Here is a 53,461-nt window from a genome sequence, read left to right on the forward strand (position 1 = left end):
GCTCAGGTGGGATGGAGTTTTTGGCCAACAGCATGACATAACATTCTGATTGAATTATTCTGACCAATGACCATTCAACTTTTATTTGCATATGTTTCCTCCTACTTTGAAGGAGTAAGCGGGGTAGGCTCTAGACCAGGAGTGGGCAAACTATTTGGCTCGAGGGCCACATCAGGATTTCGAAATTCAACGTAGGGCCGCACATTTTTTGTTTGTCAAAATCTTTTTGCGGGCCAGAAAAAGTGCAATTATTTGAAAATTTCGACATATCTTCTATCTAGTTTTAGACATTCAACACAGTGGCCTCGAGTGTTTTTTATTTATTTTATTTTTGTGTGTGAATTTTACCCCTTTTTCTCCCCAATTTTGTGGTATCCAATTGTTTTAGGAGCTACTATCTTGTCTCATCACTACAACTCCCGTACGGGCTCGGGAGAGATGAAGGTTGAAAGTCATGCGTCCTCCAATACACAACCCAACCAACACAGGGCCATCCAACCCGGAAGCCATCCGCACCAATGTGTCGGAGGAAACACCGTGCACCTGGCACTGTGCACTGTGCCCGGCCCGCCACCCGGAGTCGCTGGTGCGCGATGAGACAAGGATTTCCCTACTGGCCAAACCCTCCCTAACCCGGACGACGCTAGGCCAATTGTGCGTCGCCCCACGGACCTCCCGGTTGCAACCGGTTACGACAGAGCCTGGGCGCGAACCTAGAGTCTCTGGTGGCACAGCTGGTGCTGCAGTACAGCGCCCTTAACCACTGCACCACCCGGGAGGCTGGAGTGTTTTTTTTAACCCATAATAATCCCCCCCCCCCACCCACCCCAAAAAAACTTCCACCGGCCGGATTGACTGGGCTTGCCAGCAGGCCATAGTTTGCCTATCCCTGCTCTAGACTAGTCTAGATGATCCTATCCATCCATTAGGGCTGTGTATGTAAATATATTTACATTTGTATCATCACACCCACACAATCAGACTGAGCATTTCAATGGCAAAAGGAGGCTCAGGTAAATAAAAAATATATTTTCATTAAATAAAACAGTGATTTATTAAACATATATCATTGATTTACAATGAAAAATAATGCATTGGTGCTTTCAATATGTAAATACCAGAAGAGTTAAATGTAGTGAGGGATAAACTCAGTCAAACCTTTTTAGCCTGTAGTTACACTGATACGATGGGGAATAGCTTGCTTGCTCGCCCTGTTGTAGCCTGCAGTCTGTCCCATAACCCACGTTTTTGTCAATTTAACGGGATTTACCAGCTTGCTAGCCTGCACATTTGATTGACAACTAAGATATATGGTAACTGTGGATAACAGTCATTCAGGTTCAGAAGTGAGTCAAATTTCTTGTTAGCTAATGAACCAAATGACAACTGCAATTTAGCAGTCTGTCAGGGCCTCCCGTGGCGCAGCGGTCTAAGTGCTTGACGCATCATTACAGATCCGGGTAGTGTTGCAGCTGGCCGCAACAGGGAGAACCATGAGGTGTCGCACAATTTGCCCAGCGTCGTCCAGGTTAGGGAAGGGTTTGGCCGGTCGGGTGTCCTTGTCCCATCGCGCTCTAGCGACTCCTGTTATAAGCCGGGCAAATGCATGCTGACACGGTCGACAGTTGTACGGTGTTTTCGACACATTAGTGCGGCTGGCTTCCAGGTTGAGCGAGCAGTGTGTCAAGAAGCAGAGTGGCTTGGCAGGGTTGTGTTTCGGAGGATGCATGGCTCTCGACCTTCGCCTCTCCTGAGTCCGTAGGGAGTTGCAGCAATGGAACAAGACTAACTACCAATTGGGGAGAAAAAATATCTCAAATAATATAAAGTCTGTCACTTACCCACTCATCCAAGCGTTGACATTAAATCCTCCCAGCAGCTAGCTAGGTACAACAAGGTAATGTGTTTTTAGCTTGCCAAAAATACATAAAAAAAGATCAGATAGCCTATTAGCCACGTTGACTTATGATCCTTGCCCTTGGTAGCTTTGTCGAAAATATTGAGCGAGTGAAACTTACGACAGTTCATCACTCGAATGGCTGCAAGCAGCAAACAATGTAAATCACAGCTCATACAACCTGATAGCAATATTTTTTACACTGCCAAGAACGTATTGGTAAAATATATTAATCATGCATTGACTGCATCCATCTATTCTGCCACCAATACCAGACTATAAGCCATGGAATTTTTAGTAAAATCTAAGATATATACAGTACCAGTCAAAAGTTTGGGCACACCTACTAATTCAAGGGTTTTTCTTAATTTTTTACTATTTTCTACTATGTAGAAAGACATCAAAACTATGAAATAACACATGGAATAATGAAGTAACAAAAAAGGTGTTAAACAAATCTAAATATATTTTATATTCCTCAAAGTAGCCCTTCTTTGTCTTGATTACAGCTTTGCACACTCTTGGCATTCTCTCAACCAGCTTCATGAGAATGCTTTTCTTGAAGGAGTTCCCACATATGCTGAGCATTTGTTGGCTGCTTTTCCTTCACTCTGTGGTCCAACTCATCCCAAACCATCTTAATTAGGTTGAGGTCTGCAACACTCCGTCACTCTCCTTCTTGGTCAAATAGCCCTTCCACAGCCTGGAGTTGTGTTTTGGGTCATTGTCCTGTTGAAAAACAAATGAAAATTCCCACTAAACGCAAACCATATGGGATGGCGTATCGCTACAGAATGCTGTGGTAGCCATGCTGGTTAAGTGTGCCTTGAATTCTAAATAAATCAGACTGTCACAAGCAAAGCACCCCCACACCTCCTCCTCCATGCTTCACGGTGGGAACCACACATGTGGAGATCATCCATTCACCTACTCTGCGTATCACAAAGACAGGGCGGTTGGAAGGCCTGACACGACCATCAAGGCCTGAATCACACAGTCTCCTCTGAACAGTGGATGTTGAGATGTCTGTTACTTGAACACTGTGAAACATTTATCTTGGTTACTACATGATTCCATATGTGTTATTTCATAGTTTTGTTGTCTTTACTATTATTCTACAATGTAGAAAATAGTAAAAATAAAGAAAAACCTGGAATGAGTAGGTGTCCAAACTTTTGACTGATATATATATTAAAATATATATTAAAATAACCTCTTATAAAGTTGGTTTTGAGGGATAAACTGGGAATTGATTGATATTATGATTGTCTGTTTCATATCGGCAAAGTAGTTAAAACGGTGTTAGTTCCACTTTAAATGGGATGCCCAGTGGTATACAAGCCCCTCCCATGTGGCCCCCAGACCCCTTTGCCAGAGGGCAGCATTGACCTAACAGAAGCACCCCTGACACCTTTTGCAGGAGGGCAAAATGTTTCTAACAGAAGCACCGGATCACCCACACCCGGCAAACTTGACCTCGAGTGACCGTAAAGTCTTGTCTCCACCCATTAAAAGCAGCTTCAGTTGTCGCTGTAGCAACCGAGCCAAACCCGGGACTAAACATCCTACCCCATTCCTTCTAATGCCGCTACAGCGCTCCCAGAGAAGTCCAAAAATGGTGGATAAATGAAGATAGTTCACTCAGGCCGTTTACCATATCATTTTTTTTCCAGTTCAGGTGTACTTAAGGGGGTGGCTCTCCCATAGACACCAATGTAATAGCAGCTGGGTCTGGTCTACCTCGTTCATGAACTTCCATTGAAACAGAAAAAATGAGGGAGTGGGATATCTCGCTTGCTCTTCCATCTCTGAGAAGTCCTGCGTGTGTAAACATACGGACTAATCTTTTGCTAAGCCTTCCCCTTTAGGCAGGTAGGTCACAGTACATAATATAGGCTCCTCCCCCTCTCTTGGGAGGGGTGGAGCTTGTGATGCCCCACCCCCTGTGTGATACTGAGGGGTGGGGCTTATAGACTTACTGTAAACAGACGCAGCAGGGCAGCACACAGAACTCTGTTGGGCCATAAACAACAAAGGAGGAAGACGGGAGCGCTGCAGGCGCACCGATTGGCCAATGGCAGCAGCCATAGAGACAGGCAAATGAGGAGAAAGGACAATGGGAGCTGTCAAAATGGATAAAGGAGTATGGGGTTCCACAACCCAATCACATTAAATGTTATTTTTGTGTAGCTATGCTGGTGCAAAGAGCTTGGAGCAAACATTTTTACTTCATTGTCTCCTTCAAATGTGGATGCTGACACCCGTACCTAGCTTAGTCTATCCCATCCCACCCCTCCAACCCACCCCTTGTCCCTCCACCCAGCCTTGTCACTATTTCTATCTGCATGCCGAGCCCCCTACCCGCTTCTCCTCCTTCCCCTCTGGTCTTTTAAAGATCAGGACTGGGTGGGTGGACAAACAATTCATAAAATGGGGATCTTCAAAACTTGACACTTAAAAATCCTTGACACCAAATAGAACAAATCAATCAATTCTACAGACACATTCATCTACACTGTAACAGACCCTCCAATCAGCAGATCTAGTAATAGAGGGGGGGCGAGGCTGGGGGAGTGACTCAATACTGCTCAGGTCACGTAATATGGGGGAAGAAGCAAGACCCCCCCCCCCCCCATCAAAAAAAGCCAGGAGTTCCATTCTCAGTCTTCTTCATATCCTTTTCGGAAACTCCACTGTAGCACTCCAAATATAACCCATGTCCAGTCCCTATAATCCAGAAAGGGGGGGTGGAACCCCAAAAAATATCTAAGGGGGGGTCAAAAATCATCATCAGTATCGCTTGGACTGGGCATGGGTGGAAGAGCAGTAGCTAGTGTAATCATAGTAGTAACAATAGTAGTAGAAGTAGTGATAATAGTAGTAGTAGTAGTAGTTGTTTTGGGGAGACTGTGGTAAGTAGCCATAGTGCCTTTGCAGTAGTAGTAGTAGTAGTAAGTAGTAAATAGTAGTCAATGGTGGTTCGTTTTTGTGTGACTCGAGCGCAGGTAGAGTAGAGAGAACAAGAAAGATCCGAGAGAGCGCAATGATGACAGCGTGAGCTCTCCAGCTCTAATGGTCTCCCTTGGGTTGGTTGTCCGTGAGGGAGGGGCTAGGTGGGGTCAGGGGGGAGGAGTCCTGGCTGCCGGCAGCAGCGGTGGCGTGACGCTGGCGCTGGTAGAGCCGCCAGCCCTTGCGGCAAAGCAGCACGAACCAGTAGACCTGCGGCGCCAGGATGCATAAGTTGCCCAGGTTGACCGACAGCGTCAGATGGAACGGCACGCCGTAGATCGGGATGCCGTAGTGGCGGCCGTAGACCCAGTACATGTAGGGAAAAAGGGCAATTCGACACAGGAAGAAGCTGAGCAGCACCATGCCCCCATTGGCCTTGTGGACCCAACAGTCCTGCAGACCCAGCTATGACAAACAAGAGGAGAGAAGGGAAGGATGTGTTGGGAAAATATTCAAAAGAGACAAAAAGAGAGAAAAGAGGTCAATATATGGTCAAACAGTGTTGAAATTCTAAGTGAGCAGAACATAAAGTGGGTTGGAATACCTGGGCCTGTTCAAATACTTTGAAAATGCATTCTTCCTTCCTTCCTTCCTTCCTTCCTTCCTTCCTTCCTTCCTTCCTTCCTTCCTTCCTTCCTTCCTTCCTCCTTTCCATGATGAAATTACTGATCTGACACGACCGAACTGGTGAACTCTATGATGTGGTGCCCATGGTGCCCATGCATAATGATAGATCAGTTGATACACCATTACAGGAAGGGAAGGATGCATTCTAACAGGGCCCACAAGTGACAGTGGCTCTGCAGTACCCAACCAGTCCACCAGAGGGAGCTGTGAGTAAAGACAGAGAGTGGCCCCAAAGATTTTTATAACTAAACCAAGATAGCCCACAGCCTGCCATAGTGGGCAAAACAAGCATGGAGGGGGTCAGAGCCAAGCACAAGCTAGCGAGATCCTATTGGTGCGTTCTAGCATAATCTGCATAATTCCGTTAGGGAACGCCTACTCTGTGAAATGCACCTGTGCAATAACTCAATTTGCCTTTGCACTCCTTCTAAACAATGCAAATTTGTCAAACTTTTGCAAAGGCTTAAGTTTACAAACCTAGTCCACTCTGTTTATAACAGATTCTAGTTTTGGGAACAGCAAACTGTATTGAGATCAAATGTTTCATTGATGAGAAAATGTGCAGAATTTCATCCAAAATCCATCTCCTTCATCTTCTCCAACTGCCGGCCACTGGGCTTCCTCTTCTCACTACCATATGGTAGTGAGTGGGAACGCCAACCGGATGCTTCACATTTAAACATCCAGTGAAATATCTGTCTCATTGTTCTATCTGTGGCGGGCGGCCCTACAGACTGAAGAGACAGATGTCAGCAGAAAGGGAGCTGGAGGCCAAGAGGACTGCCTGCTCACTGCTCTGCTTTTTTTGTGATACACACATACCAATAGTGTGCATTTAGTGAGTGGCTGTACGAATAGAAGTACATTCACTACATGACCAAAAGTATATGGACACCTGCTCGTCGAACATCTCATTGGGCATGAATATGGAGTTGGTCCCCCATTTGCTGCTATAACAGCCTCCACTCTTCTGGGAAGGCTTTCCACTAAATGTTGGAACATTGCTGCGGGGACATGCTTCCGTTCAGCCACAAGAGCATTATTGAGATTGGGCATTGATGTTGGGTGATTAGGCCTTGCTAGCAGTCGGGGTTCCAATTCATCCCAACGATGTTTGATGGGGTTGAAGTCAGGGATCTGTGCAGGCAAGTCAAGTTCTTCCACACCGATCACGACAAACCATTTCTTTATGAATCTCGTTTGGTGTACGCGGGCATTGTCCTGCTGAAAAAAACGTTACCACAAAGTTGAAAGCACAGAATCGTCTAGAATGTAATTGTATGCTCTAGCGTTAAGATTTCCCTTCACTGGAACTAAGGGGCCTAGGCCGAACCATGAAAAACAGCCCCAGACCATTATTCCTCCTCCACCAAACTTTACAGTTGGCAGTATACATTCGGGCAGATAGCGTTCTCCTAGCATCCGCCAAACCCAGATTCGTCCGTCGGACTGCCAGATGGTGAAGCATGATTCATCACTCCAGAGAACGCTTTTCCACTGATCCAGAGTCCAATGGCGGCGAGCTTTACACCACTCCAGCCGACGCTTGGCATTGCGCATGGTGATCTTAAGGCTTGTGTGCGGCTGCTCGGCCATGGAGACCCATTTTATGAAGCTCCCTACAACAGCTCGTGCTGACGTTGCTTCCAGAGGCAGTTTGGAACTCGGTAGTAAGTGTTGCAACCGAGAACAGATTATTTTTACACACTTCAGCACTCAGTAGTCCCGTTCTGTGAGCTTGTGTGGCCTACCACTTGAGCGGTTTTTGCTCTTAGACATTTCTACTTCACAATAACAGCACTTACAGTTGACCGGTGCAGCTCTAGCAAAGCAGAAATTTGACAAACTGACTTGTTGGAAAGGTGGCATCCTATGACGGTGACATGTTGAAAGTCACTGAGATCTTCAGTAAGGCCATTCTACAGCCAATGTTTGTCTATGGAGACTGCATGCCTGTGTGCTTGTTTTTATACACTTGTCAGCAACGGGTGTGGCTGAAATAGCCGAATTCACTCATTTGAAGGGTGTCTCATACTTGTGTGTATATAGCGTATCTATACATTGTTAGGTGTGTGTCACCTGGATGAGGATCTTCCCTAAGGAGACGAAGGGCGTGCTGAGCTCTGTGAGAAACAGGCAGCCAATGAAGTAGTCTCCCTGGTCCCTCCTGAAGAACTGAAAAGGCACAGGGAGGGAGATGACACACTGTTACTAGTCTGATACAACACACACACACACACACACACCACACACCACACACCACACACCACACACCACACACCACACACACACACACACACACACACAACCCCCCCAGTACTTTTAGAACAGAAAGGACTTGAGGAATGGATTGTCCCTATGGCTGCACATACAAAAACAGGAGTCAGGACCCGGCTCAATAACACAAACAATAAGAAACACTCGTATTTCATTGTAAGAGGTTTCTGTTGAGTACACTAATGAATTTTTATTTATTTATTTATTTTTATTTTACCTTTATTTAACCAGGCAAGTCAGTTAAGAACAGATTCTTATTTTCAATGACGGCCTGGGAACAGTGGGTTAACTGCCTGTTCAGGGGCAGAACGACAGATTTGTACCTTGTCAGCTCGGGGGTTTGAACTCGCAACCTTCCGGTTACTAGTCCAACGCTCTAACCACTAGGCTACACTGCCGCCCCGCCCCGCCCCGAATACGAGCCAGACTTATGCCATGAGCCCAGTCAGTATGGGAAGAGAATGGATCACTAAGAGTAAACATAAGGAGGAGTGTATTGATGGAAGCTGCAGACAAGGATGCCAAACAGAGAGGGCTCTGTGTGTGTTTTGTGTGTGTGTGTTAGATATGGCTGTGCGTGTGCGTGTCTGTGTGTGTTAGATATGGCTGTGCGTGTGCGTGTCTGTGTGTGTGTGTGTATGTGAGACATGGCTGTGTGTGTGTGTGCGTGCGTGCGTTGATGAATAAACCAGTAGCATGCGGGTGCAAAGGGTAAGACACAAACTCTGCCATCTGCCCAATGGAAGGATGACCTGCAGCACACACTGCTGCTATGTAACACTACACCTACCTACCCGCTGGACCAGGCCTCTGTGTGTGTGTGTGTGTGTGTGTGTGTGTGTGTGTGTGTGTGTGTGTGTGTGTGTGTGTGTGTGTGTGTGTGTGTGTGTGTGTGTGTGTGTGTGTGTGTGTGTGTGTGTGTGTGTGTGTGTGTGTGTGTGTGTGCGTGCGTGCGTGCGTGCGTGCGTGCGTGTGTGTGTAATACATGTCAGTGTGTGTTACCTGCGTGTGTGGGAGGAGAACAAAGCAGGGAGCGAGGGAAGAGGAGGAAGAGAGGAGGATTACAGTAGCTGGAGCCTGAATAATGGAGGGGGGTAAGGTGATCTCATATCACCATTGACAGCCACTGCAAACACAGGGGTCAGGTTTCCAAAGCACCTGGCCTCCTCGCTACATGAAATGGACGCTAACACGATCTGTGTGTGTGTGTGTCTGTGTAGGTAGGTTCACTGTTGATTACTGTATTATGCAGTCATCTGTCGTTATGCGGCTATTAGCTAGCGTTCGACTGAAAATGCTGTGGAGGGGAAGACTGAAGACGGCAAACTAATAGAAGGAAAATATCAGCTAGTCTCTACCTCTTGTATCATTGTCAAAGCACTTGTCAAATAGGGTTAGTGCCATATCTCTCTTAGCCTCTCCCTCCATCATTCACTCATCCCTTTTCTCTCCCCTCTTTTGACCCTCCCTCTCATCAATGTCAGGAAGCAGAATGGTCAACAGGGTATCCCCGTCTTCCCCCTTCCTTCCCTCCCTCTCTCTATATTCTCTCTCACCAGACTGATGAGCAGCACAATGGTCAGAAGGCCCATGTCACTTTATCACTCACTCACCCTCCTCTCATCTCCCTCCCCTCCTCCTCTCCCACGTCTCCCCTCCTCCTCTCCCACGTTTCCCCTCCTCCTCTCCCACATCTCCCCTCCTCCTCTCCCACATCTCCCCTCCTCCTCTCCCACATCTCCCCTCCTCCTCTCCCACATCTCCCCTCCTCCTCTCCCACATCTCCCCTCCTCCTCTTGTCAGTGGCAGGCAGCAGAATGTTCAGCAGGGCATTAAAATCTCCCCGTTTTTCTGGCCTCAGAGAGAGTCTGTGTGTGTGTGTGTTACTGACCAGGGTGATGGGCAGAGACAGGGACAAGAGAGGCATGAGACTGAGGCCAGAGAGAGTCTGTGTGTGCGTGTGTGTGTGTCTGTGTCTGTGTGTGATTTGTCAAATAAAATATAAAAACAAAAGAACACGATCAATATGATTCCCTTCTTTGTAATTTTTGTTAATTGCAAATGTACATGATGATTTTTATTATTGGACACGTTCAGTGTGTGTGTGTGTGTGTGTGTGTGTGTGTGTGTGTGTGTGTGTGTGATTTGTGTGTTTTGTGTGTGTGTGTGTGTGTGTGTGTGTGTGTGTGTGTGTGTGTGTGTGTGTGTGTGTGTGTGTGTGTGTGTGTGTGTGTGTGTGTGTGTTACTGACCAGGGTGACGGGCAGCAAGATGGTGAGCAGGGCGATGTGGTGGAGCACCAGTAGGAACTCGCGGCGGACAAACGAGTTGACCGTGGTCAGCGAGTGCTCCTTGTACTCCTCGTGGCCCTTGACCCGGAAGCGGTAGTAGTGGCTCAGGTACATGGCATAGATATCGTATGTCATGTAGGGCACGCCGTACCAGATGACAAAGTAGGTGGCCAGCCAGTACCTGAGAGAGAGGGAGGGAAACAAGCGTTTCTTACTGGACGCGTTCAGGTTAGTCCCTCCCCGTTTTGGCTGTTTGCTTTTGTTTGGTTCCTAGTGAATACAACCCAAGGTCATGTTCATTAGTGACTTCAGATTGTCCCTCCACATTATGGCCCTTTTGGTTCCGTATGTTCCTCGTGATTAAGACCTAGTGTGGGTGTGTTAAGCCAGTCACATATGTAAAAAGCACAACAGGAGAAAGTGGGAGCTGGCGTTCTACATATGCAATCCACTACTACATGTTAGCCATCAGCTATCTAATAATGGCTTTCTGACAGAAGTCAAAGAGCTCTGGATGAGTTCTGTACAGTTGTCATTTTTTCCCTGTGTTGCTATTAGCATTTACACATGCTGCTCTTCCTTCAAAGAAGCATGCATCAAAACTTTATTCATTTGTACAATTTATCTCATTCACTTTTGCTTGTAAAATGTCCACTCACCGAAAATTACATTCGGTAGCTACTTGCTATGCTTATATAACTTTATGATCTGGATTTTCCTGTCTTTGCAATTAGTTTGTTTGTTTTCGCTTGTTAGCATTTAGCTAACAGCGTCTATGCGATTTTGCTATTAGTTTGTGCAATTTTTTTCAGGATTCTGGTAAAAGAGGCCCAATGGGATTTATTTTCTTCTTTAGCGCCCCCTTGTGTGCTATGTCGGTAATACTGTAAATCCCGGTATGAGAGAAGGTCGGTATGACTATAGGAAAATCTGTATACCACCAAAGCCTATAGTTTACCCCCAACAACAACTGCTCCCGGGTGCCGATGATGTCGATGTCGAATAACGCAGCCCCCTCCACCTCTCCGATTCAGAGGTGCTGGATTAAATGTGGAAGACACATTTTGGTTGAATGCATTCAGTTGTGCACCTGACTAGGTATTGCCTTTCCATTTCCCAGATTCTTTCTGTGTGTATGGGGAGTGAGAAGTCTTGAGGAAGTTTCATCCTGTGTTTCTGTTGATACAGCATTACACATTTTCCTGTGAAACTCATATGAGCAAGCAAGCACTCTCAGACACATGAGTGATCATGTACACAACAACAGGGCTATACAGGCAGCTAAGCTTATGGTGCAACTGTAATAAAGAAATGAAGAGCTTGGGAGTGAGCAGCACAGGAGCAGACTGCCCCTAATAAAAGCAGATTGATACTGGTTCATATCATGACCGGCCAGAACAGCGTTGGTGACCTTTGACCCCCTCAGTAGATTCAACCTTCACCCTGTATTATTTACATTTACATTTAAGTAATTTAGCAGACGCTCTTATCCAGAGCGACTTACAAATTGGTGCATTCACCTTATGACATCCAGTGGAACAGCCACTTTACAATATTGCAACTAAATCTTTTAAGGGGGGGGGGGTGAGAAGGATTACTTTATCCTATCCTAGGTATTCCTTAAAGAGGTGGGGTTTCAGGTGTCTCCGGAAGGTGGTGATTGACTCCGCTGTCCTGGCGTCGTGAGGGAGTTTGTTCCACCATTGGGGGGCCAGAGCAGCGAACAGTTTTGACTGGGCTGAGCGGGAACTGTACAGCCATGATGGCTTAACATGCCAGGAAGTGCTTAGGGTAAACTGGGTAGTAAAGCTAGTGAGTTTCTCTTGGTCCCAGAGTGGCTCAGTTGGTAAGAGAAGTGTGAGCCAAGTGGGCAAAAAGGTTTGTGGGTTCAATTCCCTCAGGGATCACATACATACAGTACCAGTCAAATGTTTGTACATACCTACTCATACAAGTGTTTTTCTTTGTTACTATTTGCTACATTGTGGAATCATGTAGTAACCAAAAAAGTGTTAAACAAATCAAAATATATTTTATATTTGAGATTCTTCAAAATAGACAACCTTTGCCTTGATGATAGCTTTGCACACTCTTGGAATTCTCTCAACCAGCTTCATGAGGTAGTCACCTGGAATGCATTTCAATTAACAGGTGTGCTTTGTTAAAAATGAATTTGTGGAATTTCTTTCCTTCTTAATGCGTTAATGCGTTTGAGCCAATCAGTTGTGTTGTGACAATGTAGGGGTGGTATAAAGAAGATAGCCCTATTTGGTAAAAGTCCAAGTCCATATTATGGCAAGAACAGCTAAAATAAGCAAAGAGAAACGACAGTCCATCATTACATTAAGACATGAAGGTCAGTCAATGTGGAACATTTTAAGAACTTTGAAAGCTCCTTCAAGTGCAGTCGCAAAAACCATCAAGCGCTATAATGAAATTGTCTCTCATGAGGAAAGGAAGACCTACATTTACCTCTGCTGCAAAGGATAAGTTCATTAGAGTTACCAACCTCAGAAATTGCAGCCCAAATAAATGCTTCAGAGTTCAAGCAACAGACACATCTCAACATCAACTGTTCAGAGAATACTGTGTAATTAAAGCCCTCATGGTCGATTAACAGCAAAGAAACCACTACTAAAGGACACCAATAAGAAGAAGCGATTTGCTTGGGCCAAGGAAAACAAGCAATGGACATTAGACTGGTGGAAATCTGACCTTTGGTCTGATGAGTCAAAATGTGAGATTTCTGTTTCAAACCACTGTCTTTGTAAGACGCAGAGTAGGTGAACGGATGATCTCTGCATGTGTAGTTCCCACCATGAAGTATGGAGGAGGTGTGGGGGTGCTTTGCTGGTGAGACTGTCTGGGATTGAAGCATGGCTACCACAGCATTCTCCATACCATCTGGTGTGCGCTTAGTGGGACTATCATTTGTTTTTCAACAGGACAATGACCCAACACACCTCCAGACTGTGTAAGGGCTATTTGACCAAGAAGGAGTGCTCCATCAGATGACCTGGCCTCCACAATCACCCAACCTCAACCCAATTGAGATGATTAATGATGAGTTGGACCGCAGAGTGAAGGATAAGCAGCCAACAAGTGCTCAGCATATGTGGGAACTCCTTCAAGACCGTTGGAAAAGCATTCCAGGTGAAGCTAGTTGAGAGAATGCCAAGAGCATTCAAAGCTGTCTTCGAGGCAAAGGGTGGCTACTTTGAAGTATCTAAAATATATTTTGATTTGTTTAATACTTTTTTTTGGTTACTACATGATTCCATATGTGTTATTTCATAGTTTTGATGTCTTCACTATTATTCTACAATGTAGAAAATAATCAAAATAATGAAAAACCCTTGAATGAGTAGGTGTGTCCAAACTTTTGACTGGTATGGTTACAAAATATTTATTCAGTGAATTCACTGTACTGTAAGTTTCTTTGGATAAAAGTGTCTGTTTAGTGTTTGTGGCAATTATTTTATAACATTAACTCCAGCTATATGTAGGAATGTAGCAATGTATAGACTGAAACACGACACACCACGTAGAACAATTAGCTCAGTTGATTAGAGCACATTAGTTGTTGTTACTAACCCTCTGCTGGTCCCTCCCATGCCAGCAGTGAGTCTATTGGAAGAAGAGTGTGTGTGTGTGTGTGTGTGTGTGTGTGTGTGTGTGTGTGTGTGTGTGTGTGTGTGTGTGTGTGTGTGTGTGTGTGTGTGTGTGTGTGTGTGTGTGTGTGTGTGTGTGTGTGTGTGTGTGTGTGTGTGTGTGTGTGTGTGTGTGTGTGTGTGTGTGTGTGTGTGTGTCTGCCTGTCTAAGCTAAATGACAAGGATAACACAAACAGTCTATCCTCCTTGCACCGTGGCTCTGTGTGTTGCAATGTTACAGGCTGGCGACTCGCGCGCCTGCTCTGCGCTATGCTGTTGGGGAATTAAGCCCAGGGGGGTGGGGGGGGTTGGGGGGATTAGCAGAGCACTGATGCTGGGTTAGGTCAGGAGGAAGAAAGGACATTGCACTGACTGAGGCTGGGCCATGGTCAGAGGCATCCCGGGCTATGACAACTGACTGGCTGGATTACACTGACTATTAGCATTAGCAGTAGTGTTAGTATTAGCCAAGCAGCACTGCCCAAGCCAAGATAGAGATACAGGGATAAGGATCCTAAGCTACACTAGAACACACAGCAACCTGCTACTTGCAGACTGAGCATATGGCCATCAGACAGAGATACATTATTAGCATCAGCTAGGTAGCACTGGCCAGGTCAAGGATACAGATAGTAAGCTAAAGCTATGCTGTTGACTGCCACTGACTGACTGAGCAGGTGGCCATCTGACTCAGGATAGAGGGGTTCAGGGCCTAAATGAACCTTTTGGTCCACCAGCCACTGTGGCAGGTAGATAAAAAAATATTCCAGCCACTCAGATGTTTAACTAGCCAAAATATTGTTGCTCCATAATTATATCACAAAAACACAAACAGATGCTTCGTAATGTTTCTAAAACAATAAATGTATTAGTAAGAGGTAATGTGGTATATTGCTCAATTTCCTTGAAAAATAATTGTGACCGGTGTCTATTAACGAAAATATCAGAGAAAAAATGTTCAGCTGTTCCTTTAAGGGCTGGATGTTATTGTGGTATCGGGCCACTCAGTCCTGTCATGCTTGTCTGGGTGTGTGAGATTTGGAATCTGACTAGGGTGTCTCTTCGCTATCAGTTGAAGCAGCAGACAAACTAACGTTGAAAAACAACCGAGTTTGTGAAAAAAACAATGCAAATGGCCAAGAACCACGAGGACAGCCTCACTTTGTAGACTTTTGAGTAAATTAGACCAACTGTTATGCCTGTGTGCAGAGCCTACAAAAATGAATCTATCAGCACTTCACTCATTGCGCACAGTTCCCCTGCCAGGCAGTGTTTCTGTGTGAGGTGAAATATGGGATTTATATTTATTTTGTGCAATCAGCAGCTATAAAACAAAACAGCAGAAATACTCATGTGCTCATACTTGACTTTTGACAATTTTATTTGAGAATGTAATACTATCATTAATGTAATGCTATCATTACTGTAATGCTATTACTAGCCTGTTCAACCTCTCTTTGTCATGTTTTGTCTTATATTGTCTTGTCATTTTGCTTTTCCCTCTGTTCGTTTTCCCCCTGCTGGTCTTTTTAGGTTCGTTCCCCTTTTTCTCTCTCCCTTCCTCTCTCTCTTCTCTCTATCGTTCCGTTCCTGCTCCCAGCTGTTCCTATTCCCCTAATCAATCATTTAGTCTTCCCACACCTGTTCCCTATCTTTTTCCCTGATTAGAGTCCCTATTTCTCCCCTTGTTTTCCGTTTCTGCCCTGTCGGATCCTTGTCTATTGTTCACCGTGCTGTGTCTGTGTATCGCCCTGTCGTGTCGTGTTTCCCTCAGATGCTGCGTGGTGAGCAGGTGTCTGAGTCTGCTACGTTCAAGTGCCTTCCCGAGGCAACCTGCAGTTCATGATCGAGTCTCCAGTCTGTTCTCGTCATTACGAGTGGAATTGTGCTTTATGATTGTATATTTACTTTACTGGATTAAAGACTCTGTTTTCGCCAAGTCGCTTTTGGGTCCTCATTCACCTGCATAACACTCTTTCGTATCATCTGAGATTCACAAAAATTGTAAAGCTGCCGCGATCATCCCCCTCTTCAAAAGGGGGAGACACTCTAGACCCAAACTGCTACAGACCTATATCTATCCTACCCCGCCTTTCTAAGGTCTTCGAAAGTCAAGTTAACAAACAGATTACCGACCATTTCGAATCCCACCATACCTTCTCTACTATGCAATTTATGCAACATTCTTATCAACATTCTTATCAAATGACTGCCTCGCCTGGTTCACCAACTACTTCTCTGATAGAGTTCAGTGTGTCAAATCGAAGGGCCTGTCTGGACCTCTTTATAGGGGTGCCACAGGGTTCAATTCTCGGGCCGACTCTCTTCTCTGTATACCTCAATGATGTTTATTTATTTGTTTCTGTACAGCACTTTGAGATATCAGCTGATGTACGAAGGGCTATATAAATACATTTGATTTGATTTTTGATTTGATGTCGCTCTTGCTTCTGGTGATTCTCTGATCCACTTCTACGCAGACGATACCATTCTGTATACTTCTGGCCCTTCTTTGGATACTGTGTTAATGAACCTCCAGGCGAGCTTCAATGCCATACAACACTCCTTCCGTGGCCTCCATCTGCTCTTAAATGCAAGTAAACTAAATGCATGCTCTTCAACCGATCGCTGCCCGCACATGCCCACACGTCCAACATCACTACTCTGGATGGTTCTGACTTAGAATATGTGGACAACTACAAATACCTAGGTGTCTGGTTAGACTGTGAACTCTCCTTCCAGACTCACATTAAGCATCTCCAATCCAAAATTAAATCTAGAATCGGCTTCCTATTTCGCAACAAAGCATCCTTCACTCATGCTGCCAAACTTACCCTCGTAAAACTGACCACCCTACTGATCCTCGACTTTAGCGATGTCATCTACAAAATAGCCTCCAACACTCTACTCAACAAATTGGATGCAGTCTATCACAGTGCCATCCGTTTTGTCACCAAAGCCCCATATACTACCCACCATTGCAACCTGTACACTCTCGTTGGCTGGCCCTCGCTTCATACTCGTCGCCAAACCCACTGGCTCCAGGTCATCTACAAGTCTCTGCTAGGTAAAGCCCCGCCTTATCTCAGCTCGCTGGTCACCATAGCAGCACCCACACGTAGCACACGTTCCAGCAGGTATATCTCACTAGTCACCCCCAAAGCCAATTCCTACTTTGGCCGCCTTTCCTTCCAGTTCTCTGCTGCCAATGACTGGAACGAACTGCAAAAATCACTGAAGCTGGATACTCATATCTCCCTCACTAGCTTTAAGCACCAGCTGGCAGAGCAGCTCACAGATCACTGCACCTGTACATAGCCCATCTGTAATATAGCCCATCCAACTACCTCATCCCCATACTGTATTTATTTATCTTGCTACTTTGCACCCCAAAGGTATCTCTACTTGGACATTCATCTTCTGCACATCAATCACTCCAGTGTTTAATTGATGTGTTGTAATTACTTCGCCACCATGGCCTATTTATTGCCTTACCTCCCTTATCTTACCTCATTTGCAGACACTGTAAATAGATTATTTTCCTACTGTATTATTGACTGTAAGTTTGTTTATTCCATGTGTAAATCTGTGTTGCTGTATGTGTCAAACTGCTTTGCTTTATTCTTGGCCAGGTCGCAGTTGTGAATGAGAACTTGTTCTCAACTAGCCTACCTGGTTAAATAAACGTGAAATAAATTAATTTAATTAAATCACTGTAGAGCCCTGCAAACTGACCACCTGCCAACGTGGCTGGTGAAATAGACATTCTTACCTGCCAATACCTAAATCTACCCACATTTGGCGGGTGGGGGTTGTTAATTTTGTGCTTGTTCCAGTCTGTGAGTGGCTGTCCTACCTGTCAGTCATGACGTTACCGCTGCACGCCGACACCACGATGACTCCCGCCGTGGTGGCCATGATGGCGTGGATGGAGGACACCAGCCTGAGAAAAAGGAGAGACATTTTTCAAACACGCAATTAAGACAACTAGAAATGTGAAGTTTCAGGAGAAACCGTCGGTTCACTACTATAATTACCAGCTTGCATTAATAATACCAGTTGCATTAATAATAACAGTTAGCAGAATGTCAATGACCAGAAACAGTATTTACAGGCAATACAATCATATGAAAAGCTGTCAACTTTTTTATCAATGTATGTTAGATTTCAAGAAGAGTCAAGAAAATCATAGGGAGAGCAGAACTAGACAGCATCATCATACTCTCCATTTTCTAAAGGAAGTATGTCGCTTCACAAGTTGCAAATAGACAGAGTATAATTTTTCTTCAGGCAAATTAAGGATGTAAGCATTTTACCCAGGGTAGGCTACTCCATATCCTGTCTCACAAGCATTTATTATGGCAGGCTAATAGAAAGTCCATTTTATCAGTTTACTGTTTCATTTGATCTTGAACTGCAAACCTTTATTAACTACGTTATTGATTGGGGTGCAATTCACATGTAGCATAATGGAATACTCAGTTTCATTGTAGTTTCACTTCTCCCTTTCTTTCTGGACCTGCCTTCATTGAAACTGTTTGCACCCCATGTCTGTAATGTGGGATGTCAGGCAAAATGTCAGCAATTGGCTCACATTCACAGGTGTTGCAACAAATGAAGATTTTTTTTTTTTTAAGTATTCCATTTTAGAATTATAATTCAAAATCACATCTTGAATTGGGTGACCTCAGTTCGAATTGACCCCAACCGTACAAATCTTTTGACCCAATCTTTAGACAAAAGCTAAACCAGACAATCATTTCTTAGAGGACACCGATTGTACAGGCTACTTTCTAGACCTGGGGGTCCGCAAAGGTACTGCAGGGGGTCCACGGCCAGATCAGTGCATTCGGAAAGTATTTAGAATCTTGGTTTTTTCCACTTTGTTACGTTACAGCCTTGTTCAAAATGGATTCAATTGTTTATTTTCCTCATCAATCTGCACACAACACCCCATAATGAAAAACAATTTTTTATTTTGCACATTTATAAAAAATTGAAATTGAAATATCACATCTACATGAGTTTTCAGACCCTTGTTGAAGCACCTTTGGCAGCGATTACAGCCTCGCGACTTCTTGGGTATGACACTACAAGCTTGGCACGCCTGTATTTGGGGTGTTTCTCCCATTCTTCTCTGCAGATCCCCTTAAGCTCTGTCAGGTTGGATGGGGAGTGACGGTGCACAGCTATTTTCAGGTCTCCCTGGCTGGGCCACTCAAGGACATGAAGTGAATTGTCCCAAAGCGACTCCTGCGTTGTCTTGGCTGTTTGCTTAGGGTTGTTGTCCTGTTGGAAGGTGAACCTTGCCCTAGTCTGAGGTCCTGAGCACTCTGGAGCAGGTTTTCATCAAGGATCTCTGTACTTTGCTCCGTTCGTCTTTCCCTCGATCCTGACTAGTCTCCCAGTCCCTGCTGCTGAAAAACTTTCCCACAGCATGATGCTGCCAACACCATGCTTCTCCGTAGGGATGGTGCCAGGTTTTCTCCAGACGTGACACTTGGCATTCAGGCCAAAGAGTGGTTTCATCAGACCAGAGAATCTTGTTTCTCATAGTGTGAGAGACCTTCAGGTGCCTTTTGGCAAACTCCAAGCAGGCTGTCATGTGCCTTTTACTGAGGTGTTGCTTCTGTCTGGCCACTCTACCATAAAGGCCTGATTGGTGGAGTGCTGCAGAGATGGCACCACTATGGGCCCTAGTCAAAAGTAGTACACTATAGGGAATAGCGTGCAATTTCAGACACCGGAATGGAGTTCCCCTTTAAAATGTGGAAAAATGGCTTGTTCAACCAGGCACTTCCACCTCCCAGCTTAGTTTGACAGATCTTGGCACCTCTGGCAATAAGCAGCTCTGAAATATTACGGAAATCTCATTAATTCGCCCTTACCACAGCCCCTCGCTATTTACGCCTTTTATGCATTGCACGATTTCCAAAAGATTAAAGGGGTGATTCTATTTAGCAGTACAATGGAGTCTCTCAGTCCAGGCTAGGTCAGAGGGAGGGAGGGAGAGAGAAGGCACACACACACAGAGCTGTTTCCTCCGGAGGCCCGCCACCCTTCTCCACGGGAACGCAGGCTGTCGTGATGACGACAGTGGTTATGTGACCCTACCAGCCCGTAGCTGGATAAGACTACCAACCTCCCCTCCTCCCTTTCACCATCCCCCCCCTGCCTTCCTCCACCCCTACTGCCCTCCATACACCCCCCCCCCCTGTTTTTACCTCCACGCCTCACTGCCTCCTCGGGCTGCACACTCTGTCACGAGACCTAGATTTTCAAAACCCACAATTGTGTCCTCCCTTTAAAGGACTTGAGGGGGGAAGAGAGGGAGGTGGGTTGCCATATTTTGTCATGTTTCCCTTTCTTCCCTAACCGTGGCTTCCTTTTCCCAGAACAGAGTCGGTCGGTCTTCCTTTTCTTTCTTTATGGCTACTGTGTGTGGCAGGGCCACGTTTTGAAGACTACCCTCTCGCTCTCTCTCCCTTCTGCCCTCTCTGAGTCAGGAGCAGTGTTTTTCTCCTCCTATGGTTAATGGTGTGTGTAATTTAGAGCAGCACAGTGCACTGGTGCCTGCCCGGGCCGACCGGGAAAAGAGTGCAGAGTGAGAGGAAAAGAGCAAACAGAGCAATACTCATTAACTTCTTGGTGACTAGGGGGCAGTACTGAGTATCTTGGATGAATAAGGTGCCAAGAGTAAACTGCCTGCTACTCAGCCATAAAATCTATAATATGCATATAATTAGTATATTTGGATAGAAAACACTATGACGTTTCTAAAACTGTTTGAATGATGTCTGTGAGTAATGAAAACAATGTACTGAGCAAATGTCAAATTGGCTTTTTACCAAATTACCGTACAACAGACCATGTATTCACCCTGCACACCCTAATTGACAACCAAACAAACCAAAACAAAGGCAAAGTCTTCTCATGCTTTGTTGATTTCAAAAAAGCCTTCGACTCAATCTGGCATGAGGGTCTGCTATACAAACTGATGGAAAGTGGTGTTGGGGGGTAAAACATATGACATTATAAAATCCATGTACACAAACAACAAGTGTGCGGTTAAAATTGGCAAAAAACACACATTTCTTCACACAGGGTCGTGGAGTTAGACAGGGATGCAGCTTAAGCCCCACCCTCTTCAACATATATATCAACGAATTGGCGCGGGCACTAGAAAAGTCTGCAGCACCCGGCCTCCCCCTGCTAGAATCCGAAGTCAAATGTCTGCTGTTTGCTGATGATCTGGTGCTTCTGTCACCAACCAAGGAGGGCCTACAGCAGCACCTAGATCTTATGCACAGATTCTGTCAGACCTGGGCCCTGACAGTAAATCTCAGTAAGACCAAAATAAAGGTGTTCCAAAAAAAGGTCCAGTCACCAGGACCACAAATTCAAATTCCATCTAGACACTGTTGCCCTAGAGCACACAAAAAACTATACATACCTTGGCCTAAACATCAGCGCCACAGGTAACTTCCACAAAGCTGTGAACGATCTGAGAGACAAGGCAAGAAGGGCATTCTATGCCATCAAAAGAAACATACATTTCAACATACCAATTAGGATTTGGCTAAAAATACTTGAATCAGTCATAGAGCCCATTGCCCTTTATGGTTGTGAGGTCTGGGGTCCGCTCACCAACCAAGACTTCACAAAATGGGACAAACACCAAATTGAGACTCTGCATGCAGAATTCTGCAAAAATATCCTCCGTGTACAACGTAAAACACCAAATAATGCATGCAGAGCAGAATTAGGCCGATCCCCACTAATTGTCAAAATCCAGAAAAGAGCCATTAAATTCTACAACCACATAAAAGGAAGCGATTCACAAACCTTCCATAACAAAGCCATCACCTACAGAGAGATGAACCTGGAGAAGAGTCCCCTAAGCAAACTGGTCCTGGGGCTCTGTTCACAAACACAAACACACCCTACAGAGCCCCAGGACAACAGCACAATTAGATCCAACCAAATCATGAGAAAACAAAAAGATAATTACTTAACACATTGGAAAGAATTAACAAAAAAACAGAGCAAACTAGAATGCTATTTGGCCCTACACAGAGAGTACACAGCGGCAGAATACCTGACCACTGTGACTGACCCAAAATTAAGGAAAGCTTTGACTATGTACAGACTCAGTGAGCATAGCCTTGCTATTGAGAAAGGCCGCCGTAGGCAGACATGGCTCTCAAGAGAAGACAGGCTATGTGCTCACTGCCCACAAAATGAGGTGGAAACTGAGCTGCACTTCCTAACCTCCTGCCCAATGTATGACCATATTAGAGATACATATTTCCCCCAGATCACACAGATCCACAAAGAATTCGAAAACAAATCCAATTTTGAAAAACTCCCATATCTACTGGGTGAAATTCCACAGTGTGCCATCACAGCAGCAAGATTTGTGACCTGTTGCCACGAGAAAAGGGCAACCAGTGAAGAACAAACACCATTGTAAATACAACCCATATTTATGCTTATTTATTTTATCTTGTGTCCTTTAACTATTTGTACATTGTATATATATATATATATATATATATATATAATATGACATTTGTAATGTCTTTACTGTTTTGAAACTTCTGTATGTGTAATGTTTACTGTTAATTTTTGTTGTTTTTAACCTTATATATTCACTTTGTATGTTGTCTACCTCACTTGCTTTGGCAATGTTAACACATGTTTCCCATGCCAATAAAGCCCTTGAATTGAATTGAGTATAACAGAACTCATATGGCAGGTGAAAACTGGAGAAAAAATCCAACCAGGAAGTGGGAAATCTGAGGTTGGTCATTTTTCAACTCATTCCCTATTGAAGATACAATGGGATATTGGTCATGTTGTACATCCTAAGGCATCCACTAGATATCAACAGTCTTTAGAAACTTGTTTGAGGCTTCTTATGTAAATGAGGGGCTCATAAGGGCTCTTTGAGTCAGTGGTGGAAATAGACAACAGGTGGAAATTATAGGCAATTAGCAAGACACCCCCAACAAAGGAGTGGTTCTGCAGGTGGTGACAACAGACCACTTCTCAGTTTTGAATGCTGGCGGTGCTTTCACTCTAGTGGTAGCATGAGACAGAGTCTACAACCCACACAAGTGGCTCAGGTAGTGCAGCTCATCCAGGATGGCACATCAATGCGAGCTGTGGCAAGAAGGTTTGCTGTGTCTGTCAGCGTAGTGTCCAGAGTATGGAGGCGCTACCAGGAGACAGGCCAGTACATCAGGAGACGTGGAGGAGGCCGTAGGATGGCAACAACCCAGCAGCAGGACCGCTATCTCCGCCTTTGTGCAAGGAGGAGCAGGAGGAGCACTGCCAGAGCCCTGCAAAATGACCTCCAGCAGGCCACAAATGTGCATGTGTCTGCTCAAATGGTCAGAAACAGACTCCATGAGGGTGGTGTGAGGGCCCAACGTCCACAGGTGGGGGATGTGCTTACAGCCCAACACCGTGCAGGACGTTTGGCATTTGCCAGAGAACACCAAGATTGGCCAAAGCCCTTGCTTGGAACTCTACTTCGCCAGACTGCCAAGAATCCTGACCTCATTCAGGCCAAGGTGGCGAGACAGTAGTGATGACACCATAGGCCTTGTTGATCTCTGCACCAGACAGGATGCTCTTGCCAGCATACTTGGGGTCTTACATGTACGCTGCGGCATGTATGGGCTTCAGGCAGAAGTCTTCACACTTTTTGATGCATTTCAGAACTGTAGTTTCCTCTGCTTTGAGCAACAGTGAAGTGGGCAGGACAGAACGGATTTCTTCTCTTACATCTGCAAGCAGAGTCTGAACTCGAGGTCGATCGATTAATCAGCATTTTTGGACACATTATGGCCGATTACATTGCATTCCATGAGGAAACTGTGTGGCAGGCTGACCACCTGAGATATGTGAGTGCAGCAAGGAGCCAAGGTAAGTTGCTAGCTAGCATTAAACTCTATGATTTGATAATTGATAGAGCAGTCTGAGCGGTGGTAAGGGGCAGCAGGTTCGTAAGCATTCATTCAAACTATACTGCGTTTGCCAGCAGCTCTTAGCAGTGCTTGATTCACACGCTGTTAATGACTTCAAGCCTATCAACTCCTGAGATTAGGCTGACAATACTAAAGTGCCTATTAGAACATCCAATTGTCAAAGGTATATGAAATACAATGGTATAGAGAGAAATAGTCGACGCGTCATAATTCCTATAATAACTACAACCTAAAACTTAACTGGGAATGTTGAAGAACTGGGAATATTCAACCACCAGCTTTCATATGTTCTCATGTTCTGAGCAAGGAACTTAAACGTTAGCTTTTTTACATGGCACATATTGCACTTTTACTTTCTTCTCCATTACTGTGTTTTTGCATTATTTAAACCAAATTGAACATGTTTCATTATTTATTTGAGACTAAATATATTTTATTTATGTTTATATTAAGTTTAAAGTGTTCATTGTTCATTTCGTATTGTTGTAATTGTCATTATTACAAATAATATATATAAATAATAATATAAATGTTTTAAAAATATCATCCGATGAATCAGTATTGGCATTTTTTGGTCCTGCAATAATTGGCATCGGCATGAAAAATCATAATCGTTCGACCTCTAGTCTGAACATCAGACAGGATGGCATTGTCTCCCTCAATCCGTGCAATGGCTACTGCTATAGGTTTCAGGAGTTTCAGGCTGCTTTCCACTCTCTTCCAAAATACATCATCCAGGAGAATCCTCTTGATGTGGCTGTCCATATCGGTCCATATCGGCCATTTCTTGGAGAGACTCCTTCCCCTCCAGGAGACTGTCAAACATAATGACAACACCACCCCAATAAGTGTTGTTGGGCAGCTTCAATGTGGTGCACTTATTCTTCTCACTGTGCTTGGTGAGGTAGATTGCTGCTATAACTTGATGACCATTCACATACCTAACCATTTCCTTGGCTCTTTTGTTTTCAGTGCCATTATGTCCTTGAGGAGCAGATTCAATGCATGAGCAGCACAGCCAATGGGTGTGATGTGAGGGTAGGACTCCTCAACTTCAAACCAAGCAGCCTTCATGTTTGTAGCATTGTCTGTCACCAGTGCAAATACTTTCTGTGGTCCAAGGACAATGACGACTGCCTTCAGCTCATCTACAATATAGAGACCGGTGTGTCTGTTGTCCCTTGTGTCTGTGCTCTTATAGAATACTGGTTAAGGGGTGGAGATGATGTAGTTAATTATTCCTTGCCCACGAACGTTCGACCACCCATCAGAGATGAATGCAATACAGTCTGCTTTATGATTTGCTTGACCTTCACTTGAACTCTGTTGAACTCTGCCTCCAGCAAATGAGTAGATAAAGCATGTCTGGTTGGAGGGGTGTGTGCTGGGCGAAGAACATTCAGAAATCTTGTCCAATACACATTGCCTATGAGTATCAGAGGTGAACCAGTTGCATATACAGCTCAAGCAAGACATTCATCAGCATTTCTCTGACTATGATCCTCCATTGAGTCAAAAAAACTTCTGATTCCAGGAGAACCATGAGCTGTTACTATCGATAAAGTGTCTGATTCATAATTTTCACCTCGAATAGAAGTAGAGGGACTTTTGTCAGAGGTTGCTTGTTGTGAGTGCTGAGGGAACTTTATGCACTTGGCCAGATGATTCTGCATCTTTGTTGCATTCTTCACATGTGATTTGGCACAGTATTTGCAAATGTACACAGCTTTTCCTTCTACATTAGCGGCAGTAAATGTCTCCACACATCAGATAGTGCCCGTGGCATTTTCCTGTAAAGATTAGGGGAAAAAAAGAGTTTAAAAAACAACAAATACAATTCCATGTACAGATAAATAGTTAAGCAGTTAGATTAAACAACTCCTTAAGATACATGTTTAATTTTAAAACATTTATGTAAACAGGTGAATTAACACTCAGTTAGGAGTTTCAAGCAAGCTAAAAATCCACATGATAGCAAAAACTAACTAGCAGAAATTGTTAACAAGTTATAAATTATTTAAACACACTTTGCCTTAGGCTACTATTTATTAGTTAACAAAATATCATGTATGTCCCATAAAATATATTCACCCCACCCAATATTGTAATCAAAACTTACCAGAAAGCATGTAGGCCTTGGCTCAGACAGTGTGGTAGTGTGGGCTCTATAGCATCTCATTAGTGTGTAAGATCTTGAGAATCAGCTGTACATGTGATGGAAGAGCGCACTACACATGTGATGGAAGAATGTACTGTGTATGCAGAGGATTGCAATTCCATTGAATTGGGGATAATGTAACCAAAATATGCCACAAGACCTAGAATTACCTTGTGTATCCCATAAAAAACATTCACTGTTATAAGCTAGCTTTTTTGATGAATTTAAGCAACATTCCCCAAATTCCCGAGCTTAACTTCCCATGGACAATTTTTGATTTTCTTTTTTAAATTTACCAGAAAGTTTCCTACCCTTTGCAACCCTACATGTGACTAATACAATTTGATTTGACATCTTGTAATGAATAATGTGGATATTGAGCAAGTTGAGGAGAATAAACTGCTTGGAGTAACTCAGGATTGTAAACTGCCATGGTCAAAACATACTGAAACAACAGTAGCTAGGATGGGGAGAAGTCTGTCTATAATAAAGCGATGCTCTGCCTTCTTAACAGCACTAACACGGCAGGTCCTACCGGCCCTAGTTTTGTCGCACCAGGACTACTGTTCAGTCGTGTGGTCAGGTGCCACAAAAAGGACTTAGGAAAATTGCAATTGGCTCAGAACAGGGCAGCACGGCTGGCCCTTGGATGTACACAGAGAGCTAACAATAATATGCATGTCAATCTCTCCTGGCTGAAAGTGGAAGAGAGCTTGACTTCTTCACTACTTGTATTTGTGAGAGGTATTGACATGTTGAATGCACCGAGCTGTATGTTTTAACTACTGGCAGCTCGGACACCCATGCATACACCACAAGACATGCCACCAGAGGTCTCTTCACAGTCCCCAAATCCAGAACAGAAAATGGGGGGTGCACAGTACTACATAGAGCCATGGCTACACGGAACTCTATTCCACATCAAGTAACCCATGCAAGAAGTAAAATTGTATTTAAAAAACCTTACAGAACAGCAGGGACAGTGAAGCCACACAAACAAAGACACATGCATTCAAACACACAATAACAAACACACTATACACACACATGTACACATGGATTTTGTGTTACAGATGCTATGTAGTAGTAGAGTAAAGGCCTGAGGGCACACACTTAATATATTGTGAAATCAGTTATGAATGTATTGTAATGTTTTTCAAATGTATAACTGCCTTAATTTTGCTGGACCCCAGGACCCCATCCATGGAAATTACTGGTACAAGAAAAATATGGTGGAAACTCCCTCTAGCATAGAATCATGCTTTAATTGTAAGTGGAGTACACAAGTCAAGTGCACACTTCAGGAAAATGTGGGATGCAGCCACACATTGAAAACTGACATTCACATAATAGCAGAAATGGGGCAGCTGAAAACCTTCTGGTGCAACGCTGTGACCATGTCTCTCTCCATCACTGTGGAGGAAACTATTCTCCAATCCAGATAAACTCAGTTCTTTTTAAACTGGGGCAAGGTCATGTCTTGCCTATAGGTACCCTGATGCTGTTGTATCATTGTGCCAAAAAATATCAAATGTGGAAATGGCCACATACAGCATGATTTTCAGATGGTTGGAGGAGCATGGGGCTCAAAATAGCTGAGCTGTGGGTTTGATTTAGGTATTGTATTAGCCAAATATAACCTAATGAATAAATGTCATAACAATATGTTTCTTTGGATTTAATTAGGCCTATATTACTACTGTGTTGGCCAATAGCCACATTCAATGACTATAGTAGGCTATATACACGGAGTGTACAAAACATTAGAAACACATTCCTAATATTGAGTTGCACCCCCTTTTGTGCTCAGAACAGTCTAAATTTGCCAGGGCATGGACTCCACAAGGTGTAGAAAGTGTTCCACAGAGATGCTGGCCATGTTGACTCTAATTCTTCCCACAGTTGTGTCAAGCTGGCTGGATGTCCTTGTGGTAGACCATTCTTGATACAAACGGGAAACTGTTAAGCGTGGAAAACCCAGAAGCATTGCAGTTCTTGACACAAACCAGTGTGCCCAGCACCTACTACTATACCCCATTCAAAGACACCTAAATATTTTGTCTTGCCCATTCACCCTCTGAATAGCACACATGCACAATCCATGTCTCAATTGTCTCAAGGCTTAAAAATCCTTATTTAACCTGTCCCCTCCCCTTCTACACTGATTGAAATGGATTTAACAAGTGTTCCAAAAGGGATCATAGCTTTCACCTGGATTCACCTAGTCTGTCATGGAAAGAGCAGGTGTTCTTAATGTTTTATATACACACAGGCCAGTTTATTAGGTACACCACCCAGTTCATGACAATGGATCGCATGTGGCATTCGCATGCTATATAAAGCAAGCAGACAGGCATCGAGGCATTGTTACTGTTCAATTGAACTTTGAGAGTGGTATGATGGTCGGTGCCAGGAACGCCAGATCCAGTGTCTAGGGTAAACAGAGAATGGTGCGACTAGGGTTGCACATGTTGGGGAATCCATTTAGTCCATTTAAATGTAGATGTTTTTTGCTTTGGATATATAGTTGAAGTCAGAAGTTTTTATTTATTTATTTAACCTTTATTTAACCAGGTAAGGTAGTTGAGAACAAGTTCTCATTTACAACAGCGACCTGGCCAAGATAAAGCAAAGCAGTGCGACACAAACAACATCACAGAGTTACACATGGAATAAACTAGCTTACAGTCAATAACACAATAGAAATAAATAAAGTGTATATACAGTGTGTGCAAATGGCGTGAGGTAAGGCAAAGAAAATAGGCCATAGTAGCGAAGTAATTACAATTTAGCAACTTACAAATCTGCCGTTTCCAGCTACAAAGTAATTTATAACATTAACAATGTCTACACTGTATTTCTGATCAATTTTATGCTATTTTAAATGGACTTTTGCTTTTCTTTCAAAAACAAGGACATTTCTAAGTGACCCCAAACTTTTGAACGGTAGTGTATATATATTGAAATGTATGTTTCATTGGATAAGCGTGTTGACATAATTACCATATTATAATTAATATGAGGCCTAGATTATTACATAAAGCATGGATTCGAACAGTGTGGGTACATGGGAATTAATTATCTGATGTTCTGTCATGGTGGTGGGCCTTGAAACCACCTGTGGGGGTGGCAGGTAGCCTAGTGGTTAGAGCGTTGGACTTGTGACCGAAAGGTTGCAAGATCTAATCCCTGCTCTGACATGGTTCAAATCAGTCTGGATTTAAACCAGGTTGTCTGTAGTGACGCCTTTAGCACTGAGATGCAGTGTCGGTAAAACACATCACTGGCTAAAATACCGCTAGAGATAGAACAACTCAAGCATCACATCCTGCAGCTTATCCAGACGACTGACCCACTGGCAATTCTAACAGGCAGGTAAAATAAATACAACACATACAGTTGCTGGCCAACAGATAGGAAAACAAAACGTATCCTATAGCGGTATTGCAGACAGATAACGTCCAAATTAATCTAAAGAAAACAACATCAACACACGGGCTGTGTGACAATGTAGCAAACTGGAGAGGCATTCAAACGGAGTTTACCGTGCTACTGAGAATGTAGCCCCTGGGGCATCCACACGTGTCCCAAAAAAATATGTTTTCCCCGTTAGATGAGCATTATTACAGAATTGATAAGAGCGTTATTAAAACCAAGCGATCCGCTCAGTATAGTTCAGCACTTAACATTGCATAACGCAGTAGCCACCACAGCGCTGGAGGTTGGCGGGGATTATCAACTGGAGTGACAGGGTTCCCAACTAGAGTGACAGGGTTCAAATGAACATTGAATTGACCCTCGCGCATGTGAGTGCGTAATTTTGACCAAAACGGAGCAATATTCCCAAGGTGTTAGTTATTATGTTGTAATTCACTGGGTTAGCCACCATTATAATAACGCTACTAACGCTACCTACAATAAGATTTTCGAGTACGACATGTAATGGCCATTAAGACAAATCAAATTTACAAATAAATAATATCTAATCTAATAATATATTTTAGCGCTGTTTGAAAGAGCAAATGTGGCTAATTCGTTTAAAACCTTGTGCCAAGCTCAAGACTCAATTTGTTTTATCAGCTTGCACGACCGTGCTAGTCAGCTAGCTAGCTAGCATAGCCTTAGGGCCAGCTACTGCTTGTCCAGGGTTAAACATATACCATAAAGAAAGGACATTAATAATTACCTCTCGCTGACCAGTACAACGTCGGCATCTGTCCACTGTTTGAAAATGGAAGGGAGTACTCTCCGAAAGATGAAGAAGAGACCGGGAAAAACTACGACGCCGCAAGCCAGCACTTGCAACATCCTTGCGTTGCACTTGTCCTGCTATCAAGCTAGCGACCTATCTATTATTATAATTTGGTTCGAGGGCTACTAAATGTATTTTACACACCGTGTTTTACACCGGTGACTGGGATTCGCCGTGTTTTCTAGACTGCATTGGTGCTCACGCCACAAGATCCAGTCACCGGTGACCGCTGCGTTTTTTCCCTTGCCTCAGCAGCACCACACTGTACGGTTACACAAAAACTAGCGGTGAAGGTACCCGGTGATTGATTGGTCTTCACTCCTGCCCTGGCGCAAAGCCGGTAACGTTAGCCAACACGCTAACTACATGCCGCGGAATACACATTAATTACGAGGTTTGAGATTATTCAACCAGCAAAAACATGCGCCCGGTAGTCCACGATGAATATCATAAATATGTGAATTAAACCGCGGAAAGGCAAGGTTCGACCTATGCTTCTTCGAGATGGGGTGCTATGCTGCTAACCATCAACGACTCGACAAGCGCTTTTATGCCTGACGGTGCAGACCCTACACACAGTGGACTGCAAGGTGCATTCCGCAAGACAGCGCCATCTAGGCAGCAGCGGACCTGTGCTGCATACCGTTACAGAACCCTGATTATTCTGAATGTAGCTGTTTTAGTAGCCAACTCTTACTAGTCTCCACTAGAACACTGAATTAGAATATGCATTATTATAAAAACATGCATTTTCTTTAAAAACACTCTATTTATATGTATCACAAAAGAGAAGTAGAAATATAAATATTCACCACATTTGTATGTATTTTCTGTATATGTATTGATGTAATGTGCATGCTATTTCTAATCACCTTAAACGCTGTATAAAACATATAAGTATCAAAAGAGCTCTGTCAATTTTGTATTTGCTCCACATTCTGTATAAGTACAGTACCTTTCGTAAAGTATTCAGACCCCTTGATTTTTCCACATTTTGTTACGTTACAGCCTTATTCTAAAAATGAATAAATTGTTTACATTTGGGGAGTGTCTTCCATTCTTCTCTGCAGATCCTCTCAAGTTCTGTCAGAATGGATGGGGAGCGTCGCTGCAAAGCTATTTTCAGGTCTCTCCAAGAAATATTAGATTGGGTTCAAGTCCGGCCTCTGGCTGGGCCATTTGAGGACATTCAGAGACATGTCCCAAAGCCACTCTTGCATTGTGTGCTTAGGGTTGTTGTTGTGTTGGAAGATGAACCTTTGCCCCAGTCAGGTCCTGAGCGCTCTGGAGCAGGTTTTCATCAAAGATCTCTGTGTACTTTGCTCCGTTCATCTTTCCCTCGATCCTAACTAGTCTCAAAGAGTTCTATCTTGGTTTCATCAGACAAGGGAATCTTATTTCTCATGGTCAGAGAGTCTTTAGGTGCCTATCGGCAAACTCCAAGTGACCTGTTTTGTGCCTTTTACTGAGGAGTGGCTTCTGTCTGGCCACTCTACCATAAAGGCCTGATTGGTGGAGTGCTGCAGAGATGGTTGTCCTTCTGGAAGGTTCTCCCATCACCACAGAGGAACTCTAGAGCTCTGTCAGAGTGACCATCGGGTTCTTGATCACCTCCCTGACCAAGGCCCTTCTCCCCGATTGCTCAGTTTGGCCGGATGGCCAGCTCTAGGAAGAGTCTTGGTGGTTCCAAACAAATTCCATTTAAGAAGGATGGAGGCCACTGTGATTTTGGGGACCTTCAATGCTGCAGAAATGTTTTGGTACCCCTCCCTAGATCTGTGCCAAAACACATTCCTGTCTCGGAGCTCTACGGACAATTCATTCGACCTCATTGCTTGGTTTTTGCTCTAACATGCACTGTCAACTGCGGGACCTTATTAGACAGATGTGTGCCTTTCCAGATCATGTCCAATCAATTGAATTTACCACAGGTGGACTCCAATCAAGTTGTATAGTCATCTCAAGGATGATCAATGGAAACAAGATGCACCTGAGCTGAACTTCGAGTCTCATAGCAAAGGGCCGGAATACTTAAAACAAATTCAAATAAAATAAACAACCTGTTTTCGCTTTGTCATTATGGGGTATTGTGTGTAGATTGCTGATGATTTTTATTTAATTAATACATTTTAGAATAAGGCTGTAACATAACAAAATGTTGAAAAAGTCAAGGGGTCTGAATACTTTCCGAAGGCACTGTATATCAATGTATACGATGGGGGACAACAGTAAGTAGTGAGTGAAGGTTTTCATGCTGAGGGGGGTATGGTGGGATGGGTAAAGGGCAGTGTGGCATTAATGGCACTCCGGCTGTGGCGCTCACTGAGTGGTGGAGGGCTCATGGTGTGAGGGCTTAGTGACCCACAGGTCACCCAGTGCTGTTGAGTCCACACAGGCTCCCCTTTGTTCTCCAGTGTGCCCGTCACAGTCCCTAATCCTGCCCCTGCCCCATGGGCTCCCAAAGCCAGCACCACCCACTTACCCCTACTGAGTCCTCACACACACACACACACACACACACACACACACACACACACACACACACACACACACACACACACACACACACACACACACACACACACACACACACACACACACACACACACACACACACACACACACACACACACGAGGGAGAGAGATATCCTGTTGGTGTTACTGCTCTCTCTCATGCTATCTCCCACTCTCCCAGATTCAGATATACTTTATTAACATGAATGACAAGGCCACTGTTGCTAAATCAAAGTGAGATAATTACATAAACAGTAAATAAATAATATATATTATTGCTTGGTACTTTTTTCACTAGTCTGTGGTAAAATGTCACAACTGTTAGTACAAACTTAAAACACATATTCAACAATGCTGTTTTTTCAAAACTTTAAGTCCATTTTCAATTGACTTATTACAACACACAAAATCACACAGTAACTTTTTCACCAACCCTAATCAGTGTTTCATCTAGAAATACCTTAAATGTAAAGTAATTGCAGAATCTTGTTACTTATGGTCTGATAGTGTTCAGGTGCATTTTGGCAAACTCCAAGCGACCTGTTATGTGCCTTTTACTGAGGAGTGGATTCCTTCTGGCCACTCTACCATAAAGGCCTGATTGGTGGAGTGCTGCAGAGATGGTTGTCCTTCTGTAAGGTTCTCCCATCTCCACAGAGGAACTGTGAAGCTCTGTCAGAAGTACCATTGGGTCACCTGTCTGACCAATGCCATTGTCCCCCAATTGAGCAGTTTGTCCCGGTGGTCAGCTCTAGTAAGAGTCTTGGTGGTTCCAAACAAATTCCCTTTAAGAATGATGGAGGCCACTGTGTTCTTGTGGATCTTCAATGCTGCAGAATGTTTTTGGTACCCTTCCCCAGATCTGTGCCTCGACACAATCCTTTCTCGGAACTGAAAGGACAATTCTTTCGACCTCGTGGCTTGGTTTTTGCTCTGACATGAACTGTCAACTGTGGACCTTATATAAAGGGGTGTGTGTCTTTCCAAATAATTTCTAATCAATTGAATTTACCACAGGTGGACTCCAATGAAGTTGTAGAAACATCTCAAGGATGATCAATGAAAACAGGATGCACCTGAGCTCAATTTTGAGTCTCATGGCAAAGGGTCTGAATAAGCATAGCAAAGGGTCTCCGGGCAGCCGAGCGGAAATGGAGGAAAACTCGCCTCCCTGCGGACCTGGCATCCTTTCACTCCCTCCTCTCTACATTTTCCTCTTCTGTCTCTGCTGCTAAAGCCACTTTCTACCACTCTAAATTCCAAGCATCTGCCTCTAACCCTAGGAAGCTCTTTGCCACCTTCTCCTCCCTCCTGAATCCTCCCCCCCCCCTCCTCCTCCCTCTCTGCAGAGGACTTGGTCAACCATTTTGAAAAGAAGGTCGACGACATCCGATCCTCGTTTGCTAAGTCAAACGACACCGCTGGTTCTGCTCACACTGCCCTACCCTGTGCTCTGACCTCTTTCTCCCCTCTCTCCCCAGATGAAATCTCGCGTCTTGTGACGGCCGGCCGCCCAACAACCTGCCCGCTTGACCCTATCCCCTCCTCTCTTCTCCAGACCATTTCCGGAGACCTTCTCCCTTACCTCACCTCGCTCATCAACTCATCCCTGACCGCTGGCTACGTCCCTTCCGTCTTCAAGAGAGCGAGAGTTGCACCCTTTCTGAAAAAACCTACACTCGATCCCTCCGATGTCAACAACTACAGACCAGTATCCCTTCTTTCTTTTCTCTCCAAAACTCTTGAACGTGCCGTCCTTGGCCAGCTCTCCCGTTATCTCTCTCAGAATGACCTTCTTGATCCAAATCAGTCAGGTTTCAAGACTAGTCATTCAACTGAGACTGCTCTTCTCTGTATCACGGAGGCGCTCCGCACTGCTAAAGCTAACTCTCTCTCCTCTGCTCTCATCCTTCTAGACCTATCGGCTGCCTTCGATACTGTGAACCATCAGATCCTCCTCTCCACCCTCTCCGAGTTGGGCATCTCCGGCACGGCCCACGCTTGGATTGCGTCCTACCTGACAGGTCGCTCCTACCAGGTGGCGTGGCGAGAATCTGTCTCCTCACCACGCGCTCTCACCACTGGTGTCTCCCAGGGCTCTGTTCTAGGCCCTCTCCTATTCTCGCTATACACCAAGTCACTTGGCTCCGTCATAGCCTCACATGGTCTCTCCTATCATTGCTATGCAGACGACACACAGTTAATCTTCTCCTTTCCCCCTTCTGATGACCAGGTGGCGAATCGCATCTCTGCATGTCTGGCAGACATATCAGTGTGGATGACGGATCACCACCTCAAGCTGAACCTCGGCAAGACAGAGCTGCTCTTCCTCCCGGGGAAGGACTGCCCGTTCCATGATCTCGCCATCACGGTTGACAACTCCATTGTGTCCTCCTCCCAGAGTAATATATGTAATAATAATAATATAATATATAATAATAATAATAATAATATATATGCCATTTATGCCCAGAGCGCTAAGAACCTTGGCGTGATCCTGGACAACACCCTGTCGTTCTCAACTAACATCAAGGCGGTGGCCTGTTCCTGTAGGTTCATGCTCTACAACATCCGCAGAGTACGACCCTGCCTCTAGGATAAAGTAATCCTTCTCACCCCCCTTATAAGATTTAGTTGCACTATTGTAAAGTGGCTGTTCCACTGGATGTCATAAGGTGAATGCACCAATTTGTAAGTCGCTCTGGATAAGAGCGTCTGCTAAATGACTTAAATGTAATGTAATGTAATGGTCTGAATTAAATATCTAAAAATCTGTTTTCGCTTTGTCATTATGGGGTATTGTGTGTAGATTGATGAGATGTTATATTTATTCATCCACTTTATAATAAGGCTGTAACGTAATAAAATGTGGAAAAAGTCAAGGGGTCTGAATACTTTCCGAATGCAATGTATGGTACATGACAACCGTTGACTACTAGTTATTGCCAATTGATTTGATAACATAGTGGTAACCACAATTGGTCACCATTGAATGAAAAATATGTTACAGACAAGATACTTTACAATTTACATACATTTAAAAATATTAACATGTATTTTATGTGTGCATCTCTCAGTTCGGAAAGTATTCAGTCTCCTTGACTTTTTCCACATTTTGTTACATTACAGGCTTATTCTAAAATGTATTAAATGACACATTTTACGCATCAATCTACACACAATACCCCATAATGACAAAGCGAAAACTGTTTTTTTAGAAATACCTTATTTACATAAGTATTCAGACTCTTTGCTATATGGCTCGAAATTGAGATCAAGTGCATCCTGTTTCCATTGATCATACTTGAGATGTTTCAGCAACTTGATTGGAGTCCACCTGTGGTAAATTCAATTGATTGGACGTGATTTGGAAAGGCACACACCTGACTAACAAAGGTCCCATAGTTGACAGTGCATGTCAGAGCAAAAACCAAGCCATGAGGTCGAAGGAATTGTCCGTAGATCTCCAAGACCGGATTGTTTTTTGACACATATCTGGGAGGGGTACCAAACAATTTATGCAGCATTGAAGGTCCCCAAGATCACAGTGGCCTCCATCATTCTTAAATGGAAGAAGTTTGGAACCACCAAGACTTTTCTTAGAGCTGGCCACCTGGCCAAACTGAGCAATTGGGGGAGAAGGGCCTTGGTCAGGGAGGTGACCAAGAACCCGATCTGTCAGAGCTCCACAGTTCCTCTGTGGAGATGGTAGAACCAGCACCACAAACATCTCTGTAGCACTCCACCAATCAGGCTTCTATGGGAGAGTGGCCAGACAGAAGCCACTCCTCAGTAAAAGGCACATGACAGCCTTCTCTGTGTTTGCTAAAAGTCACACAAAGACTCTCAGACCATGAGAAACAAGATTCTCTGGTCTGATGAAACCAAGATTGAACTTGAATGCCAAGCATCACATCTGGAGGAAACCTGGCACCATCCCTACGGTACTAACAGCATCATGGTACTAACAGCATCATGCTGTGGGGATGTTTTTCAGCGGCATAGACTGGGAGACTAGTACAGAGAGATCCTTGATGAAAACCTGCTCCAGAGAGCTCAGGACCTCATACTGAGGCAAAGGTTCACCTTCCAAGAGGACGACGACCCAAAGCACACAGCCAAGGTAATGCAGGAGTGGATTCCGGACAAGTCTCTGAATGTCCTTTAGTGGCCCAGCCAGAGCATGGACTTGAACCTGATCGAACATCTCTGGAGAGACCTGAAAATGCTGTGCAGCGACGCGCCCCGTCCAACCTGACAGAGCTTGAGAGGATCTGCAGAGAAGAATGGGAGAAACTCCCCAAATACATGTGTGCCAAGCTTGTAGCATCATACCCAAGAAGACTCTAGGCTGTAATCGCTGCCAAAGGTGTTTCAAGAAAGTACTGAGTAAAGGGTCTGAATTCTTATGTAAATGTTATATTTTCTTTATTTTTTGTAAAAAATTCTAAAAACCTTGTTTTGCTTTGTCATTATGGAGCATTGTTGGGCTCCCAAGTGGTGCAGCGGTCTAAGACACTGCAACTCAGTGCTAGAGGTGTCACTACAGACCCTGCTTCATTTCCATGATTGGGAGTCTCATAGGGCGGCACACAATTGGCCCAGCGTCGTCCAGGTTTGGCTGGGGTAGGTCATCATTGTAAATAAGAGTTTGTTCTTAACTGACTTGCCTATTTAAATAAAGCTTAAATGAAACATTAAACATTAAATAAAAGGAAATGTGCGTAGATTTACGAGGGGTAAAAAAAAACGATTGAATCCATTTTAGAATAAGGCTGTAACATAACATGTGGAGTGGAACAGGAGCAGAGCAGACTCAGACTCAGACGAGGAGACTGGGATGAGGTAACCAAGGTATTTATTGAAACACGGGTGGAAGATTGAGTGCAGGCCAGGGGAAGCCTGGGCGGGTTGCTGGAAACCAGGTGCGGTGGCTCAGGCTGGAGCGAGAGGTGTGGGGACAGGGTAAGCAGATCCAGAGGGGAATCCGAGGGAGCGTAGAGTGGGGAATCCAGGACAGAGAAGCAGGACTGACGAGAAGTCGGACTGGAGACAGGGACCAGAATCAGAGCGGGCAGAACTGTAGCGGAGAGGAAAACAGCACCAAGCAAGGAAAACAGGCACAACAGGATCTAAATAGTCGGGAACCGTAGACTGACTGAGCAGAGATCTGGCAGTGTGGAAGTGGCAGTGCTGAGTGTCTGTAAAGGTCTTGATTATGGAACAGATTGCAGCTGGTGGGGATCTGCTCTGACACACCTGTCTCCGCTCACACAATCACACAGAGAGAGAGAGAGAGAGAGAGAGAGAGAGAGAGAGAGAGAGAGAGAGAGAGAGAGAGAGAGAGAGAGAGAGAGAGAGAGAGAGAGAGAGAGAGAGAGAGAGAGAGAGAGAGAGAGAGAGAGAGAGAGAGAGAGAGAGAGAGAGAGAGAGAGAGAGAGAGAGAGAGAGAGAGAGAAGAGAGAGAGAGAGAGAGAGAGAGAGAGAGAGAGAGAGAGAGAAGAGAGAGAGAGAGAGAGAGAGAAGAGAGAGAAGAGAGAGAGAGAGAGAGAGAGAGAGAGAGAGAGAGAGAGAAGAGAGAGAGAGAGAGAGAGAGAGAGAGAGAGAGAGAGAGAGAGAGAGAGAGAGAGAGAGAGAGAGAGAGAGAGAGAGAGAGAGAGAGAGAGAGAGAGAGAGAGAGAGAGAGAGAGAGAGAGAGAGAGAGAGAGAGAGAGAGAGAGAGAGAGAGAGAGAGAGAGAAGAGAGAGAGAGAGAGGAGAGAGAGAGAGAGAGAGAGAGAGAGGAAGAGAGAGAGAGAGAGAGAGAGAGAGAGAGAGAGAGAGAGAGAGAGAGAGAGAGAGAGAGAGAGAGAGAGAGAGAGAGAGAGAGAGAGAGAGAGAGAGAGAGAGAGAGAGAGAGAGAGAGAGAGAGAGAGAGAGAGAGAGAGAGAGGAAGAGAGGAAGAGAGAGAGAGAGAGAGAGAGAGAGAGAGAGAGAGAGAGAGAGAGAGAGAGAGAGAGGAAGAGAGAGAGAGAGAGAGAGAGAGAGAGAGAGGAGAGAGAGAGAGAGAGAGAGAGAGAGAGAGAGAGAGAGAGAGAGAGAGAGAGAGAGAGCAGAGAGAGGAGGAGAGAGAGAGAGAGAGAGAGAGAGAGAGAGAGGAAGAGCACACTGGGGGAGTGGCGGCAGGTCAAGAGACACCGGATGAGCACTAGAGGGCGTGGCAGGAGCAGATGTGACACACTGTTCGTTGTTGGCATTTCCAGCCTAAGTTTTCCCACTATGCCAATGAAGTAATCATTAAAATGATTGCCAACATCGAATGGTTTTGTGATGGATAAGCCATCTGATTCAATGAAAGATGGAATTGAATTTGTCTTTCTGCCCATCATTTCAATCTTTATATCATTGACCTTGGATTCATAATACTGTTTCCTCTTCTTTTTGTTGAGTTTAGTCACATACTTTCTCAATTTGCAGTAAGTCAGCCAGTCAGATGTGCAGCCAGACTTATTAGCCACTCCTTTTGCCCCATCTCTTTCAACCATACAGTTTTTAAATTCCTCATCAATCCATGGAGCCTTAACAGTTCTAACTGTCAGTTTCTTTACAGGTGCATGTTTATTAATAATTGGAAGAAGCAATTTCATAAATTAATCAATTGCAGCATCTGGATGCTCCTTATTAATCACTTCAGACCAACAAATATTTTTAACAATGAGGACATTCATTGTGATGTGGATGAGAATTTATGGCCAAATGCTCAAGACATGCTAGATGCAAATGAATGCATACTAAACGTTGTTTTATTTTTATTCATTTAAGTTGTTTAATTTAGTTTTTTACATTTAATTACAGACAGTACAACTATGTTGCAATTATACTGAAAAGTGAATGTGCATGAATGATTGTAGAGGATGTCTTTATTGATCACACCTTTGATTACACGTTGGATAGATCTTACGGAAATGATAGATTTTCTGTCAATTTTGTTGGATAATGTAAGTGCTTTGCCTAATGTGAAAAATGTGTAATCCACTGTAATTTACTGTAGCATATTACATTCAGTACTTCTAAGGGTGATTTTAAACACGTATCTTGCATGGTTTGCTATTGGATTAACTGGTAGTTAAAACAACTAAATTGAAAATATATAATTATGTTGTGTTTTGGTGATTTAAACCAATGTTCTCATTACATTTCACGATAAACTTGAGTTTTGAATCCATGGTTGTGTGGTGACAGATGTTTACGATCCAAATTAATGCACAATGACAGGTTTTGAATGAAAGACTGGCTTCGTTACAAGCGTGACCAGTGAGTTTTGTACTAAAAGTTATGAAAATGTACCACATACTTGTGAAAATAATACCAAAGGGATTAAAAATATATTTTTGTAAAGTAATAACATTTAAATGATATAGATGAATAAAAATAGTAGAGATAATCTAAAAATAATTTAGCTTTGATAAGTAAAAAAATATAAAAAAAGAAGAACATGTATATCAGTACAATGAAGTCATGCAGTGTATATCTATAAAACATTGAATCAGTACAATGAGATCATCTATGGAATGTAGGTGTGCATGCATGTGTCTGTAGTGTGTGTGTGTCCGCACAACCAATTTGTGCACATAGTTTTGCATGGGTGTGTGGATAAGTATATGAGTGTATTTCATGCTATTTTACAGAAATGAGTGAAATAATTTCAAACGGAAACAAAACAAAAAGAGAGCTAAACACAATGACACAAAACAAAAACACAAAGAACTGCAAAGTCTATTCTCTCTCTTTCTCTCATTACCATGACGGTCCGGGGGCAAATCTGCTCTTCATACTCACACAAACTCATCTTCAACCATCTCACAGGCTACCAACCTGTAGGCTTAGTCTTGAGTCATTCAGTAGAACTCTGTATAATCAACACAATGGTATTCACAGAGCAGTATATATTTTATTAACACATGTTCATTTTACTGGGCCTATTCAGAGGTTGCGTCCCAAATGGTGCCCTATGTAGTGCACTATGTAGGGAATAGGGTGACATTTGGGACATAAGGTGTAGATGAAGAAGCCCATTGTCCATTGACACCAATGGAAAATGTCTGACAGCTTGGCTCCAACCATTCAGGGCCCTACGTGAATACATTGCCATAATGACAGACACACTATATTTCAAGAATTCAAGAGGAAGGAAATAACCTCTAGTTATCATTCATCACCCACCGGGCACACACTTGTTGAGTTAACGTTGTTTCCACATAATTTCAATGAAACTACGTTAAACCAATGTGGAATAGATGTTGAATTGATGTTTGTGCCCATATTCCTTAAATCCTTATATTACATAGTATATGTATTTTATCCAATCACCTTGGCTTTTACCACCTGGATCAGTTAAGGAACTGATTTGGCTGATAATGGCTATTTTTGAGGAAGGGTGTACTTGCAATAATTGTAATGTGTTTATTATTATTTTCTATTTAGTTGAATGCACTGAATGTAAGTTGCTATGTGTAAGAATGTGTGCTAAATGACAAAAACTTTAATGAAGGACACCTTGAATATATATATTCTGATAATCATAATCTTTCTCTTTGACAGCCTATTTAATAAGATACGGTTTAGTACTGTTTTAATGCATGGTTCCCAGTTAGGTCTATCTCCTGTCTTTCCTCATTGCCCTGAAGTCAGATAAGAGGTTGACAGCAAACTGATAGTGCAATATAATTTTACAGTTCTCCTGGCAATAAATTGCCAACATGAACAGGAGGATGGACATCCGTTTATTAAGTAAAAAAATAAAAACATTTTATGGTGATGTGGATATGATGACGTGACTTAGATACAGTTTGGTATAAAAGCTGATGAAACTGGGTGAAGAGAATAAGAGGAGAAGAGAAAGAGGGACACACCAGTTGCTGTTATTCCAGGTTAGTGTGGCTAACTTGGTGTACTGTGTTATGCTACAAAATGTAATGTCACTCGTTATGCAAACAATATGATGAAAGGGACCTTTGGGTCAACATTTGAATTGTCAGAGTAAGTATGTATATATGAATAGTATTCATCTTTTGAATTTAAGTATTTTGTTGCGTAAAGCAGTGGTTCGTAACCTTTTTTTTAAACCATGGCACACTTTGATGGGATATAAAATTCTGTGGCACACTTACAAGTTCTTATGCATGTGTTTAGTGGTAATGCCCTCCATCTGATCCATACTGAAAATAATCTATTTTCTGTGACAAAGTTTTTTAAATAGATTAAATAGGGTTTATTTGAAATATTTTCATATTTCCTTACTCATGGTGGTTAATTGGTGTGTCTACCCCTTTAATTGCCTTTTTTTCATCAGAAATTATTGGTTATGTGTAGATTCATGTTTGTGTAAAATTGTACTTTTCTCAGATTTTTTATTCAAAGATTCTAGATGTGTGAAAATGTGTTTTTTTGCAATACACTATATATCCATTGTTTAGCTGGAATGGAATGTTTGTATCCTTTATATTTGACTGTGATATATGGTTGTCTCACCTAGCTATCTTAAGATGAATGCACTTACTGTAAGTTGCTGTAAGGAGTGCGTACTGGCGGCAGAGTAGTCAGGGGCAGGAGAGCAAAGACTGTGTTACAACGGCGCAGTTTTAATAATAAAAATCACCGTGAACAAAAACAATATATACAATGGGACAAAACCCTGTCACACACCAGACATAACGTGCACAAGCACTTACAATAAACAATTCCAGACAAGGACATGGGGGAAACAGAGGGTTAAATACACAACATGTAATTATGGAATTGAAACAAGGTGTGTGGGAAGACAAGACAAAACAAATGAAAAATAAAGGTGGATCGGCAATGGCTAGAAGGCCGGCAACACCGACCACCGAATGCTTCCCGCGTGCCGACACCAGCCGCGTGCCGACACCGGCCTCGGGGACTACTGTAATGGTTGTTGTCTGATCGGACCAAAGCGCAGCGTGGTAAGTGTTCATGATTTTTATTAACAACTGAACACTAGAACAAAAATAACAAAGTGCAAAACGAAACCGAAACAGTCCTGTCAGGTGCAGAACACTAAACAGAAAACAACTACCCACAAAACCCAGGTGGGGAAAGGCTACCTATGTATGGTTCCCAATCAGAGACAACGATAGACAGCTGTCCCTGATTGAGAACCGTACCCGGCCAAAACAAAGAAATACAAAACATAGATAAATGAACATAGAATGCTCACCCAAATCAAACCCTGACTAAACCAAAATAGAGACATAAAAAGCTCTCTAAGGTCATTGCGTGACAATGACCCGGAGGCCGAGGTGCAGGGCGATACGAACGAAGACGGTGGAACTCCTACAACACGTCCTTGACCGGAACCCAGCAGCTTTCCTCTGGACCATACGCCTCCCAGTCCACGAGATACTGAAGGCCCCTCGCAAGACGCCTCAAATCCAGTATGGAGCGAACGGAGTACGCTAGGGACCCCTCGATGTCCAGAGAGGGCGGAGGAATGTCCCGCACCTCAGACTCCTGGAGCGGGCCAGCCACCCTGTCTGCCTCAGCTGACCACTGCAAACGCACTGGGCCCTCCTTCAGCAGTGAGGTAATGGGAGCCACTACCTGACCAAAACCCTGGATAAACCTCTGGTAGTAGTTGGAAAATCTTAAGAACCGTTGCACCTCCTTTACCGCGGTGGGAGTTGGCCAATTACGCACAGCTGAAATGCGGTCACTCTCCATCTCCATGCCTGAGGTGGAAATGCGATACCCTAGGAAGGAGACGGGCTGCTGGAAGAACAGGCATTTCTCAGCCTTGATGTACAGGTCATGTCCAACAGACGACCAAGAACCCTGCACACCAGGGACACATGCTCAGCGCGTGTAGCGGAGTATATCAGAATATCATCAATATACACCACTACACCTTGCCTGTGCAGGTCCCTGAAAATCTCATCTACAAAGGCTTCGAAGACTGATGGCGCATTCATCAACCCATACGGCACAAGGTACTCATAGTGCCCTGAGATGGTACTGAAAGCCGTCTTCCACTCCTCTCCCTCCCGGATATACACCAGGTTGTAAGCGCTCCTGAGATATAGTTTGGTGAAGAAGCGCACCCCGTGTATTGACTCAATCGCTGTGGCTATGAACGGTAGAGGATAACTATACCTCACAGTGATCTGGTTCAGACCCCAATAGTCAATACACGGACACAGACCTCCCTCCTTCTTCTTCACAAAAAATAAACTCGAGGAGGCGGGTGAAGTGAAGGACCGAATGTACCCCTGACGCAGGGATTCTGAGACATACGTTTCCATAGCCTCCATCTCCGCCTGTGAGAGGGGATACACGTGACTTCTGGGAAGTGCAGTGTCTACCAGGAGATTTATCGCACAATCGCCCCGTCGATGGGGTGGTAATTGAGTCGCCTTTTTTTCGGAGAAGGCGAGAGCCAAATCGGCATATTCAGGGGGAATGCGCATGGTGGAGACCTGGTCTGGACTTTCCACCGTAGTAGCACCAACGGAAACCCCTAAACACCTCCCCGAGCACTCTTGCGACCACTCGTGAGAGCCCTCTGTGGCCAAGAAACAGTGGGGTCATGACAACCTAACCAGTGTAGGCCTAGCACCACGGGAAACGCAGGAGAGTCAATAAGAAAGATACTAATTCTCTCCTTGTGACTCCCCTGCGTCACCATGCCCAGAGGAGCGGGGGCCTCCCTAATCAACCCTGACCCTAATGGTCGATTATCTAAGGCATGAACGGGGAAGGGCATAGCCACGGGAACAATGGGGATACCTAAACTATGGGCGAAAGATTTATAAAAATCCCAGCCGCGCCTGAATCACCGAGCGCCTTATGCTGGGAATGCGGGGAAAACTCAGGGAAAGTGACATACACAAACATATGTGCAACAGAGGGCTCTCGGTGAGAATGGTGCCGGGCTCACCTGGGGTGGCGCCAGAGCGTCCTGCCTGCTGCCTCGATACCCAGAGGAACCAACCCGGCACCGACCGGCAGTGTGACCTCTGCGGCCACAGATGGTACACGAGCTGGAGTCTCCCTGCGCACCGCCCTCCCAGCTTCATGGGTATCGGAGAGGGGGTGCGGGGGGATGGAACCAACAGACCCCGATCTGAACGTCCGCCGGTAGCCAGCAGGTTATCCAGCCGGATGGACAGGTCCACCAGCTGGTGGAACGTGAGGGTCGTGTCTCTGCAGGCCAACTCCCGACGGACGTCCTCGCGCAGACTGCACCGGTAATGGTCGATCAGGGCCCTGTCATTCTATCTCGCGCCGGCAGCCAGGGTCTGAAACTCCAGGGCAAACTCCTGGGTTCTCCTCATCCCCTGTCTCAGATGGAAGAGGCGCTCACCCGCCACTCTACCCACAGGCGGGTGGTCGAAGACTGCCCGGAAGTGGCAGGTGAACTCCTCAAACTGGTCCAACGCCGCATCTCCCTCTCTCCACACGTCGTTAGCCCACTCCAGGGCTTTCCCGGTGAGGCACGAGACGAGGGCGGACACCCTCTCGTGGCCTGAAGGAGCCTGGGGAAGGGAGAGACGAATCCCACTGGGACCAGGAGAAGGAGGGGCGCGTAGTGGAGACCCCGGTTGTGCAGGTGGAGATGCTGGGAGAACTCCCTGTCTCTCCCAGCGGTCCATTGTCTGGACAACGCGGTCCGTGGTGGTGGAGCATTGCTGCATGCTCCCGGACACGTTCCTCCACATCCTATACCCGGGGTACCTGCTCCTGCTGACTCCATAAGTTTTGGTCAGGAATTCTGTATGGAGTGCGTACTGGCGGCAGAGAAGTCAGGCGCAGGAGAGCAAAGACTGTGTTACAACGGCGCAGTTTTAATAATAAAACCCCCGTCGCACACCAGACATAACGTGCACAAGCACTTACAATTACAAGGACATTGGGGAAACAGAGGGTTAAATACACAACATGTAATTATAGAATTAAAACCAGGTGTGTGGGAAGACAAGACAAAACAAATGGAAATTGAAACGTGGATCGGCAATGGCTAGAAGGCCAGTGATGCTGACCGCTGAACGCCGCCCGACCAAGGAGAGGGACCGACTTCGACGGAAGTCGTGACAGTTGCTCTAGATAAGAGCATCTGCTAAATGACATAAATGTCAAATGTAGGTGTTTTACATACATATCTCAGATTACTGTACTAAATAAATGGTTTTTTAACATTGATGTCATAAATGTATAATTTGTACATTTCTTTATTAAAAATGTAGTTATTTGTTACAGTTGACTGTATAAAACCTAGCAATACTACTTATTTCTCTGAGAGAGGTGAATATACAGCATTTTGCGAAATAACATGATTATTTATCTCTCCATCAAGTGATTTTAAACAAATACATGTACAGTACCAGTCAAAAGTTTGGACACACCTACTTTGTGGAATAATAGTAAAGAAATCAAAACTATTAAAGAACACATATGTATTCAAAATATATTTTAGATTTTAGATTCTTCAAAGTAGCCACTCTTTGCCTTGATAGCTTTGCAAACACTTGGTATTCTCTCAACCAGCCTCACCTGGAAAGCTTTTCCAACAGTCTTGAAGGAGTTCCCACATATGTTGAGCACTTGTTGGCTGCTTTTCCTTCATTCTGCAGTCCAACTCATCCCAAACCATCTCAAATGGGTTGAGGTCTGGTGATTGTGGAGGCCAGGTCATCTGATGCAGCACTCCATCAAATAGCCCTTACACAGCCTGGAGGTGTGTTGGGTTATTGTCCTGTTGAAAAACAAATGATAGTCCCACTAAGCGCAAACCGGATTAGATGGAGAATGCTGTGGTAGCCATGCTGGTTAAGTGTGCCTTGAATTCTAAATAAATCACAGACAGTGTCACCAGCAAAGCACCCCCACACCATCACACCTCCTCCTCCATGCTTTTACGGTGGGAACTACACATGCAGAGACCATCCATTCACCTACTCTGCGTCTCACATAGACACGGCGGTTTAAACCAAAAATCTCAAATTTGGACTCCAGACCAAAGGTCAAATTTCTACTGGTCTAATGTCCATTGCTAATTTTTCTTGGCCCAAGCAAGTGTCTTCATATCATTGGTGTCCTTTAGTAGTGGTTTCTTTTCAGCATTAACTTTTAACAAGGCACACCTGTTAATTGAAATGCATTCCAGGTGACTACCTCATGAAGCTGGTTGAGAGAATGCCAAAAGTGTGCATATATAAAATATATATTGATTTGTTTAACACTTTTTTGTTACTACATGATTCCACATGTGTTATTTCATGGTGTTGATGTCTTCACTATTACTGCAACGTAGAAAATAGTAAAAATAAAGAAAACCCTTGTATGAGTAGGTGTGTCCAAAGTTTTAACTGTGACTGTATGTCATTGAACAACCCAATGCCATGATTAATTAGTGAAAAAACACACACATCTCGTTCATATTTTCTTTAAACAATAAAGCTCATTTACCAATATTTCTGAAAATGGATACATAACGTTTCTGAAATAAACTCTTCAAATGTAACAGCCTGAGCACACTGGACTTGAAACAACGATACAGATGTAACCATTGAATGTACTATCTGACCAGGCACTAGTGCTCCCATGTCAAAATTCCATGTGCATTCCACAGGTCACATTTATAAGGGAGTTTTTTTTAATGATCAAGATTAGGAAAAGTTTCATGGCACACCAGTGGGGAACCACTGGAGTAAAGTATCACTGTAAAATATGGCTCATATACAGAAATAAAAGTATTTTAATTATTTTTATTATTTCTGTCTGGTTACAGTCAAGACTACATTAGCACTGTGACCTTCTATTGATGATGTGCCTACATATAGGCTTTTAATGAAGATACATTATTTTCTTGAATTGCCACACCTTATTGACTGTGAGGCAAACCATTCAACAATTCACCTCCTTATTCTCCCTCTACTGTAACATCTTGTTTGGGATTTTTATCTTTAAACCCCCATGGGGAATTGTTCCAGAATATGTCTGTCAATGTCTTCTATCTTTGATAATCTACTATCATGGAAATCAGTTTACATTACATTTATTTCTCCACATTCTGCCTCTCCCTCTCTGTATCTCTCTCTCTGCCTGTCTCTCTCACTCTCTGTCTCTCTCTCTCCCTGTCTCTCTCTCTCCCTGTCTCTCTCTCTCCCTGTCTCTCTCGCTCTCTGTCTCTCTCTCCCTGTCTATCGGTCTCTCTCTCTCTCTCCCCCCGTGTCTCTCTCTCTCTCCTCCCATGTCTCTCTCGCTCTCTGTCTCTGTCTCTCTCTCCCTAGGCCTACGTGCAATATTTAGACAAACCGAGGCTTCTTCCTTAGCTTGGAGACTTCATACCCAGGGTCATGCCTGTGAACCTATCCACTCAGACTGTTTTCCTGCTATGCACAGGTAATGGTTTGACACCTAGACATGTGATGTGTTCAGTACAAAATTAGCATTTCTTATTGTACCATTTAGTCAATTTTCTTACATTTGGTGCCTAATGAATAGCACCCTGATTAGTTGTAAAAATCTATACAAATCTATATAAATAAATATGTATTTACATACATATCAAAACAAATGAGCATTGAGTAATGAATTCATTTGAAAAAACTACAATTTTATATGTTTTTGAAGGTGCTTGTGTGAATAATGGTGACTGTTAACTCTTTCCACTTCTTTTATTGTCAGCCATTCTCTGTGCAGAGATTTATCCTGCATCTTCAAACAATACATCTACCCCAACAGCACCATCTGTAAGCCCAGAGGATACTCCTGCCAATGTGTCCACCCTCGCACCTTCCACCACTGGTACTAACACCTCTGCTCCAGGGACTGACCTCACATCTAACCCCACAGAGGCCAAGAGCACCATGGTCTCCACATCCGACCAGGCAAATGAAGAAGCCACAGAGACAATATTGTCAACTGGCGAGATAGCCGGCATTGCTGTCGGCAGCATTGCTGGAGTGGCGGCTATTGGTGAGTGTAATACGCACACCGACACATGCACGCACACACACTCTCCGGCACCGCAATTACCCACACTGGTATCATCATGGTTTCATGCTGTTCCTGTGTAACCAAATGAATGTAAATGCTTCTATTATGTCAGCCCCAACTACCAAATCAGAGGACAAAGGAAGTAAACAGACTATACTGAGAGCAGGGTCACAACAGGATTCAAACAGAATGCAAGATGACCTACAAACAAAACAGACAAACATGCATATGTCAATGAGAATGCCTGCTCCAGGCTACTCCTGCAACAGCAATTTGTTTGTCAGCGCAATTTTTTTTTAAATGATTTGAAAACCAAAATGAACGTTTCTTAATGGAGAAGTCCAAGTAATCATTTTTCTGCATGTTGTCTTCCATTTGGTTCTTCATTAACATGGCCTGGATGTAGGCATATCAGGGTTATAACAGCCTCCCTTCTAAGTCTGAGCCTAAGTAAATATTTAACACCTCTATGTGAAGTGAACCCTCAGTTTCATATAATGTGTACAGTAGTGTGGAAATGTAACATTTGTGATAGCCTTCCTTAATGACATTGACTTACAACTTTCTTCCCAAAAAATAAAACCGAACTTTCTAATATAAGGATATATTATCTATCTTTCTCTCTTTTGCTCTCCCTCCCCCTCTCCCCTCTCCCCTCTAGGTGGAGGGATCTTTGCTGGTCTGAAGTTTAGTGGTAAGCTGGCAGGTTAGTGTTGCTAGACTGGACTGGACTGTGCTGGGTAAAGATAAGCTGAGTGGGTTGGTAAGGGGAGATTCGATTGGCCTGAGACCAGTCCAAGACTCTACATACTGCACAACCACTGTAGGAAAAAACAGAGCCCTCTCACCTTTCTCTATCTGAAACCACTGCCAACCAGCACACAGACCTTAATTTACAACTATACAGGAATGCAGATTGCATTACTATGAGCCACAATCTGGAATTTTATACTGTGGTCAGTCGAGATAATATAGTACTTCTACTGCTATATATATATATATATATATATATATATATATATATATATATATATATATATATATATACATATATATATATATAGGGAAAGCATATGCATACTGTATATCACATGTTATGCATGGCCACAATGGCCACAATGTAGCATTCAGCTCTTGATGCATATGCTTTCTCTATCTAGAGAGAGCATACAGTATATGGGGGAAAAGGAGAACAGTGTCTGAAAAAGGCAAATAATAATACGAAATAACATGATAGCTACAGTATATATTTAATATATGATAGCAAATATATTTTAATATTATGGTTCACCGCACATCTTGTGGTGAGAGCTTAACTGTGCTTTGAACCTTTTGCTAAGTGTCTCTTTAAACATTTTGAGATGATCAATGATTTTTGTTGATTGATTTAATGATTTAATTTTCTTGTCATTAAACATTTTAAGATGAGAATGAATGATCACATGGGATTTTGAATGTTATTTCCTCAAAAATTATTCTGCACACACTTTATTTCACAACACAATACCATGATAATTATGGTATTATGGTCACAATGTGAACACCTCATTTTGTAATAAAGACCAAGAGTAGTTGTGTGACTTTGTTGTGTTTTATTTGTGGCAGCCATCTTGTGAAGGTGCCAGTTGAGGGATGTGTCCCCTCTCCCCTCCCAGCTCTGATGGTGTGCTCTCTGTCTGCATGCTTTCATTATGTCTCAGCACTTAGTTTGATTAACCCATTGACTGGCAAGACAGTTGTCTTACCTGACCAGCACTGAATGGGTTCAATGATTGAAATGTCATAGCGTGCATTCCAAATTATACCTGATTCCCTATATAGTGCACTACGTTTGTACCATATGGCACCATATTCCCTATACAGTGCACTACTTTGGGCCAGGGGCCCTGGTAAAGAAAATGGGAACTTTATAGGAAATAGGATGCCATTTTAGATGCAACCAAAGTGAAATCTAACAAACACTGCAGACCTGATAGACTGCAGACAGGAATGACTCCCCACTGACCTGTTTTCACACAGACAAGCCAGCATATAGAATACATTATTACATGTCTCTGCAAAGGGACTACAGGGCCTTTATGCACCCAGATGAAAAGAAAGCAGACAATACCATTGTTCCTGTCAAATAAACCTACTGAAGTTAATCATGTAAAGTGTTATGAATATGATTAAGCCCTTGATCAAAATGTTGTGATGAACTTACACTACCAGTCAAAAGTATTAGAACAACTACTCATTCAAGTGTTTTTCTTAATGTATACTCTTTTCTACATTGTAGAATTATAGTGAAGAAAACAAAACCATGAAATAACACATATGGAATCACATAGTAACCAAAAAAGTGTTAAACAAATCAAAATATATTTTTGATTCTTCAAAGAGCCATCCTTTGCCTTGATGACAGCTTTGCAAACTTTTGGCATTCTCTCAACCAGCTTCTTGAGGTGGTCGTCAATTAACAGGTGTGCCTTCTTAAGAGTTCATTTGTGGAATTTCTTTCCTTCTTCATCCATTTGAGCCAATCAGTTGTGTTGTGACAAGGTAGAGGTGGTATACAGAAGATAGCCCTATTTGGGAAAAGGTCCATATTATGGCAAGAACAGCTCAAATAAGCAAAGAGAAACAACAGTCCATCATTACTTGTAGGCATGTAGGTTAGTCAATAAGGAAAATGTCAAGTTTCTTCAAGTGCAGTCGCAAAAACCATCAAGATGATGAAACTGGCTCTCATGAGGACAGCCACGGGAATGGAAGGCCAATACTTACCTCTGCTGCAGAGGATAAGTTCATTAGAGTCACCAGCCTCTGAAATTGCAGTCCAAATAAATTCTTCACAGAGTTCAAGTAACAGACACATCTCAACATCAACTGTTCAGATGAGACTGTGTGAATCAAGCCTTCATGGTCAAATTGCTGCAAAGAAACCACTGCTAAAAGACACCATTAAGAATAAGACACTTTCTTGGGCCAAGAAACACGAGCAATGGACATTAGAACGGTGGAAATCTGTCCTTTGGTCTGGAGTCCAAATTGGAGATTTTTGGTTCCAACCGCTGTGTCTTTGTGAGATGCGGTGTGGGTGAACGGAATGGTGATTCTGACGAAATCTTGGTTTCAAAGATTTCAAACATGAAATCTTTAAAATGACTTGCATCAACAAATTTCCATTTAAGGCATTAATAACAGGGTCTGAAGTGTTTGTGAACATTAATTTAAAAACATTTACTGACGATTTAACACCATTTTGTGTCAGGATTTGGCCAGGGTTGTTCCGGTTTTTTGTCACTAGATGCCCCCATTGTGCTTTTTGACCTTTTGTTTTCCCTTGATCCCCATTATTATTTGCACCTGTGCCTCGTTTCCCCTGATTGTATTTAAACCCGTAGTTTTCCTCAGTTATTTGCTCTGTGTTTGTATGTTAGCACCCAGCCCTAGTATTCTGTGAACTCTTGTTGATCCCGGTGGACTCTCTTGTGGAATTCTGTTTTTTGTTCTTGTTTATTTATTTTTGAGTATCTTTTGAGGCTTTTTATGCTATACCTACCACCTTGTGGATTTACCTTTTTTGTTTTGGAGGATTACCTTTGTTCTTGTGGAATTCCTTTTGAGGTTGTGGAGTTACATGTTTTCCTGAATGACTTCACTTTTTACTTCATTAAATACACCGTCTCAAGTACTGCTGTGTCTGCCTCATCTTCTGGGTTCTGCCGACTATTCGTGGCTCAGTTGGTTAAGTGACTGTTTCTCACTCCGGAGACCCGGGTCTCGTAACCGGGTCCTGACAATTTTGAACACATTTTCCAAAACAACTCCTTAAAAATCTCATTACCGCAACGATCTGAAAACGTAAAGACCATTTGGAAAGCTAATACTTTTTCACATTTTTAAAAATTGATTATTAACAGTCATGCACTGTTACTTGAAACTCTGAAATAATATATTTTTAAATGAACATGATTTGATTTTGAATGATTTCTCTCATTTCCGCAACACCTTCCGCAGTATACAAACTAATATTTTTTATATTTCTTTGAAACCTGACATATTTTCATAATGTGGCAATCCTGAAAGAACATATTGTATAGATTCTGCACATGCATTTTAAAGCAAACTACTATTTTTCAATTCATTAATTGAACATTAAATGAACACCTGTAGCGGTAATGATACATAGGTTTTGGAAATTAGGTTGATGATTTCGGTAATGATAATAAGTATACTAAGACTGAGGTATGGTTAAAAACATTATACAATTTAATGTAGAAAATAAATGAGATAATATTGGCACAATCATAGATTCAAGTTCAATCAATTTCATCATTAGTGCTTCAAAAGTAGAGTGGGGCAAAAAAGTATTTAGTCAGCCACCAATTGTGCAAGTTCTCCCACTTAAAAATATGAGAGAGGCCTGTAATTTTCATCATTGGTGCACTTCAACTATGACAGACAAAATGAGAAAAAAATCCAGAAAAACACATTGTAGGATTTTTAATGAATTTATTTGCAAATTATGGTGGAAAATAAGTATTTGGTCAATAACAAACTATTATCTCAATACTTTGTTATATACCCTTTGTTGGCAATGATAGAGGTCAAATGTTTTCTGTAAGTCTTCACAAGGTTTTCAAACACTGTTGCTGGTATTTTGGCCCATTCCTCCATGCAGATCTCCTCTAGAGCAGTGATGTTTTGGGGCTGTTGCTGGGCAATACGGACTTTCAACTCCCTCCAAATATTTTCTATGGGGTTGAGATCTGGAGACTGGCTAGGCCACTCCAGGGCCTTGAAATGCTTCTTAC

General features: G+C 43.5%; 2 protein-coding genes across 3 annotated transcripts; one reads left to right on the plus strand and one right to left on the minus strand.

Moving 5' to 3' along the window:
* Nucleotides 1-4,644: 4,644 nt before the first annotated feature.
* LOC124012795 (ceramide synthase-like) lies at nt 4,645-30,698 on the minus strand. The gene is made up of 5 exons (XM_046326763.1): nt 30,091-30,698; nt 17,608-17,694; nt 10,062-10,281; nt 7,613-7,708; nt 4,645-5,311 (listed from the first exon to the last, which is right to left on the minus strand). Exons 1-5 carry the CDS (start codon nt 30,210-30,212, stop codon nt 4,967-4,969), a joined length of 870 nt encoding a protein of 289 aa, XP_046182719.1. The 5' UTR covers nt 30,213-30,698; the 3' UTR covers nt 4,645-4,966.
* Nucleotides 30,699-41,466: 10,768 nt separating this feature from the next.
* Nucleotides 41,467-50,242, plus strand: LOC124012805 (protein PRY2-like). 2 transcript variants are annotated; one of them, XM_046326774.1, is made up of 4 exons: nt 41,467-41,578; nt 47,954-48,065; nt 48,351-48,641; nt 49,324-50,242. In XM_046326774.1, exons 2-4 carry the CDS (start codon nt 48,020-48,022, stop codon nt 49,371-49,373), a joined length of 387 nt encoding a protein of 128 aa, XP_046182730.1. In that variant the 5' UTR covers nt 41,467-41,578; nt 47,954-48,019; the 3' UTR covers nt 49,374-50,242. The 2 variants fall into 2 exon arrangements, with proteins under 2 accessions (XP_046182730.1, XP_046182740.1); XM_046326784.1 differs by having other exon boundaries at nt 48,408-48,641.
* The last annotated feature ends 3,219 nt before the right edge of the window (nt 50,243-53,461 follow it).

This window comes from Oncorhynchus gorbuscha, linkage group LG02, assembly GCF_021184085.1.
Source record: "Oncorhynchus gorbuscha isolate QuinsamMale2020 ecotype Even-year linkage group LG02, OgorEven_v1.0, whole genome shotgun sequence".
NCBI classification, from domain to species: domain Eukaryota; kingdom Metazoa; phylum Chordata; class Actinopteri; order Salmoniformes; family Salmonidae; genus Oncorhynchus; species Oncorhynchus gorbuscha.

Excerpts from the sequence above, each read along its gene's own strand:
- LOC124012805 (XM_046326774.1), top strand. The coding sequence starts at position 48,020 with ATGCCTGTGAACCTATCCACTCAGACTGTTTTCCTGCTATGCACAG. Across the intron at positions 48,066-48,350 it reads TGTTTTCCTGCTATGCACAG|CCATTCTCTGTGCAGAGATT; the intron begins GTAATGGTTTGA and ends TTTTATTGTCAG. Across the intron at positions 48,642-49,323 it reads TGCTGGAGTGGCGGCTATTG|GTGGAGGGATCTTTGCTGGT; the intron begins GTGAGTGTAATA and ends TCTCCCCTCTAG.
- LOC124012795 (XM_046326763.1), bottom strand. The coding sequence starts at position 30,212 with ATGTTGCAAGTGCTGGCTTGCGGCGTCGTAGTTTTTCCCGGTCTCTTC. Across the intron at positions 17,695-30,090 it reads GTTGTACTGGTCAGCGAGAG|GCTGGTGTCCTCCATCCACG; the intron begins GTAATTATTAAT and ends CCTTTTTCTCAG. Across the intron at positions 10,282-17,607 it reads GGTAACGTCATGACTGACAG|GTACTGGCTGGCCACCTACT; the intron begins GTAGGACAGCCA and ends CCTCTCTCTCAG.